Source organism: Capricornis sumatraensis, chromosome 21, assembly GCF_032405125.1.
Source record: "Capricornis sumatraensis isolate serow.1 chromosome 21, serow.2, whole genome shotgun sequence".
In the NCBI taxonomy this organism is placed as follows: domain Eukaryota; kingdom Metazoa; phylum Chordata; class Mammalia; order Artiodactyla; family Bovidae; genus Capricornis; species Capricornis sumatraensis.
Genome location: NC_091089.1, coordinates 56,856,027 through 56,928,115, shown reverse-complemented (window position 1 = coordinate 56,928,115; position 72,089 = coordinate 56,856,027). Strand labels below are relative to the sequence as shown.

General features: G+C 41.5%; 1 protein-coding gene across 1 annotated transcript; it reads left to right on the top strand.

Annotated features, from left to right (window-relative positions):
• Window positions 1-12,171: 12,171 nt before the first annotated feature.
• CCDC68 (coiled-coil domain containing 68) lies at window positions 12,172-69,602 on the top strand. Its single transcript, XM_068993948.1, has 12 exons — window positions 12,172-12,202; window positions 29,520-29,615; window positions 33,185-33,313; window positions 35,113-35,199; window positions 37,032-37,172; window positions 38,424-38,549; window positions 40,410-40,538; window positions 47,201-47,283; window positions 57,844-57,949; window positions 59,249-59,332; window positions 66,593-66,669; window positions 69,519-69,602. Exons 3-12 carry the CDS (start codon window positions 33,194-33,196, stop codon window positions 69,574-69,576), a joined length of 1,011 nt encoding a protein of 336 aa, XP_068850049.1. The 5' UTR covers window positions 12,172-12,202; window positions 29,520-29,615; window positions 33,185-33,193; the 3' UTR covers window positions 69,577-69,602.
• Window positions 69,603-72,089: the final 2,487 nt, after the last annotated feature.

Genomic DNA, 72,089 nt, shown 5'->3' with positions numbered 1-72,089 from the left:
TTCCCTGGTAGCTCAGATGGTAAAGAATCAGCCTGTAGTACAGGAGACCTGGGTTCGATCCCTGGGTCAGGAAGATCCCCTGGAGAAGGGAATGGCAATCCATATAAGGTGAATGACAGAGAATGAGATGGTTGGATGGCATCACAGACTTGACGGACATGAGTTTGAACAAGCTCCGGAAGTTGGTAATGGACAGGGAAGCCTGGCGTGCTGCAGTCCATTGGGTTGAAAAGAGTCAGACACGACTGAGCGACTGAACTGATAAGGTGAACACTAAATCAGAAAATAGGATAGTGTCAGCACTCTGAAGATACCTTTGTACTCAACCCAGGCACTAGGCACCCAAAGGTTACCATTGCATTGACTTCCGATTCCACAAGTATCTTTTTCCAGTTTTGGAGCTTTATGTAAGTGGAATGATTTAGTGTGTACACTTTTGTGATGGGCTTCTTTCCTTAAATTATGTTTGTGAGATTTATCCATGCTGTTGCATGCAGGCAGAAGGCATTTATTCTCATTTCTGTATAGTGTTTAACTGTACAGACTTAACTGTGATGAAAATAATTTATCAATTTTAATTTATTAAATCGAATAATTTAGTAAATTATTAAAGCTAATAATTTAGTGTAATGAGATGTATTAATTTTATTCCTGAGAGTGTGCAGTTTTTGTGTTTTGTGTAAAAAAGTTTGCCTTTGCCAAAGTTATAAAGATATTCTCCTAGGTTAAATTCTAGAGCTTTGTTTACTTTTTAAAAATTTAGGTCTAAAATCCACCTGGGAGACTTTCCTGGTGATGTGGTGGGTAAGAATCTACCTGCCAAAGCAGGGAGTACGGCTCAACCCTTGACTCAGGAGGATTTCATGTGCTGTGAAGCATCTAAGCTCATGCACCACAGCTACTGAGCCCTTTCGCCCGCAGGCTGTGCTCCACAATGAAAGGCGGCACCACAGTGAGGAGCCCAAGTATCCTAACAAAGAGCAACCCCTGCTCACCGCAGCTAGAGAACGCCTGTGCACATCAACCCAGACCCAGTGCAGCCAACAAGCAATAAATACATAAAATTTAAGAGACACCAGTAAAATAAAACCCATGCAGGATTAATTTTATGTGACATGTGAGGTAGAGTACAAGATTCATCATTGATTATTGTTATTAAAGACATCTTTTCCAATTTTTTCATTTCATAAATTCAGTTCAGTTGCTCAGTTGTGTCCGACTCTGTGACCAAGCACACCAGGCTTCCTTGTCTTCACCAACTGCTGGAGCTTGCTCAACCTCATGTCCATTGAGTCAGTAATGCCATCCAACCATCTCATCTTCTATTGTCCCCTTCTCCTCCTGCCTTCAATCTTTCCCAGCATCAGGGTCTTTTAAAATGAGTCTGTTCTTTGCATCAGGTGGCCAAAGTATTGGAGTTTCAGCCTCAGCATCAGTCCTTCCAATGAATATTCAGGACTGATTTCCTTTAGGATGGACTGGTTGGATCTCCTTGCAGTCCAAGGGACTCTCAAGAGTCTCCTCCAACACCACAGTTCAAAGGCATCAATCCTTTGGTGCTCAGCTTTCTTTATAGTCCAACTCTCACATCCATACATGAGTGCTGGAAAAACCATAGCTTTGACTAGAGGGACATTTGTTGGCCAAGTAATGTCTCTGCTTTTTAATAAGCTGTCTAGTTTGGTCATAGCTTTTCTTCCAAGGAGCAAGTGTCTTTTAATTTCATGGCTGCAGTCACCATCTGCAATGATTTTGGATCTCCCCCAAATAAAGGCTGTCACTGTTTCCATTGTTTCCCCATCTATTTGCCGTGAAATGATGGGGCCGGGTGCCATGATCTTCGTTTTTTGAATGTTGACTTTTATTGCATATATGCAATGTGTCTCTGGACTTTCTATTCTATCCAGTTTGGGTTACTGTCCATCTTTGGGCCACTTGCAAAACTAATTACCATAGCTTTTTACCCAGTCTTGATATCTGATTGTATAAATCCTCCAACTCAGCTTATCTTTGTTCAAGTTTGTGTTGACTATCTTTGGACCTTTAAGTTCCTATATAAATTGATAAATAACTTGTCAACTTAAATTTTAAAATATCATTTTTATTGTTATTTCATTAAAACTAGAAAGATCAATAGGAGTACAGGTGACATCTTCCTAATATATCTTCCAATTTACTAATTAGTCTCCCAGACTCTTATCACAGTACAGCCTCCTTTTCTTACAAACCTTCTTCAGTTTGGCTGAGTCTGTTTCGCTGCTTTCTGTGTAGAGGTCTTTCATTTTTGTTTTATTTATGTTCAGTGGTGCTATCTTTCTAACATTCATCATTTTCTATGATAATTGTTGGTTTTATATAGAAATGGAATTAACTGATTTTCTTCATGTATTAGCCATATATCTAGCAACATTGATGAATTCACTTCTTAGTTGTAAGAGTTTATAGATTTTTGTGCACATTTCACATACACAATCACATTATCTGTAAATAAGGACATAGTTTTTCTTTTTCAATCTTCATATAATTTAGTTCCTTTTTTTGCCCTTTTCACTGGCTAATATCTCCAATATAACATTGCACAAAAACTGTCATGAAAACATCCTTACCTCATTTCTGATCTCAGATCAGATGCTCTCAATTTCTCACCATTAAATATGACACTTTCTATAAATTTTGTGGATATTCATTGATCAAATTAAGGAAGTTACTTTCTTAGTTTTGTAAGCATTTTGCTTGTTTTTAAGTCATGAACAGGGGCTGAACTTTAACAAATTATTTTTCTCCATTAAAAAAAATTATCAGATATTTTTCTTCTTAATGTGGTGAATTTTATTGATGGATTTTAACAGATGGGCCAGTCTTATAACTCTGGAATAAGCCTGACTTGGTTAGGATATATGACTTTTTTTGTAACTTCCTGGATTCGATTTGATAACATTTGTTTGAGCACATAATGTATGTGATCACAAAGGACAGTGGCTTGTCATTTTCCTTTCTTGTAGTGGTCTTGTTACACTGTCCGGTGGTCCTGCTGTGAGCACCAGGTCACTAGTGATGCCGAGGTCAGTTGATGATATCATGCTATCTCTTGGCTATCAGGCCTGCATTTCTCTTTTTGGTCCCCACTTCTGGCTGAAGGTAAGTAATGTTATGCACTGATCTAGGCTATGCAGCTTTTTACCATCGCTATGAATTTACTGATCAGGAGCTTGTCCAGAATACGTTGTCTGTCGCTGGGGGAGGGCTTGTGTTTCCTGCTCTCCTTGTTGCGAGTTATCCCAACCTCTGATATCACAATAACTGTGCAGTGTCTATGTGTGTGTGCATGAGTTGCTCAGTTGTGTCCAACTCTTTGCGACCCCACAGACCATGGCTCTCCAGGCTCTTCTGTCCATGAAATTCTCCAGGCAAGAATACTGGGTTGTCATTCCCTTCTCCATGGCTGTGCAGTAGCATTTAATAATCAGGGAAAGATAACAGCCGCCAACTGCAGCCCCAGTGGTTACCAAAGTCAAATTGACCATCTGTTCTTACAATAGACTCTAGATGATCATCCCAGCGTATGAAAACATCTCCTGAAGTTCAGCTGGTCTTTTCTAGAGATGCAGGTGGTTTTCTTGTCCTTATAATACAGAGGGAAGTGACACTGATTACTCTAAGTACTGTTAAGGCAGAGTGAATTGTGATAATCATGGCAAAAAAGGTTATAAAAATCTGGCTTGTTAAGTCCAAAAGATATACCAAACTGTATTCTTTGAAATGGTATATTTTTTAAAAGAAAATGAAAGGACACTAGTTTGGCTAAATAAGCAGCAGTAGTTTTAAACAGTGATGTCTAGAGCTGATCTACCACTGGTCCGCACTGGTTCGTCCATACCAGCTCATCACCGCCGACAGCTTTTCTGACTGGTTGGTGCCATGGCTCAACCAATAGACACTTAACTGGAATATCAGCCTGGTTATGTCATGGTTTCTGTACCTTTTATACAAAAGGAGTCTTAGAAAAAGATCTACCTGTTTAGATAGACATGTATATACAAGCAGGCAGTCATACATTGTTCATAAATATTTGCTAAGTGTTTTATTCATGAACTCAAAACATCCAGAGTTTCATTTCCTATGGTGACTTTTTCTTTTCTCTCTTAGCAGAAATGAGCAAGAAAAATACATTACCTGGACCTTTTGTTTGTTTCACACAATGTGTTTCCACTTCTCTGATTTACCTCCCAGTAGTGTCCCTTGGTCCAGCTGGACCGGTCTACTGGGTAGGTCCCAAATCTGCCTGAATATTTACTTGCTTTGTCTCATCTCAGAAGACTCCTCTGCTGTCCCAGTGTAACAGAGTACTTACACTCAACATCCACTTCCTGCAAATAGAACTACCTTATGACCCAGCAATCCCACTGCTGGGCATACACACCGAGGAAACCAGAATTGAAAGAGACACATGTACACCAATGTTCATCGCAGCACTGTTTATAATAGCCAGGACATGGAAACAACCTAGATGTCCATCAGCAGATGAATGGATAAGAAAGCTGTGGTACATATACACAATGGAGTATTACTCAGCTGTTAAAAAGAATACATTTGAATCAGTTCTAATGAGATGGATGAAACTGGAGCCGATTATACAGAGTGAAGTAAGCCAGAAAGAAAAACACCAATACAGTATACTAACGCATATATATGGAATTTAGAAAGATGGCAATGACGACCCTGTATGCAAGACAGCAAAAAAGACACAGATGTGTATAACGGACTTTTGGACTCAGAGGGAGAGGGAGAGGGTGGGATGATTTGGGAGAATGGCATTGTAACATGTATACTATCACGTAAGAATCGAATTGCCAGTCTATGTCTGATGCAGGATACAGCATGCTTGGGGCTGGTGCACGGTGATGACCCAGAGAGACGTTATGGGGAGGGAGGTGGGAGGGGGGTTCATGTTTGGGAACGCATGTACACCCGTGGTTGATTCATGTCAATGTATGGCAAAACCAATACAGTATTGTAAATTAAAATAAAGGAAAAAAAATTATTACCAAAAAAAAAAAAAAAACCACTTCCAGTCCTGCCTCCTTTTGAGGGTTTTCCTTGGCCACTAACTAAAATCATTTTTTCTCTCTTAGTCTTCTAGTACTTACTAGCTCTCCTGCTACCCAGTGATAATTTGTTTGGGGCGATATTAATTTATTATGTAATTCCATGTGTGATTTATCCATGTCAAGTGTAAACTCAATGAAATTTAAAATTATAAAAACTGACCCCTGAGCATAGCAGGACTTCCCATGTGGCACAAGTGGTAAAGAACCCGCCTGCCAACGCAGGAGACGTGGGTTAGATCCCTGGGCAGGGAAGATCCTCTAGAAGAGGAAATGGCAACCAACTCCAGTATTCTTGCCTGGAAAATCCCACGGACAGAAGAGCCTGGCAGACTACAGTCCATGGGGTTGCAGAGTCAGACACGACTGAGTGAGCACAAACACTAGCAAAAACAAACAGCCCAGCAGCTTGCAAGGAGTAGAAGGATTGTTGTCCCAAGCTGGTGAGAGGCATGTAGACACTCACTTTCCCTAGCTCAGAGTTTAGTAAGCAAGACTCAGGAGGCCCAGAGATTTCAAGCTTGTTAAGATCAAATGCCTTCATTTCCACATTTGCATTCCCTTCCCCATTGAACAAGTCCTAGAAAGCCCAGGAAGACTTAGGTATGGGGTAAGGGGAAGAGCTTAGAAAATCTGCCAACTTCGGGTCCTCCTCAGAGCGGCATGGTGGGGGTAGGGGTGGCAAAGGGAGCGAAGGGCAGGCACAGGCATCACTAAAGAGGAGACGGGAGCATGCCTCCTTCATGACTGTGCCAAGCCTTGTTGATTTTATACCTTTAGAAGCTGAAACATTTAATGCTGAAATCGAATTAATCTTTGAATTATAAGGTTATTTAGGAGCATGGCTGTGATTAGTAGAATCATGACCTCAAAAAATGCCCATATCCAATCTCTGGGACTGATAAATACGTTATTTTACTTTGTAGATGTTTTAAAGTTAAGGATCTTAAGATGGGGAGATTATCCTGAACTATCTAATTAAGCTAAATGGAATCTCAAGGGTCCTTATAAGTGGAAGAGGGAAATTCAGACTGAGAGCCAGCGATGGGGCTGGTCTTGAAGATGAAGAAAGGGCCCAGAAGCCGAGAAATGCAGGCAGCTTTTTGAAAACAGTGGAAAAGGCAAAGGAACAGATGGTCCCCAAGAACTTCCGGAAAGAACACAGCCCTGTTGATATACTGATTTCAGCCCAGTGAGGACTTCGTCAGGCTTCTAATTTACAGAACTGTAAAATAATATATGTGTATTTTTTTAAAGCAATCAAGTTTGTGGTAATTTGTCACAGTAGCCAAAGAAACTGACACAGTAGCAAAAGCAATATATCAAGCATTTTATGGGATGACCTAACTGGGAAGGCCAAGATAAGCTGGAGAGTTCAGGGAAGGTTGGTTTCCCTGTGTGCAGCAAATAAAGGGAGAAGGAAGTTTCAAGACTAAGAGAAGGGGAAAGGGCTTTGTAGTCTCTGCGGTCAAAATGTGTGTTGAGGGAACAAGAGCAGAAGGGAAGAGGGTGAAAAATGAGAGGGAATTTGGAACTCTACAAGCTGCCGCACCTTGCTAGCAAGCAACATGGGAAGAGACGCAGCAGGAAGGATGGGGTGAGAGTGTGGAGAAGACTCCTCTGTGCTAGAGAGGGATTTAGGCTGTCATCAGGGGGCCATGTGGAGGGAATGAACTCTTTTACCTCTTTTAATGAATTGTAGTATGTGAGCGTATTGGGGGGTTGGAATGACATAGTAAAAATTTGCATGAAAAATATATCTTACATATCATATATACACACATATGGGGCTGCTCAGGGGGTGCTAGTGTTAAAGAATCCGCCTGTCAGTGCAGGAGGCATAAGAGGTGAGGTTTCAACCCCTGGGTTGGGAAGTGGCAACCAACTCCAGCATTCTTGCCTGGAAAATTCCATGGACGGAGGAGTCTGGGGGCTATAGTCCATGGGGCTGCGAAGAATCAGACACAGCTGAGTACACATACATGAAAGTGAAAGTGAAGTCGTTCAGTTGTGTCTGACTCTTTGCGACCCCATGGACTGTAGCCCACCAGGCTCCTCCATCCGTGGAATTTCCTAGGCAAGAGTACTGGAGTGGGTTGTCATTTCCTTCTCCAAGGGATCTCCCCATGTATATATACAGACACACATAGATATGTACATATGGATGTGTGTATATATATATATACACATACACATACACATACACATACACGGAGAAGGAAATGGCAACCCACTCCAGTATTCCTGCCTGGGAGGTCCCATGGAGAGAGCAGACTGACAGGCTACATACAGTCCATGGGGTCGCAAGAGTCAGACAGGACTTGCCGACTAAACCACCACATACACATACATATAATATATATGTGTATATGTTATTCTTCCTGTTAGCAAACAACTTCCAAACAGAAATAAACAACAGTGATTTCCAAAATAAACCCTGGTGGCTGAGTGTCGCACGGCACAGTCTCTGAATGCGGGTGCTTGAATCACAGTCAGACCCTCTTACCTTCTGGGCCACAATGTGCTCTGTGCTGGGTGAGGAGGCTGCACTTTCTTCTGCCCCCATGCCCCTCCTCCTCCTCGCCCCACGCCCCTCCTCCTCGTGGTCCCCATTCAGGGAGGGCGCTGATGCAGGTTTGGAGATGCTTTGGTTCCTACACTATCTCCATCAGACCAACCCAAGCCATTCCAAAATAATACACGACACTAATACCTTTGTAAAAATATGGGCAATCTTATCAAGCTGATAGGTGTGGAGCTGCTCTGCTTGGAGGGGGTGTGGAGGCCAGACTGCCTTCTGCTCAGCTTTCTGCCTCGGCCTGGGGCACCCTCACGCAGCCCCTTCGGATTCTTCCATCATAGTCGGTAAACTACCACCATCGCCCTCCTTCACTCCAGTTAGTGTGAAACTACTGTGAGTCTGGAACTGCTTTAGGCAATGGAGGTAGAAAATCTAAAACGACCAAATTCTCTTCCTTTCTAACTAAGGTGCAGGTAAGGATTAGTGCCATGGAGAAAAACAAGTCTGAAAACAATTTAGAAGTTTGGAGTTGGAGGAATAAACTTCAAACAGGTTAGAGAAGATAGAGTTTATCTTCAGATGCTTTGCTCTTATCAGCTCAGCAGAGAAGGTTATCAGCTGAGCCTGCTGGAGGGGAGTTGTTGCTAGAAATCTGGGAAGGGAAGCGGAAACTTGAAACAGTCATGTGGGAGGAGAGAAACAGGTATGGGATGTTCATGCGATCACTGGGAAGCGTCACGGCCCGCTTGAGGTTAATGATGATAAATGCAAAGTGAAGCCAGTTGACACCTCTCCCCTCTCTCCCTCCCCAAAAGAGAAATAGATACTCTTAGGAAAAGTGTGAAGAAAACAAGCTTTAGAATATTTGGCTATTTATCGATTGGTTTGAAAATGTATTTATTTATGTCTGCACTGAGACATAAATAAATGTCTCATAAATAAATAAATATCAAATGACATGGACAGTGTTGCATGCGGGCGTTCTCCAGGGGCCGCGAAGCTGCGGTGGGCTGACGTCTCTTGCCATGGCTTCTCTCGTTGGAGAGTCTGGGCTTTAGAGAGCCGGCTCAGTAGTTGGGGCGCAGGGGCTAAGTTGTAGCATGTGCGATCCCAACCACTAGACAATGGGGGAAGTCCCTATTTGGCTGCTTAAAATTGTTTGTATTTACTCGGTCATAAAAATAGCAGCCAAATGCTAAAGCGATAAATGAAATCTATACACATTTGATCTGTCTTTCCCCAATTTCCAACCTCTAAGACACACCAATGGCATTTTATATTTATGGGTGATTTATAGATTCTCCTGAACTACATTATGTAGGTTGCCAATATTTTCTAACTCCACACTCTTGTTAAGGAGTAGTTGCCCATTCCCCTCCACGCAAGATAAATTAAAATTACCTAGTGACTAGTATACTTGAAGAACTGTGAGATACAGTCCGTGTTTCATACCAGTTGGAATTGTTACTTTCAGTTGACGTCTCCAGCAGAGTGCACAGAAAGCGCGCCTTCTCCGATCTTGTCCGTTTCTTCTGGGATATAGTGGAAAGAGTTGGACACGACTGCGAGACTGGACAGCAAGAGCAACACAGTGGGGCTGAGATGTAAAATGTTTTCCCTTAGCCATTATTACGTTTAGTCACTTTGAGAAAATCAGTTTGCTCTGTCCTGCTGGACACTGAGCCATCCGTCCTGTATCTACCAGGAAAATCTTGGACTAATGGAGTAGATTTCCTTCCCCAAGAAGAGTTAAGGAAAGGAGCAGAGGTGAGAGGGTCTCAGGACGCCAGGCAGCATCAGATTCTGAGCCAGACGCAAGCGCAGAAGAAGGAAGTGTCGTGTTTATGGGATCAACTTGCAAATGCAAACATGAGTCAGCCAAAGCCATATAACAAAGGATCTCAACAGCTGGATTTCTTCGGTGTTTAAGGCAGTAATAAACATCCATGACTATCTTTGGAACATGTTTTATCTCTGCTTATACATATACATATACCTGTTTCATAGAACTGTATGGATTGGTTAACCAAAACTTACCTAAGCACGCTCAACTTCCACTTCTCTAATTGGGTCCCAACCCATAAATTAATCTGTTGGGAATTTTTTTTATTTTAATTTCCTATTACTGGAGTAGGAATCAGCAGTTGTAGGGTTTCAAGGAAGACCCTGAAAAGCCCTCAGATTTGCGGGGATTTGGGCTGCAGTTTTCTGTTACATGAAAAGGAGGAGAACAAATAATTAGTGAGTTTTTTTTTGTCTTCCCAATGGCACCCCACTCCAGTACTCTTGCCTGGAAAATTCCATGGACAGAGGAGCCTGGTAGGCTGCAGTCCATGGGGTCGCAAAGAGTCGACACGACTGAGCGACTTCCCTTTCACTTTTCACTTTCATGCATTGGAGAAGGAAATGGCAACCCACTCCAGTGTTCTTGCCTGGAGAATCCCAGGGACGGGGGAATCTGGTGGGCTTCCGTCTATGGGGTTGCACAGAGTCACGACTGACACGACTTAGCAGTAGCAGCAACAGCAGCTCTAAAAGTTCATGAACTTTCAAAGGGATACAGGAGCCAGTCTGAGAGCGTTTCAGCCAAAGCTGTAACTATTTGTGAAACAAAACATAATGTATTTATGGCTCAAAGAGCTATAACTCAATTCATCAGGGGCTTCCCTGATGGCTCAGCAGGTAAAGAATCCGCCTGTAATGCAGGAAACACAGGAGACGTGGGTCAGAAGGTCCCCTGGAGAAGGGAATGGCCACCCACTCCAGTATTCTTGTCTGGAGAATTCTATAGACAGAGAAGCCCGGCAGGCTACAATCCCCCGGGCTGCAAAGAATCGGACACAACTGAGCACAAACGCACATAAAATAAACACGTATGAATCCATACTGATGTAAATGAATGACTGAATCGATAAATATTTAAGAGGGAAGGGACACATCTTCCTTCCAGAATAATTCCAAATAATAAAGCAGATACTCTCCCCTCCAGGATGGAGTTTCATTCCCCCACCGCCACCCTCCCCTTGAGTGTGGGTTGAACTTAGTGACTTTCACCCAAAAAAAGAGTATGAAAGAGAAATAGTAACTGCCTGGGAGAAACGGGGCAGACAGCTCTCTAACCAAGCGATGAAGGTCAACATCATCGGTAATAAGTCCTGTTGCTATCATGTAGCCCCAGACAGGGCACTTTGCCTGTGTGGTCGCCTCTCTCAAATCCATGTACTGGGTTTAGTCACTCAGTCCTGTCAGACCCCTTGTGACCCCATGGACTGTAGTCTGCCAGGCTCCTCTGTCCATAGGATTCTCCAGGCAAGAATACTGGAATGGGTTGCCATGGCCGCCTCCTGGGGATCTTCCTGACCCAGAGATCTCCCCCATTGCAAGCAGACCACAGCCTAATCATGAGAAAAGCATCAAATGAGACCAAATGATAGATATCCACAAAACAGCTTAGCAAAATCTTTGGAGACTGTCAAAGTTAAGAAAAAACAGAGAAGACCAAGAAACTGTCACAGATAAGAGGAGATTAAAGAGATACAACACTGAAATGGAGTGTGGAATCCTGAAGGCAATCCCGGAACAGAAAGATCAGAAAGAAAACTAGATCAGCAGAAAAAAGATCAGCAGAAAACTAGTGAAATCTACACTAGGTCGAGTTTAGTTAATAGCGATGGATCAATGTTCATATCTTAGTTTTGGCAGCTGTACCATGGTGATGTAAGACGTGACTGCTAGCGGACACCGCAAGGGAGGTTTAGGGAATCTTGTACTCTCTGCAACTTTTTCGTAAATCTAACGTGTGTCAGTTGCTCAGTCCTGTCTGACTCTTTGTGACCTTATGGACTGTAGCCCGCCAGGTTCCTCTGTCCATGGGACTAATCAGGCAAGAATACTGGAGTGGTTGCCATTTCCTCCTCCAAATTTGGTAAATCTAAATTTACTCCAAAATCGTCTTCAGTTCAGTCACTCGGTCGTGTCCGACTCTGCGACCCCATGGACTGCACCACGCCAGGCTTCCCCGTCCATCACCAGCTCCCAGAGCTTGCTCAAACTCATGTCCACTGAGTCGGTGACGCAATCCACCGATCTCATCCTCTGTTGTCCCCCGTCTTCTCCGGCCTTCAATCTTTCCCAGCATAAGGGTCTTTTCCAAGGAGTCAGTTCTTCGCATCAGGTGGCCAAAGTATAAAAAACAAAAAGTATATGAGCTTAGAGATTAAACAGGACCTTTTTTTAAAAAAACAGCAGGAACTATCCACCCCTCGCCCCCGGCAGAATAACCCAATTACTGAGCGGTGCGCAGGGTTGGGGACTTGAGTGTCGGGGTGCACACAAGGCACCCCGGGGCGCCTGGAGCCGGGCGCGCGATTCCGGGCGCTGGGAAGCCCAGGCCCCGCCCCGGAGCCGCTCCGGCGCCCGACTCTGCCCCGGGCGCGCCCTGCCATGCGGGGCGGAGCTCCTTGGGGCGGAGGTGGAGCCACCGAGCCCTGCGGAGCCGACCCGCCCTACCCGCCCGAGGTGCCGAGCCAGGGGAGGAGCGGCGCCCGGACCCCGCGCTCGCTGAGCGCCCTCCAAGGTAGGCGAGCCCCAGCGATCTTCGCCCGGGTCACCCCACTGTCTCCCGGGCGAGCGGGGGTCCAGGCGCCCTTGGAGCGGGCCCCCTCCACCCTCCCCTCGTCCCGCCTGTAGCACCAAGGGCATTTCCCTGCACACAGGTCCTGGGTGAGGACGGCATTCTCCCTGTAAACCGTTCTTCTGGACTCGGATTCCCTGGGCTAGAAGTTTGTGCGCCTCCAGGGTGGCATCACCCACTCGGTGGGCACGAACTTGGGCACACTCCCGGAGGAGATAGTGAAGGACCGGGAAGCCTGGCGTGCTGCAGTCCGTGGGGTCGCAGAGAGTCTGACACGACTTGGTAACTGAACGACGAGGAACAGAGTTGCCTTTCCTGAGAAAGGATACTCCCTCCTTCGCCCTGCGCACGCCCGATTGTTTATTTAGGTTGCTCTTAGGCAGTCCCTTGGGTGGCGGGGGGGGGGGTCCCCCTCTTCAGAGGCGGTGGAGAAAGCCTTCTGGAAAACTTGGTTGTCACCTATGGACCCCCGCGGGACGACTTTGACAGTTCCCTGTGCCCCGAATTCTTAAGAGCGCAGACGGTCATCCTTGCTGGCTTCTGTTGGCTTCTAGTGAAGGTAGAGGGACTTGTTGGATGACAGTTTACGGCTGTCATGGGATTCTAGAGCTGAAAGTTACTTATCCCCCCGGCAGGTGTGCAAAGGGGCAGTGTCATCTTAGGGAAGGAATAGCGCGGGACCGTGAGAGGGGAGATTTAGATTGCATGAATGGCATGGCTGCGAACTTTTAACCTTCTTGGAGAGCAAATACATTTACATATATAAAAGAAGCAGTTAGTTCCAAAGGTACCTGAAACAGTCTGCCATTTTCACTCTAGTTTTATTTTTAAGAAATAAAAATCTTTTTTTTCTTATTGCTATACATCGGCTAGATAAAGTGTTCAAAGGGAATTATTTCTCACTTGCAACTGGGGAGAGATACTGTGTGTCCTTTTATGTACCTGATGGTATTAAATATTCAGCTCTGCAGAAATCTGGCTTTTCAGAAATGTGATCTGAGCTGCAGTCTCAGGTACTCCTGCAGACACAACAGGTGCGATTGTTTCCTGCTGCTGGGCCGTCCTCCTCCCTCCCACCCTACGCTGACCCTTTGAGTGTGAAGGTCCGTGACACAGAGGAATTTGTGCCTAAGGCAGGGACTTCCCAACTCACTACGGAAAGAATGAAAATGGCTTACACTTTCTGCGACCTCCCAAGCTTCACAAGGTCTTCACCTTTTAATTTGCTAAATAAATTTAGTAACCAAACCTGCACTAACTAAAGAGAGGCGTTTGAAAACTATTTCAGTGGTATTTTTCACATTTATGATTTCAGAAGATATTAGCAAGCATGTTAATATATTTGTTAGCGTAGTGATTTATAATGTGTTGGAAAGTGGGCTCGAGTTGTAATCCAGATTCTGGACGAAGTTGGAAAAATCTAAGCTAGATTTGGTCAAAACTGAAAAATGAGGCATATATTTATTTGTTTGGAATGATGACTGAAAAAGGAAACAACTAAGACTTCTGAGGGCTTCCCAGATGGCTTTGATGGTAAAGAATCTGCTTGTAATGCAGGAGATCAGAGTTTGATCCCTGGGTTGGGAAGATCTCTCTGTTCTCCTGGAGAAGGGAATGGCTACCCACTCCAGTATTCTTGCCTGGAAAGTTCCTTGGAGGAATGTCAAAGTCTTTTACAGTAGTGGGCTTGAATCTTTGAGATTTTTACATTAAAATTAGATGGCCATTTATTGATGGAAAAGCATTTCAAAATGGCAACATGTTACTATCAATTTAGTAGCATGTTTAAGTGAATTTACATTGTACTAAGCATCTAAACATGGAAACAGTCACGAGCTTGGAAAACAAAAATATGTGCTTGTGTGTGTGCTCAGTTTTAGAAAATATTTGGTGCATCTGGGGATTTTCAGGCCTGTTCATATATTAACTGAACCACTGAACCAACATTTATTGTATAGGGCACCATGGTCTGTCTTGGAGACACAGGGGGATAAAAGTTCGTGTAAATGAGACACATTCCTGTCCTCTGGAATTTATACAGCTTTGGAATCCTCCAGAACACCCTGAGGCCATAACCAGAAACCATATCAGTCATCATCTATCATTTTTTGACACTGACCGAAACTAGATTAGTTTCAAATCACAGACTCTTGGGAAGGTCCCCTGGAGGAGGGAGTGGCAACCCACTCCAGTATTCTTGCCTGAAAAATTCCATGGGCATAAGAGCCTAGTGGGCTACAGTTCATGGGGCCGCAAAGATTTGGACACGACTGAGTGTCTAAACACACACACACACATCTCCTTTGTGTGTTTTCTTCGCAAATAATATGCATTTAAATGGGAGAATTTTGATGCATGTTTCATCCAACAGTGATAACTGAACTACTCTTAAAAATATGAGCCCTTCTTAATAACATACTTTAGTGGCATACCTAACAGAAAGCAAGAGTCATCTGTAGCCGTAAGCCAAAAAGTAGAAGGGAGTGCATCTGAATTTGCATGCTTTTCATGTTATTATTTTGTCGTTTCTATCACTGTGCTGAAGGGTGAAACTGATGCAACTGATGTTGACTTACCAAATCAGGCGCTAGTTTGAACTCTGAAAATCTAAAACAGAAGAAATACCACTCTTTTTTTCCCCTGCGGCATTTAGAGGAGCTAGACCAAATGATAAATTATTCCAGGTTTCTATTAAATAGTGATGTTTTCTGTGAACAAAGAACTCTCTAACACTACAAAAGCATTTTGGTATATACCTTTCTTAGGTGTTCATTTAGGGGAGATGTTTTCTTCTATACCCGCATTCACCCTGTTTTGTGTCAATTCTTATGGCAAATGCATTTTTAGTGGTTTACGTTTGACAACTTAGGCTTAAAGATCCGCTTAGGGAGATTTCTCCAGTTGAGTGGAAACTCTTCTATAAAATGTTGGCCAATTCTGTGCAGCTAAAGAGAAGACACTGTCTCTGAATGCCTGTAAGTTACTGCTGAAATTGCAAGTTCCTATGGGGAAAAAAAGCATTCAGATAACTTGAAAGTCTATTTTATTGACAATGTGGAGTGCAAAGAATTTCATGTTTGAAACTAAAGCAGTCTAAGTTGAATAGTACAGTTTTCCAAAGCTGGGTATGTTCCTTTGGAGCTCAGTTTGTCTGCTACTATCGAAACAACTTGCCAGAACTCTTGGCTCAGACCACTGCTGTTTTACTGATCTGTGGTTGGATGAATTGATAAGTCTCTGTTGGTAAGTCTTTTTTTAACTTGGTATTGATTTAAAAATTTCCAGAACAGTTTCATTTTCTAGTCTTAAACCGGTCATTTCATTTCAAATGTCTCTGAGAGTGAAATGCCAATTATAGGAATCTATCTTCATCTTTTTCACTTTCTGGAAATCGAAGTGGACATGTTCTCCCTCTCGTGTCTGTTCACCAACAGGAAAAAGGCTTGCTCAGCATTGAGCTATAAGCTTGTCCTAATTATTTTGGGGAATTCACTCACTCATCACTCATGTTTATGGGCTTTGATATAAGGAGCTTGGTTTCATCCAGAACCAGGAGGTGCTTCTCGCCCTTGTATCTTTCTGTTATCCCCTGGGTTTGGGTAGGATGCTGAAATCAGTCTGACCTCTTCCTGGTACGGGGCTGCAGGGGGAGGGAGAGGGGGGCAGGGGGCACAGGGTCCCCACTGCCTCGGGGGTGGGCAACCTTCACAGACTTTGCCGTCACTGCCCCAGTCGTCCATGTGCTTATGTTCTACTGTGAAGAAGGGAAACATGCATTCAGAAGATGATCAGAAAGAGGACGGTCAGTCGTAGAGACACTGGTGGACCTGGAGTCTGTCATACCGAGTGAAGCATAATAAGTCAGAGAGGGAAAAACACACAGTATAATTGTATATTAATACATACATGTGAAATCTAGAAAAATGGTACACATGAACCTATTTATAGGGTGGGAACAGAGATGCAGACGTAGAGAACTGACCTGTGGACAGTGGGATGAAGGGAAGGCGAGGCTGAGATGAACTGGGAGAATGGGATTGACGTCTATACACTGGCAGGTTTGAAACAGATAGCTGTAACATTGGAAAGCAACGGTACTCCAATTAAGAAAAAATTGCAAAAAAAAAAAAGAATGGGTAGGTGAAATAAATTCTATTTCAGAATTAGATTTAAATCTTCTTGTTGCAAGTTTTCTTGCATATTTCTTATATATTTTTATATATTTCTTCCTACTTTTCCACCTCAGTAAGTAATAATTATGATTAATTTTCATAAGATGTTTAAGATTTTCCTTGCTTTTGTCGCCTTATTGAATGTCAGGCTCCATGGACTATTCTTGTAAGAGCAATAGCTTTACCTGCCTGTCAGCAACTCACACAATTCTGACCCTATTGCTTTTTTTTTTTTTTTTTGTCATTTACAACAAAATGGAGGGCTCAACAGTTTGAATTAGGAAATAAATGTAGTTAATTGTAGCTTGCAGTTAATTGTATTTTGAAATCTCCCCTGTACTTAGCTTTTACTAGGGTACTGTTTACTTCCTATTTAGAAAATAAAAGTATATCCATCCATCTTTTTTAGTATAGAGTTCTGAGTCATGGAACCACCGTCACCATCAAGATAGAGAACAGTTTCATCATCACTCCCTCAGTTCAGTTCAGTTCAGTTCAGTTCAGTCGCTCAGTCGTGTCCGACTCTTTGCGACCCCATGAATCGCAGCACGCCAGGCCTGTCCATCACCAACTCCCGGAGTTCGCTCAGACTCACGAGTCCATTGAGTCAGTGATGCCATCCAGCCATAGTCCCCTAAAATAGTCCCAAGTGTCTCTTTTGTAGTCAATCCCAGTTCAGTTTTCTGACCCTATAGTTTCAAATTTTCTAGAATATCATATAAATGGAACTATGGAATATGTAGCCTTTGGGATCTGGCTGTTTTCAGTCAGCGTAATGCACCTGAGATTCATCTATATTGTATCAGCGTTGTTCAGTCGCTCACTTGTATCCAACTCTTTGCGACCCCCATGGACTGCAGCACACCAGGCTTCCCTGTCCTTCACCATCTCCCACAGCTTGCTCAAACTCATGTCTGTTGAGTCGGTGTTGCCATCCAACCATCTCATCCTCTGTTGCCCTTTCTCCCCCGTCTTCAATCTTTCCCAGCATCAGGGTCTTTTCCAATGAGTCAGCTCTTCACATCATATCAGTTCATCATTCTTTTGTATTGATGAATAGGATTCACCTGTTGATGAATATTTGAATTTTTTCCAGACTTTGGCCACTATAAATGTGTTTTATGGACATACAGAATCCCCTAGGAGAGGGACTGCTGGGTTGTACAGTCCATGCCTAACTTTATAGGAAGCTGCCTAAGTGTTGATGTCTCGTGTGGCTGTGAGTTTGGTTTTCTCACCAGCAGCACCCAGGAGTTGCTGCTTCTCCCCATCCTCCCCACAAGTGGGATTGTCTGTTTCCCCTCCTTCGCTGGATAATTTTTAAAATGATGTAGATGATGTTGAAGCTCAGATATCCCAAGACCAGCTTGGGAAGCTATAGCTGTTTTGTAAATCCCTGAGCCTTTTATTCTTGAAATATTTCAGGAAGCCACAGAAGAAATTTTCCAAAAAGGCACCTTTCTTATCAATGTTGCCAATGACTGAGATAAATATCAGTGACAACTAGTTCTTTTCATATTCTTTCACTGATGAGTCGTAAGTGGCTTTAAAATAGCCGAGAAGGTCAGAGCAGCAGGTGTAACTGACTGATGGGGCTGGGGGCGTGGGAATAGAAAGGGGACAACTGGGTTTAGGCCTTGATACTTTCAAATGATGCTCTTTAAGCAAATGTTCATTATAAACTGTGAGCCTAAACACAAGTATTTAATATTCTCTGAATGTGGATTATAGTCAGATACCACATTAAGCACTTTTTCTGCATTATCCTATTTAATCATCATTTAACTCAATGGCTCCAGCAATAAGGAACCCGCCTGCAATGCAGGAGACAACAGGAGGAGATGCAGGGGTCGGGAATATCCCCTGGAGAAGGGAATGGCAACCCACTACAGTGTTCTTGCCTGGGAAATCCCATGGACAGAGGAGCCTGGTGGGCTACAGTCCAACGGGTTGCAAAGAGTCGGACATGACTGAGCGACTTAGCAGCAACTCTGTGAGGAAGTTAACAGCTTCATTTGGGTTTTTCAGTTGAGGAAGCTAAAGCCTAAGGGAGATTAAAACTTTTCCAAGCAGGGGTTTGGGATTAACAGATACACACTACTTACTATACATAAAACAGATTATCAACAGAGACCTACTGTACAATACAAGGAGCTCTACTCAGTACTGTCATAAACTATATGGGAAAACACTCAAAAGGAATAGATCCATTTATGTGTGTCAGTGAATAATTGTGCTGTACACCTGAAGTGAGCACAACCATTGCCAATCAACTATACTCCAATATAAAATCAAAATTAAATTTAACAAAATGAACAGACATCGAGATAGATTAGAAGAGAATCCAGAAATGTTCTCCAAACACACAATCAATTGAAGATTTCCAAACCACTTGATTTTTGACAAAGATAAAAGTGTAATTCCATGTGTAAAAAAGAATAATTTAAATAAATGGTGATAAAGAATTGAAAAAAATAACTTTCTGGGTTCAGGTGATGAGATTAACTTATGATTTTGAAAAACATATCGCTTCTCTGTGACCTGGCTGCCTTATACATACATGTAGATAGATACAAGTACAGAGGTCACAATTATTGCACGCTGTGTTTTGATGATTAATTTTGACAACACATGGGAAATAATTCCTTGGCAAATGGCACAGTGCTCTGTCTATAGTATGTATTTTCTATCGTGTTTGGACTAGTATTTCAATCCTTTTATCCCCCTGAATGAATTCGCCTGTGTTACATATCTAAGAGCTTTCTATAGCACTGGCTATGATATGAACACATGTGTTTACAAATGAGTAGCATTTAGAAATGAATAGAAATTAATTCTACTTTGAGAATCTTAGATGATTGCTTGCAAACAGCATTGGACTCAGTGCTGACACGCATGTCTTTTGATGCTCTGCGCGTCATTTTCAGGTAAACTGCACGGTCACCTGAAGTTTAGCCAGCTGACACTGGATGTCACCATTGTGCCGTGTAATGTCGCTGCAGAACAGGTGTGCTATTCAGCATTCGGGACACGGCCAGTCTCTTCAAGGGTCTGGAGACCCGTTAGCTTTACTTTACCCCTCATATAACCTCATTATCTTTGTAGCGTCTTATTGTAACTTAACTCTCTCAGCTTCTAATATCTAAGCTCTCTATCATAGTGACTCAGAATGATGAGACAATTGTCTATATCGTTAGCTCAGAACTGAGAAGCTGAAAACTCAGACAGTGTGCCAGAGCAGGGCTCTCGCTTCCTAAGCACTGAGTCTGGCTCACCTAGGTAGGAAAGGAGTTTGTGCATGGGCGTGCTCAGTTACTCAGTCGTGTCCTACTCTTTGTGACCCCATGGACTGCAGCCCCCCAGGCTCCTCTGTCCATGGGATTCTCCAGGCAAGAATACTGGAGTGGGTAGCGATTCCCTTCTCCAGGGGATCTTCCCCACCCAGGGATCGAACCCGTGTCTCCTATATTGGCAGGTGGATTCTTTACCACTGAGCCACTTGGGAAGCTGCAGGAAAGGAGTTTACTGGAAATAAACTCGGCACCCAGAATTGATGGGAAAGCTAGATATGGAAATGGGAGAGTCCAGTGCTGGTACCCTGGCCAAGATCAGTAACGGGCGGGGACTCAGTCCTCTGGGCATTGCCCTTGGGTGCTAGATACTGAGTGTACCTGCTGCTGGATCTAAAGCACTGCTCTGTGCTAGAGTCCCTCTCCTCCAGATCAAGAAGGGGATTTTCACTGCCTTCAGCACAACAAGCCGGAGGGCCAATCCTCTGATGACCTTTCTGGGCGGAAGCACTCAGCTGATGGAATCTAGGAGTTGTACACGCGCTCCGGCACCGGGGAGTGATGAGGAAGGAAGAGGTCTTCGCTGCAGAGGCTCCTGCAGACGGTGACCCCACACACCTGGGAGGGAGAGTCAAGCTGGGCACCCGCTGTGCTGCTGCGGGTATCAGCACTCACGGAAGTGAGTCGAGAATGCCACGGTGTGGTCAGCTGCTCTTACCCAAGTGCCCCTTCCACCGGGGGGCCTACACTCAGTTGCATATGCCCTGTGGCAGCTGACAGCACCCCAGACGTCACTTGTCCCTGCCGTCATGCTCAGGGAGCCTCACCAGCCAGGGCTAGACCTGCTTTTGTTTGCTTTTCACATTTGATTTTATGTTGGAGTATAGCCAACTAACAATGGTGTGCACAGCAGAGCGACTCAGCCACACGCACACCTGTATCCATTCTCCCCCAAACTCCTCTCCCGTCCATGCACCCCAGTGTTCCCTGCAGCACTGTTTACAATAGTCTAGGGCTTCCCAGAGGGCTCAGCAGGTAAAGAATCAGCTTTCAGTGTGGGAGACACGGGTTCGATCCCGGGGTTAGGAAGTTCCCCTAGAGGGCAGCATGGCAACCCACGCCAGTATTCTTGGCTGGGGAATCCCGTAGACAGGAGAGCCTGGCGAGCTACATTTCATGGGGATGCAAAGAGCTGGACATGACTGGGCACGATAAGACCTGTTTAAAGTGGCCTAAGAAGAAGACTCCTTCAGTTCAGTTCAGTTCAATCGCTCAGTCGTGTCTGACTTTGCCACCCCATGAATCGCAGCATGCCAGGCCTCCCTGTCCATCACCAACTCCCGGAGTTCACTCAAACTCATGTCCATCGAATTGGTGATGCCATCCAGCCATCCCATCCTCTGTTGTCCCCTTCTCCTCCTGCCCCCAATGCCTCCCAGCATCAGTCTTTTCCAATGAGTCAACTCTTCACATGACGTGGCCAAAGTACTGGAGTTTCAGCTTCAGCATCAGTCCTTACAATGAACACCCAGGACTGATCTCCTTTAGGATGGACTGGTTGGATCTCCTTGCAGTCCAAGGGACTCTCAAGAGTCTTCTCCAACACCACAGTTCAAAAGCATCAATTCTTCTGCGCTCAGCTTTCTTCACAGTCCAACTCTCACATCCATACATGACCACTGGAAAAACCATAGCCTTGACTAGACGGACCTTTGTTGGCAAAGTAATATCTCTGCTTTTCAACATGCTATCTAGGTTGGTCATAAGTTTCCTTCCATGGAGTAAGCGTCTTTTAATTTCACGGCTGCAATCACCGTCTGCAGTGATTTTGGAGCCCCCAAAAATAAAGTCTGACACTGTTTCCACTGTTTCCCCATCCATTTCCCATGAAGTGATGGGACCAGATGCCATGATCTTTGTTTTCTGAATGTTGAGCTTTAAGCCAACTTTTTCACTCTCCTCTTTCACTTTCATCAAGAGGCTTTTGAGTTCCTCTTCACTTTCTGCCATAAGGGTGGTGTCATCTGCATATCTGAGGTGACTGATATTTCTCCCGGCAATCTTGATCCCAGCTTGTTCTTCCAGCCCAGCGTTTCTCATGATGTACTCTGCGTATAAGTTAAATAAGCAGGGTGACAATATACAGCCTTTTTCTATTTGGAACCAGTCTGTTGTTCCATGTCCAGTTCTAACTGTTGCTTCCTGACCTGCATATAGGTTTCTCAAGAGGCAAATTGAAAGGCTTATATTTCAGTCTATTAAAAAAAATTTTTTTCCTACCCATTTAAAGAAAAAGAAAAGAAAAAAAAAATGGTAGGCGACCCTTTGTACCTTGTTCTTAGAAAAGGACTTCATGCAAGTTCCAGCCTGCTATCTTGCTCGCCGTTAGCCTGGAATCCTCTTCTTCCAGATGGCCACATGGCTGCACCTCCTTTATTCAAGTCTTTTGCTTAAATGCCACCTCTTCAGGTTGGCTGTCTCTCTCTACCCATCCAAAGCAACACTGCTTTTCATCCTTTTACCCTGTTCTTCTCTTCTTCATGAAACCACCTCTGATTATGTTCTCTGTGTAGCCGTTTTGTTTCATGTCTGTCTCCCCTTCTGTACTGAGAGTTCCATGAAAGCGGGGTCTTGAACTTGGTTCTGCAGTTACAAATTTCTAAAACAGCTGTATTCAATAAATATTTAATACACGAATGAATGAACCAAGGGGTAAATAAAGGAAGGACACTCTTTTGTTAAAATCTCTAGTCTGTAGATAGTTCCTGTACTCATTTTCTAAGGTTGCTAAAATACAGTACCACAGAGTGGCTTAAACATAGTACTTTCTCGTCTTTCAGTTCCAGAGGCTGGAAGTTCAAGATCAAAGATCAAGGTGTTGGCAGGGTTGTTTCCTTCTGAAAATCGTAAAGAAGAATCTGTGCCCTGCTTCACCTCCAGCTTCTGGTGGTTTTCTGGCAATTTTTGGTATTCCTTGTCATGTCGAAACATCACCTTGGTCTCTGCCTTCAGCTGAACATGGACTTTTCCTTGTGTGCATTTGGGTCCCAATTTCCCCCATTTATGAAGACGTCAGATTGGATTAGGGGTCCACTGGCTCAGCTGGTAAAGAATCCGCCTGCAATGTGGGAGACCTGGGTTCAATCCCTGGGTTCAGAAGGTCCCCTGGAGAAGGGAAAGGCTACCCACTCCAGTATTCTTGCCTGGAAAATTCCATGGACTATATAGTCCACTGGGTCGCAAAGAGTTGGACACGACTGAGCAACTTTCACTTTCATTCTACTATGACCTTATCTTTCTTTTGTTGTTCTTTTATTTATTTGTCTAATTTATTTTTTACTGTGTTGTGTTTGTTTCTGCCATACAAGAGCTCGAATCAGCCATAATTACACATATATCCCCTCCCTCATGAGCCTCTCTCCTCTTCCACCATCCCACCCCTTTAGGTCATCACAGAGCACCTAAGTATGTTTGCAAAGTGGTGAGTGCTCATTTGTGTCCGACTCTTTTTCGACCCCATGGACTGTAGCCCACCAGGCTCTTCTGTCCATGGAATTTTCCAGGCAAGAATATTGGAGCGGGTTGCCATTTCCTCCTCCAGAGGATCTAACCAACCCAGGGATCGAACCCACACATGTTGGATTTCCTGTGTTGGCAGGTGGATTCTTTATCGCTAGCCCCACCAGGAAGATTCAGGTTTGCAGGGATTCTATTTCCAAGTAAGGTCACATTCTGAAGTACTGGGTATCATGGCTTCAACATATAAATGGAAGGGAGGACAGAATTCAGCCCACATAGTGCCTTATATGTGCTTATTGTATAATAGCTGAGCCATTTGTATGTCATTAATCAGAGAAGTAGGTTTAGTTACATAATCCTGGGCACCCAGTGATGTGTTGGTTTGTCACATAGATTATAATTCAAAAAATGTGTGTGAATTGCTTTGTAAATAGTAAACTATTCATTGTATGTTAGCATAATCAGCTGGGGATACTGACAAATCATTGATGCGTTATCAAGAAAGAATCAATACTATGGATTTGCTGGTCTTTGCAAATTGCCCAAAGCAGATTTTGCTCTACAGCCCAGCTCGATCTGCAAACTGTTTAAAGTATTACTGGCTTCTTTTCTACCACTCAGAATACTTGTCAGCAGTAATTGTGGAAAATGGCTTTATTTTATTTACTTATTTGACAAACATGTACAAGTCATTTTTTTATGTGCTAGGCGCTATCAGTCCTGAATATTCACTGGAAGGACTGATGCTGAAGCTGAAGCTCCAATACTTTGGCCACCTGTTGCAAAGAGCCTGATGATGGGAGAGATTGAGGGCAGGAGAAGGGGGTGACAGAGGATGAGATGGTTGGATGGCATCACCAACTCAATGGACATGAATTTGAGCAAACACTGGGAGATGGTGAAGGACAGGGAAGCCTGGGGTGCTACAGTCCATGAGGTCCCAAAGACTCGGACATGACTGAGCGACTGAACAGCAAGCACCATTATCCCTGCTTGACAAATGTTAACTCACAAACAACCCCATGTTATTCATTATTTATACTGTCATTAATCATTAATTATAATATTATCTGAATTTTACTGATAGAGAAACTGAGGCACAGAGAGGTTAAGGAATTGCTCAGGGTCACACAGCTACTGAGTGGAAGAGTCAGGCCATGAAACTAGGCAGTCTGCCTCTGGGTCTTTTCGTTGTAGAAACTTCTTTGTCCACAGAAAGTCACATGGAAGAATTCAGTGTGAGACAGAACAAAGCAGAACTTCTTTGGTTCAAGTCCAGACAGCAAAGCCCTGTCTGCCCAGCACCGCCCCTTCCCTTGGGAGCCCTGTTTGAAAAGCCCAGATCTAGGAAATAATACCTCTTGGCGTGATGCCACTCATAAGCTGTCTTCAGTCCACTCTAGCATAAAACAAATAAAATTCTTTTCTCACTTTAATTAACTGATTGTGTTTTATTTTGAAAATTTTATCTGCCTAATCTACTTCTGGCAGAAATAAAATGCTAAGATGGATTTTTTCCCCTGGACGGTAATGCCATATGGCAATTTGCACTTTGCTGGCTCAAGTTCCTCTTGGGTTTCTTTATACAAACGAAGGACTGTGGCCGTGGACATTTCCTGAACCAAGAGAAAGATGGGATTTGATTTCATACAAATAGAGACGCATATAAACTTTGCAACCAGATAGGCATAATCGCCCCCCTCTCTTATGGACTGCTCGTTTTCTGTGGTCCTTCATAATATAAAATCATCGAAGTAACAGTGTTAGCAGTTACTGTCCCTTGAGCGCCTTCTACAACCGGAGGTTTTAAAAATCGCTCATTTTTACAACTCTAGGGGTTATCACCCCTATTTTACAGATATGTAAGTTGAGGTTAAGATTTTATGGAACTTGTTTAGGATGACCCAACCAGTGAGGGGATGTAGTATGATGTTTTGAGAAGTATCAGTAGAGCAGAACTTTTTTTTTTTTTTTTTTTGGAGTATAGTTAATTTACAATGTTGTGTTACTTTCAAGTACACGGCAAAGTGATTCAGGTATACATATATACGTGTGTGTGTGTGTGTGTGTGTGTGTTCTCAGTCACATCAAACTCTGTGACCCCATGGACTGTAGCCTGCCAAGATCCTCTGTCCAGAGAATTTTCCAGGCAAGAATACTGGGATGAGTTGCCATTTCCTTCTCCGGGGGTAGCCCAGTGGTAAAAAAATTCTCCTGCCTATTTTTCTCTCTCCCTCTCTCTCTATATATATATGTATACATATTCTTCATATATATATATATCAGATCAGATCAGATCAGATCAGATCAGATCAGTCGCTCAGTCGTGTCCGACTCTTTTCGACCCATGAATCACAGCACGCCAGGCCTCCCTGTCCATCACCATTCCCGGAGTTCACTCAAACTCATATCCATCGAGTCCGTGATGCCATCCAGCCATTGCATCCTCAGTCATCCCCTTCTCCTCCTGCCCCCAATCCCTCCTAGCATCAGAGTCTTTTCCAGTGAGTCAACTCTTCACATGAGGTGGCCAAAGTACTGGAGTTTCAGCTTTAGCATCATTTCTTCCAAAGAAGACCCGGGACTGATCTCCTTTAGAATGGACTGGTTGGATCTCCTTGCAGTCCAAGGGACTCTCAGGAGCCTTCTCCAGCACCACAGTTCAAAAGCATCAATTCTTCTGCGCTCAGCTTTCTTCACAGTCCAACTCTCACATCCATACATGACCACTGGAAAAACCATAGCCTTGACTAGATGGACCTTTGTTGGCAAAGTAATATCTCTGCTTTTCGACATGCTATCTAGGTTGGTCATAACTTTCCTTCCAAGGAGTAAGCATCTTTTAATTTCATGGCTGCAGTCACCATCTGCAGTGATTTTGGAGCCCCAAAAAATAGTCTGACACTGTTTCCATTGTTTCCCCATCTATTTTCCATGAAGTGATGGGACCAGATGCCATGATCTTCGTTTTCTGAATGTTGAGCTTTAAGTCAACTTTTTCACTCTCCTCTTTCACTTTCATCAAGAGGCTTTTGAGTTCATCTTCACTTTCTGCCATAAGGGTGGTGTCATCTGCATATCTGAGGTGATTGATATTTCTCCTGGCAATCTTGATTACAGCTTGTGCTTCTTCCATCCCAGCGTTTCTCATGATGTACTCTGCATATAAGTTAAATAAGCAGGGTGACAATATACAGCCTTAATGTACTCCTTTTCCTATTTGGAACCAGTCTGTTGTTCCATGTCCAGTTCTAACTGTTGCTTCCTGACCTGCATACAGATTTCTCAAGAGGCAGGTCAGGTGGTCTGGTATTCCCATCTCTTTCAGAATTTTCCACAGTTTCTTGTGATCCACACAGTCAAAGGCTTTGGCATAGTCAAGAAAGCAGAAATAGATGTTTTTCTGGAACTCTCCTGCTTTTTTGCTGATCCAGAGGATGTTGGCAATTTGATCTCTGGTTCCTCTGCCTTTTCTAAAACCAGCTTGAACATCAAGAAGTTCACAGTTCACCTATTGCTGAAGCCTGGCTTTGAGAATTTTGAGCATTCCTTTACTAGCATGTGAGATGAGTGCAATTGTGTGGTAGTTTGAGCATTCTTTGGCATTTCTTTTCTTTGGGATTGGAATGAAAACTGACCGTTTGCAGTCCTGTGGCCACTGCTGAGCTTTCCAAATTTGCTGGCATATTGAGTGCAGCACTTTCACAGCATCATCTTTCAGGATTTGAAATAGCTCTACTGGGATTCCATCACCTCCACTAGGTTTGTTCATAGTGATGCTTTCTAAGGCCCACTTGACTTCACATTCCAGGATGTCTGGCTCTAGGTGACTGATCATACCATTGTGATTATCTTGATCACGAAGATCTTTTTTGTACAGTTCTTCTGTGTATTCTTGCCACCTCTTCTTAATATCTTCTGCTTCTGTTAGGTCCAGACCATTTCTGTCCTTTATCGAGCCCATCTTTGCATGAAATGTTCCCTTGGTATCTCTAATTTTCTTGAAGAGATCTCTACTCTTTCCCATTCTGTTCTTTTCCTCTATTTCTTTGCATTGATCACTGAGGAAGGCTTTCTTATCTCTTCTTGCTATTCTTTGGAACTCTGCATTCAGATGCTTATATCTTTCCTTTTCTCCTTTGCTTTTCGCTTTCTTCATTTCACAGGTATTTGTAAGGCCTCCCCAGACAGCCATTTTGCTTTTTTGCATTTCTTTTCCATGGGGATGGTCTTGATCCCTGTCTCCTGTACAATGTCATGAAGCTCATTCCATAGTTCATCAGGCACTCTGTTTATCAGATCTAGTCCCTTAAATCTATTTCTCACTTCCACTGTGCAATCATAAGGGATTTGATTTAGGTCACACCTGAATGGTCTAGTGGTTTCCCTACTTTCTTCAATTTAAGTCTGAATTTGGCAATAAGGAGTTCATGATCTGAGCCACAGTCCGCTCCTGGTCTTGTTTTTGCTGACTGTGTAGAGCTTCTCCATCTTTGACTGCAAAGAATATAATCAATCTGATTTTGGTGTTGACCATCTGGTGATGTCCATGTGTAGAGTCTTCTCTTGTGTTGTTGGAAGAGGGTGTTTGCTATGAGCAGTGCGTTCTCTTGGCAAAACTCTATTAGCTTTTGCCCTGCTTCATTCCGTATTCCAGGGCCAAATTTGCTGGTTACTCCAGGTGTTTCTTGGCTTCCTTCCTACTTTTGCATTCCAGTCCCCTGTAATGAAAAGGACATCTTTTTTGGGTGTTAGTTCTAAAAGGCCTTGTAGGTCTTCATAGAACCATTCAGCTATATACATATACCTATTCTTTTGTGGATTCTTTTCTAGATTATCATGAGATGTTGAATATGGCTCCCGTCTTTGTTGTTTGTCTGTTTTTTACATGGTAGAGTATATTCATGAGAAGCCAGGTTGCTCAGTCGTGTTGCAATTCTTTGTGATCCCATGGACTGTATAGCCTAGCTGGCTCCTCCATCCATGGAATTTTCCAGACATGCGGTCTGGAGTGGGTTGCCATTTCCTTCTCCAGGGGATCTTCTCGACCCGGGATCGAACCCAGGTCTTCCGCATTGCAGGCAGACGCTTTACCCCCTGCGCCACCAGGAATGCCCCAGTAGTGTGTATATGCTAATCTCAAACTCCGAATTTATCTACCCCCCTCCCCATCCCCACAACTGTCTCTTTTGGTAACCACAGGTTTGTTTTCTACATTTTAGGATATATAATGAGAGGCCTGATGTGATTTTCAAATTATGAAAGACAGAATGCGGTGAGGTTCATTCTAAAGAGTGATTAATTCCTATGATGAGTGTCCCTTATCACTTGGGAATGTTCACAGTGTATAACCCACTGAAAAGAAAAGAGAAGGGAAATCTCCAAAATGGGAGGGTAGACCAAGGGAGAGTGAACTGAAGAAAAACAGCAACGAAAAACTCAGACCGAGGCTTTGTCTGCCTCTGTTTGCCTCCTTCTTTTGCTCCCATCTGCTGCCATTCTTTACCCCACAGGAGGGCAAACATTTCCCCGTAGAGGACCAAACAGATAGTCCGTATCTTAGACATTGTTCGCCATGTATTTTCTGCCTCACATCTACTCGGCAGAGCTGTTACAGTGCGAAAGCAGCCTAACGACACGTAAGTGCTTGGCCATGGTTATTTTCGACTGTAGCTTCATCTGTGGACACTAAATTTGAACTTCATATAATTTTCATGTGTCATGAAATGTTATTTTTCTTTCGAATATTTTTGGAACCATTAAAAGAGGTAAGGACCATTCATAGACTGTCTTAACAGGTGGGAAGGCAGCCTGGGATCGTGGCCGTGAATGGATGACCACCACCCCAGCCTGACCACTCCTCTCTCATTTCCAGACACATTGTTTATTGTCTCTCTGGGCATTTCTTTTACTTCCACCGTTTAAATGTTGTTTTAGGCTAAGAACTTAATCCTGGAAGAGACTTCAGAGGACCAAATAACAGACGTAGCTCTGCTCAGATTCTGGGGAAAAAAAAAAAGCAGAATTTGCAGAGCTGCTACAGCCAAATCAAGTTCCTGAAACAAGTAGAAGCCACAGTGGCTGTCTAAGAGGATTTAACATACAATGGAAAATTCTTGGCATACTCTGTTAATTTCATTGAAGATTAAAGGATAAATGCAGGACTTTGAATCATCCACAGAAGCTATTTAGTTCTAAATTGATGCTAGCAAATATGAAAATTCTTTGTGGGTTTTAACAGCATGGGTCATTGCTAAATTTTAATTTTTTTCTCACCAGGGAATCTGGCCTTAATGTGATAGAAAGACTCTTGATCTTGGTGTCCAAAAGACAAAGGTTTGAATTTCAGCTCTGTTAGTTTTACTGTGATCTTGGGTAAGTTAACATCACCTAAAAGAATCTTAACTTCTTTATTAGTAATATGAAATTAATAATACTACCTCACTGGGCTTTTATCTCATTTTCTTAGCTCTTAACTATTTCAAACAGGAGCACAATGGTAGAGAACTATAGAGAACCCCACTGTACAATTCACTGCATTTTATCAAACTTCTTTCATCTTTATCTCACCCCATTTTTCCCTCTCTTTAAACACTAGAGTAAAATATTCTCTTTAAAATTCCAAGTATAATATTATTTAACCTTCAAATATTTCAATATGTATGACCAACAGATAAGATCTTTTAAAGGAATATCATAATTCCATCATCACACCTAAAATGGCAATAATTGCAAATAATGCTTTGCAAAATTGCATTAATTCTTTAACAGCATCTGTTATCCAGTCAGTGTTAAAATTCCCCTAGTTTTTAAAAAAATGTCTATATAACTGGTTTATTTTAATCAGGAGTCAAAGAAGACCCGGGGCTTCACTGGTGGCTCTGTGGTAAAGAATCCACCTGCCAATGCAGGAGACTCCAGTTTCGTGGCTTGGATCCCTGGGTTGGGAAGATCCCTTGGAGTAGAAATGACACCTCACGCCTGTATTCCTGCCTGGGAAATTCCCTGGACAGGGGAGCCTGGCAGGCTGCAGTCCACGGGGTCACAAAGTGTTGGACACAATTGAGTAACTGAGCACACACTCGCACAAAGATTCATGTTTTGTATCTAGTCATATGTTTCTTAAAATTCAAAATTTATGGACATTTCTCTTCTCATCTTTCTTCATGTAATTGTTTTGTGGAAGGAATAATAATTTGTCTTGTAGAATTTTATGTGGTCTGGATTTGGCTGTTTGCAACCTTCACCCTTGTAGAGTCATTGAACAGTTTCTTCTTTTTCAGATATTTCCCACTGGTAGATAGAGGGACTTCACACATCACACGTGGTGTTTCTACTTGTGATTGTACCACATCTAGAGAACATAATGCCTGGTTGCCTCTTTTGCACTTTTCTGTTATGATTGATTAGTGGAGTCCCTGGGATTGATGCGTTTTTCATCAACCTCTTGCCTAGTGTTTTTAGCACTGGTTGATAACTGTTGCTTAGATCTATCACTTCATAAGGGGTTGCAAAAAGTAGGTTTTCTAATTCTACCAGTCCTTTTGGATTTATTGGCAGGAATTCTTTAGTACAATTTCCATAATCAACTATATGGTTACTATATGGTTAAGAAATATAGGGTAAATTTGTATCATAAAGGCAAAATAAATGTCTGTTTGCATTCCCCCTTTCTCTCTTTTCTGGGCTAATTTTTAGTGTAATGGTGGCCTGTCTCTGGTGAGTTTGAGGATTGTTGGTGATAGTGGTGGTTTTTCTCTTGTTAACAAAATTTCAAGAATTAAAAATTTTTGATATGTTTTAATCAGTCACAGTCATTCCTCTTCAGGTGGGCTCTTTGTGTCTTATGCAAGTAGTATTTGACACTTTTCCACTTTCTGATACAACAAGATATCTCAATCTCACCTTCTGCACTTCATGCCTCAGATCTAAATCAGTCAAGAAGCCCTGGTTGCATTTTCGTATTCATAGAAAATCGTGTACTAATACCACAATCTAAGCACTGGGAGTGTTAATTGCTTCTATTTCTAAATTTTCAGTGGATAGACTTGGAATATACATTTTTAAATGAGGATAAATATTTTATACTCATGGTTTCAGTTTGGATTATAAGATTTTTACAGAACATTTTTGGTTCTAATTTAGAATTTTTTCTTTTATGATAAAAATTTTGGCTCTTAAGACATTGAGGCAGTGACTTCTTCATTCTACGTTTTCTGTCATGTGGGTGTCTCGCATGCATGCATGCATGCACACACATATAATGGTTTCAAAATAGCAATGTTTCCACTGACAGTATTATTAGTGAGTACAGCTTAAGATTGCTTTGTGATTCTTTTTGTTCTTAGGACATAGCACACCTGGGAAAGTCAGTCCCAGGATTCTCAGGTGACTCAGTGGTAAAGAATCCACCTGCCAACGCAAGAGACGCCAGAGACTCGGGTTCGATCCCTGGGTCAGGAAGATCCCCTGGAGTAGGAAATGGCAACCCACTCCAGTATTCTTCCCTGGGAAATCCCACGGACAGAGGAGCCTGGAAGGCTATAGTCCATGGGGTTGCAAAGAGCTGGACATGACTGAGTGAGCACACGTGTGTCACTTCAAATAGTTCATGTGGATATGCCACCAATTTGGTAGGCAGATGTATTTGCTTCTTGTTTTTTATTTTGGAAGACATTTTTCCTTTTAATTTAGTTATATTTTATAATTAGGTAAAATAATTACACTGTTCAGTGTCAAAACTATAAATCACAGATTTTCTCCTTCCATCCTTCTCACCTTTCTTAGAGAAATTATGATGCTATGTATCCTTTTCTGCCCCATGCTTTTTCATTGAAGAAATATATCCTAGGGAAGATGTAGATAGTTCATTTAATCAGTCCTCTTTTTGTGGGCATCTGCACATTTCTCGATATTTTCTTATTACAAATAGTTCTTTGGTAAATGGCCTTTACAGGCTTTTGAGAGTTAAATAAAATGCAGAATATTAAAGGTCTCTGTGACATGTAAAATGATATACTTACATGTTTGTAAGTTATACATGTCCTGTGTTCTCAGCCATGTCCGACTCTGGGACCCCGTGGACTGTAGCCCGCCAGGTTCCTCTGTCCATAGGATTTCCCAGGCAAGGATACTGGAGTGGGTTGTCATTTCTTTCTTCAGGACAGCTGCCCTGGCCCAGGGATTGAATCCAGGTCTCTTGAGTCTCCTGTACCGGAAGGTGGATTCTTTACCACTTGTGTCATCTGGGAAGCCCTTATTGTAAGTTATATATATGTGTGTGCATTTTTATATACATATAATTTTATCTCATTTTAGCTCCATAGACATTTATTAAGCACTTACAATGTGCTGCTGCTGCTGCTAAGTTGCTTCAGTCGTCTCCAACTCTGTGCCACCCCATAGACAGCAGCCCACTAGGCTTGTCTGTCCCTGGGATTCTCCAGGCAAGAACACTGGAGTGGGTTGCCATTTCCTTCTCCAATGCATGAAAGTGAAAAGTGAAAGTGAAGTCGCTCAGTCGTGCCTGACTCTTAGCGACCCCATGGACTGCAGCCTACCAAGCTCCTCCGTCCATGGGATTTTCCAGGCGAGAGTACTGGAGTGGGGTGCCATAGCCTTCCCTTACAATGTGCTAGAATATGAATATGAATAAGGCATAGTCTCTACTTTGAGGTGTTATAGTCTAATTAATATGGAATAAGAAGAAAAATTCCATATTTTTCTATCTCAGTTTAATTTTTAAATTTCTAATCAATGATTGTTTCAACTGGTGGTGTTAATTCCTGGATCTTAGATACATGCAGATTTCAATAATTTATAATATTTTCTAGTATTACTATATTTGATTACAGTGCCAGTACAGAACTCTGTTCAGTTTACAACCACAGAATTACAACATCAAAGGAATTAGTTTTGTCCAACTGATTTATGTTTTCCTAAAGCTGGATGTCATGATGACAACAGTAACGGGGACCGCAACAGTGCCCCAGAGGGGAAAGACGGAAGATGATTCTGCCTTGTACGAGTCCCCATCAGCTCACATTATTGAAGAGACCGAATACGTGAAAAAGGTATGTGGGTGCTGGAAATCATGTTAGCACGCTATGAGTTTTTACAGTAAAGTCTGCTGCAAATTAGCGAGCTTTGTTTCTCCCTCCCTAGAATATGTGAGGAAGCGCAAACCTAGTTTGGCAAAGGACAGCCTTGATAGCTGACATGCAAACATGGGTGCATTTCTCCTGAGTGTGTAACCGTTTCTCTTGAGGGTATGAGCCTCTGTTCTTCACTTGGAATAAAACTGAGTAAAGGACCAGGAGGATTTGGGACACCTGTCAGCGCTTGATTTGTCCCCTGCTGTTTGCCCCTCCATCCTCCTGGGGTTTTTGTCGCTGTGGCTGTTGGTTGGTCTGGGCTGCTCTGGGTCTCCATTGCTGTGCGTGGACTTCCTCTAGATGCGGGCCCGGCAAGCCGGCGCTTCTCTTCACTGTGGTGTGCGGTCTTCTCCTTGGGTTGGCGTCTTTGGTTGCGGAGCACAGGCCCTGGAGCGCTGGGTCTGCAGTAGTTGTGGGCTCAGTATTGTGGCCCGTGGGCTCTAGGGCTCAGGCTCAGTAGTTGTGGAGCATGGACTTAGCTGCTCTGCAGAATGTGGAATCTTCCTGGATCAGGGATCAAACCCGTGTCCCCCACACTGGCAGGTGGATTCTTATCCAGTGCACCACCAGGGGCGTCCTATCCTGCTGTTTCATACATTTCTTAGTTCTTTCATAAGCGTGGAGACTGTGTTGCCAGCCAGATGTTTATCTTTCCTGCTGAGTTCCTGTCTTTCCTTACCCAGCAAGGAACACCTTCTTAAGCACTTCAGAGTAACTATCGCCAATGACTACATGTTGCACATGATTAAAAACGTGAAATCTTACTGAGAATCCAGTGATAATGGCTGACAAAAGTATATATTCTCACAAAATGTGTTTTAGAACAGATGGAAGAATTTGGACATAGCTAGTTTATAACTCCAGTACCCTTGCCTGGCAAATCCCATGGATGGAGGAGCCTGGTGGGCTGCAGTCCATGGGGTCACTAGGAGTCGGACAAGACTGAGCAACTTCCCTTTCACTTTTCACTTTCATGTATTGGAGAAGGAAATGGCAACCCACTCCAGTGTTCTTGCCTGGAGAATCTCAGGGACCGGGGAGCCTGGTGGGCTGCCGTCTCTGGGGTCGCACAGTGTTTGATGTGACTGAAGTGATTTACCAGCAGCAGCAACAGTTTATAAATTATTCAGGTCAAGTAATTCATCTTTGAGTGTCTTGCAGTTCCATAGATCACCAAGACATGAAGCTTATATTTCATGTATAAATTTGTATGATCTCCCCTGAGTAATTATTCTCTAGTAATTGCTAAATCGTAGTTATTCTCTAGTAATTACTAGATAGTAATTATTTTGTAGTAATTATTGGATAGTAATTATTTTGTAGAATTACTGAATAGTAATTATTTTGTAGTGATTACCAATAGTAATTGTTTTATAGTCATTACCAAATAGCAAATTAGTAGGAAATTACTATATAAAAAAATAGGACTAAATAGTATTAAACACTAATTACTAAATAGCAATTACTTTGTGGTATAACATTCATTTCGGTTATATTTTAGGTTTGCCTAAGGAATAGTTTTAAAGACAAAAATGCTCATTTTCTGCAATCTAAACAATATTAGCATAAATGTAAGTTAAGTTGATGGCAGTTGTTTAAATATGATATCAGTATATATGTACTACTTTCAGATAAATTTGGTACCCTGTAACTGGTATAGAAAAAGAAAGTTTTGGGGATTAAATGCCTTTGAAAAAAATATTCTTCTTTTCTTTTAGATTCGAACTACTCTGGAAAAGATCCGCAATCAAATATTTAGAGATGAAGGAAGACATAGCAGTACAAATCACAAACTAGATGCAAAGGTAATGAATTTATCTAAATGTGCCACTTTTATTCCTTCAGTAAGTGAACATTAAGCCATATAGACTTCATTTAAATAACTTTGATATTATTAAATTATTCTTTGCATGTCAAGTATTAAATCTTTCGTTGGTATCTAAAGATATTAATGAGCATATGTATGGAATATTTAACCACAGATGTCATTAGTAGGATTAGACTGGAGTGGCCAGATCTTACTTGAATATTTTAAACCTGACTTACTCATCTAAAGTATATGGGAAGATTTTGGCCCAGTAAGTGGAAGCAACATGTTACAGCGATAGGCAAAGGTACAGACTTAGATTCGCCGGGGTCACACCAGTTGACACCCAGTTGGAGCCATTAGGCTAAGTGATCAGACAGTCCTTCCCCCATGACCAGCCTTTTATTCATAATTTTAAGCACTCTGCACTTGCCCTAGTCTGGGTTATGCCAGGTTAAACCTCATCTGAACCACATGTACCTCATCAATGACAGTGTCATCTGCTTTGTAGAATGGCCACAGAGAATACTAGAAAGTACCATACGATGATGCATAACCATAGTCTTTATCATTCTTATCTCCCACACTAACACAACCAGCTCCAATTATTTTCTTAAGTGCTCTAAAACTGGAAAAATGATTAATGTTGTGAATGACAGTAAAGATCAAACATTCAGTTCTGACTCTGCTGAGTTGCTTTGTAGACCTCCATGTGAAGGTTTAATGGATGGTTGGATAGCTGATTCTGGAGTTAAGGGCAGAGGTCTGTGCTAGAAGGCTCAGACTATGGGGTAGAGATTTGGAGAGTGAGGATGGTATTTAAAGTTCTGAATGTGGAGGAAATGACCAAACACATGAGTGTGGATAGAAGTGAGAGAAAACCTAAGCACGGAGTCCTGAGATTTCCAATATTTAGATACTGGGAAGAAGAAGAGGAATCATCACAGGAGGGAAAGAAGTGAAGCTAGTGAATAAAGAGGAAAGGTGGGAGAGAATAGGGCCATTGAAGATGAGCAAAAAAGGGTTTCAGAAAGCGAGCAGGAACTGTTGCATCATATAACTGTTCATGGGTTGAGTGAATCGAGGGCTGGTTATCAACCCCTAGGGCTTCCTAGGTGGCTCAGTGATAAAGAATCTGCCAGCCAATGCAGGAGACCCAAGAGATGCCGCTTCAATCCCTGGGTCAGGAAGATCCCCTGGAGGAAGAAATGGAACCCACTCCAGTATCAACCATTGGCTAGAACAGTGGGAAGGTTGTTGGAGCTATTCTTAATAGGAATAGCTTCTTGGGGATGTAGATGAGCTGTGTTTCCAGTGGGTCTGCCTCAGGCATCTCAAACCGCAGGAGGTCAGCAAACAACATAGATACAAAAAAAACAAGCCAACTGGCTTTGTGGATATCATCAATCTCCTCAAAGGTCTTAATAGTATATGTGAAACTGTAGAGACTGTAAAAGGCATGAAAGATGTACTTCTCTCCTTTCAATATAAGAATCTATTCAAATTTGTGCAAATATAGAGGCCAGCTGCTTCATCTAGAATTTCTCATTGATATTTTAGAGTCAAAAGATTTATTTGTGTTGACCTGAATCTTCCTTGATAAATGTAATGTGCTGTGCTATGCTCAGCGGTGTCTGACCCTTTGTGACCCCATGGGCAGTAGCCCCCCAGACTACTCTGCCCATGGGATTTTCCAGGCAAGAATACTGGGGGTGGGTTGCTATTTACTACTCCATTGACAGAAGTAATACTGAGCGATAATTATTGTTATCAAAGTTAGTAAAGTAAAAGAAAAGTCAGGTGTGTGATTTTCTCATTTGTTCATTTCAGCGCTGTGGAAACATTCAAAATGGCTCTGACTCTGCGGTGGATTCCTCTTGTGGCAGTTTGGATCTGCTCATGGAAAGGATAAAAGAAAAAGACCTACAGCTCTTAGAAATGAACAAAGACAATGAAGTGTTGAAAATCAAGGTGTGACCAGTAGGAGGAAGTTCTCCTTTTGTACTTTGAGCCTTTGAGCCTATAAGATAGATTCATGCTTTTGTGAGAGCAGACAGACATCCACATATATCCATAAATCCACACAATGTGCTCACAAACTTAGTGAAGCAGTTTTACACTTGATAAATTTAATCTCACTGTTTTATTTTGAAGGTAATTTTTATTATTAAAATGATTTTACAAAAGTTCAATGGGTATAGTTTCAAGATGTACAAGATGAGTGAATTCTAGAGATTTACTGTATAATATTGTGCCTATAGTTAATACTGTATTGTACACTTAAAAATCTGTTAATGGGGCAAGTCTCATGTTAAGTGTTTTTACTGCAATAAAATTTAAAAATCTTTACAGATACAATAATTAAATATTAATAATTGCATATAAATTAGAGCACTCATAGTGAAATGTCTCATTGTTTTGTTTAGCTAATTACTTGTTGGTGCCTTATAGTTTCCTTTTTTGGCTTATTTTATATACAATTTTATGGGGCTTCCCAGGTGGTGCTGCTGGTAAAGAACCCACCTGCCAATGCAGGAGACATAAGAAACACAGGTTCGATCCCCCAGTCGGGATTTGATCCCCAGGTCGGGATTCGATCCCCTGAAGGAGGCCATGGCAATCCACTCTAGTATTCTTGCCTGGAGAATCCCATGGACAGAAGAGCCTGACAGGCTACAGTTCATAGGGTCGCAAAGAGTTGGACACGATTGAAGCGACTTAGCACATTTACAGTCTTATAGTGATTTAGTAGGTAAATCTTTGTAATCATCCTTGATTATTTCTTAGGTAATAATCCTTGAAAGATTCATGACACTTTATCTTTATTGCCCCTAGTACTTCAGTCTTGTCCAGCTTCTATTTCAGGAAATACATTTTTAGTACTGTCGTCACCACTGATGATAAAACGCTTGCAAATTCGTGTATAAGCCAATGGGGCACCAGGGAACACTTTACAAGGTGTGGTCTTAATGCAGTGTGTTGTTCTTGGCTCTTGCTTGGCTGCCCAGTGCTAATCACTTTCATGACAGCCCCACTAAATAGGGCTTTCTCATTTTATGTTTTCTTCTTACCAGGTAACAGCATCTTTCCTCCTAGCCGTTGCCTATGATGGTGCATATGGTTTGGTTACAGACTGTGCTTTTGGTTGCCCATCAAACTGCCCTGTCTTTAACCTTTCTTATTGTACATGTCAGAGCGTGCACAGTGACCTTTTGTTTCTAGCTCGAAGCCTCCAGAGAAGCAGGAGCAGCGGCTCTAAGAAATGTGGCCCAGAGATTATTGGAAAACTATCAAACACGGTCTGAAGAAGTTAGAAAGAAGCATGAGGACAGGCGGCACCTCCTCCAGGTACTGAGCTGGTGAACTAACCTCCAAGTTGTCCAAGTCTCCCTCTTAGGGAGGAGTCAGATGTGAAACAGGCAATGGCCACGTGACCAGGCAGGCCCCGGGAAGGGCAGTCTGCCTGTCTTCTGCCCTGATCTCCCCCGAGCCCTGGTACTTGGTACCTGGATGTTACCAAGCTGCTCTGTTGCCACTGTTGCCCAGAGCCCTGCAGAGCACTGGCGGGAGAGAGGACATGCCACTCAGCCTAGAAATCAGGGATGGCCCCATGACACTAGCCAGTGGCTTCTCTTCTGGCTCTGCCTTTGACTAACTAGGTGACCCAGTTTGAGTCATTCTGTCTCTCTGGACTTGACTCTAAAATGAAAAAGTTGGGGGACTTCCCTGGGGGTCCAGTGGCTAAGACTCTGCACTTCCAATACAAGGGCCCCAGGTTCGATATCTGGTCAGGGAACTAGATCCCACGTGCTCACATGCAGCTGAGAGTCCACGTGCCACAACTAAAGATCTTGCATGTCACAACTAAGAACTGGCACAGCCAAATTAATTAATTAGTTTAAAAAATAAATATTAAAAAAATTCTTTTTTAAATGATAAAGTTGGGCTTGATAAATAGGTTCAAAATTGTTTTGGTCCTGTAACGATTCTATAGAGGAAACAAACAAAAATCATGTATATGTACATATATATTTCATATTAAATTATATTTTATATTTCTATATTTAAAATCATTAAAATCATATAATATTATATGAATGTCTGTATATCACACACATACACTTTTTTTTCATTTATTTTTAAACCTGAACTATGTATCCTAAGACCAATAAAACTGTATCTGGAAAATGTATCCAGGACTAGGGAAGAGGGGAAATGTGTGTATGTGTGTTTATCAAAACTCAAAACAGGAAGGCTCATTCAGGCTTGGGTGGGGCATCTGCTCCCTGCCAGCTCCGGCCCTAGGAGGGTCCCCGGGGAGCACGGTAGGAAACCCACTGCCTAGGTGACACGCCCTCAAGCTTGCTCTGGGGGTGATGGTCACAGACTCGTAGGCATGAGGATGCAGGTGAAGTACCCAAGTGAGTGAGTGAGCAGGTGGATGGAAGTGCCCGTGTCCCTGCCAAAGGGACTCTGCCCAGCCTGGGGTTCCAGGGCAGGAGTGCCCACCTAGTGTGTTCAAGGGAAATCAGATACATTTTTTTTTTAAAGCCAAAAAATCTCAAGTCCTATTAAATACAGAAGCAGATGTGCCTGCTCATGTCAAGTACAAGTCAGTAGAAGCTCTCCCACGTGTGGCCTGGGGCCTGCCTGCTAAAGACTTCTCTCCTGTTAGTGTAACTCCTAGGTTCAGTGGCTCAGAGATAACCCCCTGACAGCATGGAGATAAGTATTCTGCTTTTATGACATTTTCTGATTAAAAATAAAACATCTTTTACTTGAAGACATAAGATCTTGGTTTTGTTCTATGTAAGTTTTGTTGAGAAAAATTCAAAAGTTTTGCTTTTTTAGAATTACTGTCTTTTCTTTCTGTCCCTCTTTCAGAGAAGATGCTTTTTAGTAACAGATATCAACTTCTAGAAATAATATTTATGTATTATTTATTCTCCATTGATTTAGTGTTGCTGTAGTCCATCAGGTTTATTAGATATCAACTTCTAGAAATAATATTTATGTATTATTTATTCTCCATTGATTTAGTGTTGCTGTAGTCCATCAGGTTTATTTTAAAGGAAGACTGAATTCACAGAAGTAATTCTAAATATGTGTAAATTATTAATTTATATAGATATATAAATTATAGCAAGAGATAATATCTGTATAAGTTTAGTTAAAACAATGGGCTGACAACTGCTTTTCTAACCAAAGGTTGACAAACTTGAAAAAGAACAGAAATTGAAACAGCATGTTGAAAATCTGGATCAACTTGCTGAAAAGCTTGAAGAAAAACATAAGCAAATCACAGAGTTGGAGAATCTTGTACAAAGAATGGAAAAGGTAGGTCCTTGGAGAATTAAAGGCACTTTTTCCTGATATGGTTAGGATGAGAATGAATGAAAATAATATGGAAATAAGTAGCATTAAGTGAAAGTGCTCTTTGTAGCTGAAGATGTTAGAATGCGCTCAATAATGTTCGTTTCTTGCCTCACACATTTATATGATGTGTGTTGTGGTTACTGATTTACCTTTTTACAAACACTGCAGTCATATTATGTCGCTTTTTTTCCCTAGTAAAGGTATGGCTGAGAAAGGGGAACTAGGTGAGGCCATGAATAGAAATAATGGAAAGGATCACAAAGCCCACCTGCTGCTATAATAGTGCAGTGGGTCCCTGCAATCGTAGCGCTGTGCACTAGTCAATGGAGTGTTTATTTTTGGCCAACTGTGTTCCCTTTAGGTTTATAAAAAACCTATGCCTGCCATAGGACAGACATAGTTCACAAATAAGAAAAGACATTCACAAATTGTAACTTTCAAAAGAGACAATTTAGGGAAGAATATTAATAGAACAAAAATTATTGAAAAGTTTCATGCAGCACTCCTTTAAGTAGCCGGCCCTCCAAATACAGACAAAAATGAACACATTTCATTTGGCATGCCTTAGAATTCCGAATTCAGACAAACCAAGGAATATTTGTTAATAATAAATGGACAGTTGGCATCTTTGAAACTGAGTCGGAGTAGGTAATACAGACTCTTTTAACTTCTCATAAATATTGCCCAGTGTTGTCGTTGTTTTCCAGTCGCGACTCAGACCCCACGGACTGCAGCGTGCCATGCTCCTCCGTCCTTCATCCAAAGTGCTCAAATCTATGTCCACTGAGTCTCTGTCCTTCACGCTCTCTTGGAATTTGCAGATTCACGTCCCTCATCGGTGGTACTGTCTCACCATCTCATCCTCTGCTGCCCTCTTCTCAATGCATTTTTATATTTATTATATGAATTTGCCGATTTGCCTCCACTCTTCTCAGCCTTATTTTCTTTTATGAATCTGCTTGAACTGAGGCTATTTTAGAAATGTCAGGGCTTCCCTGGGGGCTTGGTAAAGAATCCACCTGCAATATGGAAGACCTGGGTTTGATCCCTGGGTCGGGAAGATCCCCTGGAGAAGGGAATGGCTACCCACTCCAGTGTTCTGGCCTGGAGAATTCCATGGACAGAGAAGCCTGGCAGGTTACAGTCCACAGGGCTGCAAAGAGTTGGATGCGACTGAGCAACTTTCCCTTTCCTAGAAATGTCACTTCCAAAGCATCACATGTCAACATTCAGGATATTTGCCTGAGAAAAGTTTGATCAATTTTTTTACATGTTTCCTAAGAATTTAATTTATAACTGTGAGTTTGGCTGAATTTGTGATCTCAATGAAGGTCCTATGAAGAAATCATGAACGTTAAAGAAGCCTAAACTTAACTGAACTTAGTAATAATAATCTACAGCTACAATTGTGTTGTATGGTGGGTGATGTTCAGTGTTTTACTTTGGCCAAAATCACAGGGCTAGAATGTCCTCAAGTAGCTGGTTTGCCCACGTGTAGCAGTTTGTAAGTTAGATGTGTTGGACAAACTGTAACATTTGGATGAATACTTTGCTGTGAGAGTATTTATCCTGCAAATAGATAAAGGAGATGTGATATATATATATATATATATATATATATATATATATATATATACAATGGAGTATTACTCAGACTTTAAAAAGAATGAAATAAACCATTTGCAGCAACATGGATGGACCTAGAGATTGTCATACTGAGTGAAGTAAGTCAGACAGAGAAGGAGAAATATCGTATGGCATCCCTTATATGCAGAACCTAAAAAGAAATGATATAAGTGAACTTATTCACAAAACAGAAACAGACTCATAGACTTAAAGAATGAACTTACAGTTGCAGGAGGGAGAGAGGATGGGGAAGAGATAATTAGGGGGTTTGGAATCGACATATACACATTGCTATATATTTAAAATGGAAAACTAACAAGGACTTAGGGTAAAGCATAAGGAGCTCCGCTCAATGTTATGTGGCAGCCTGGATGGGAAGGGATTTTTGGGGAGAAGGGATACATGTATATACATGGCTGATTCCCTTTACTATCCACCCAAAACTATCACAGCATTGTTGATTGGCTGTAGTGCAATATAAAGTAAAAAGTTTTTTTTAAAAAAGAATATTTATCCTGTGATAAAGTCCCATGGACAGAGGAGCCTGACAGTCTACAATCCATGGGGTCACAGAGAGTTGGACATGACTTAACTACTAAACAACAGCAACAAAATTGTTTGGCAAACTCAGATAGCACAAGGGACATTTGCATCGAGGAAAGGAAGACAATTCCTTGCCCGACTCTTTGCGACCCCATGGACTATAGCCTACCAGGCTCCTCTGTCCATGGGATTTTCCAGGCAATAGTACTGGAGTGGATTGCCATTTCCTTCTCTAGGGGATCTTCCAGACCCAGGGATCGAACCTGGGTCCCCTGCATTGTAGACAGATGCTTTACCATCTGAGCCACCGGGGATGTCCTTCAATTCAAATAGAGTTGCTTAATTAAACTACTTGATTAACCAGCTTGACATTTAAATTTAGGTTTGCAATCACCTCAAACCCAGTAACACTGGGTCACGTTTAGTGGCCAGTTGTCAGTCCGTGAAAATTAACAACAAATAATGGAATGTAATTTCTATCTTCTAGAAACCCGAGGAAATCTTCCCTGGATGTGAGTTCATCTCAGAATTCTGGGGTATATTCACTGGACTATATATTCAACAAATATTTGAGCTCCTACCATGTACCAGGCAGAGCTAGAGGCCAGATATCTATTTGGAGTGGACCAGATATAGTCTCTTTGTGGAGATTGCAATATAATATATCTGGGTCGTGTGAGACTCCAGGAACTTCCCAGCCCTCCTTTCGTGCATTCTCACAGGGGTCTTCAGGGAAGCTGACATCCCACTGAAGGCAGGGGAACGGACCCCAGAATGAGGTTAAGCAGCTTAGATCCTAGCAGATTTTTAGAAGTGATGGCCTGCCATTCTTCTTGATATTGACCTTTAATGGAGAGTTCTCGCGAGGAGCTTTGTGACAGTGAGTGGACTGGACACCCAAGGTTCAGCAAGGCCATGCAGGACCCTTCCAGAACATTCTAGTTCAGTGACTTCCTGAAGCGGAGTCTTTGGGGATCTCTGGGAAGTGGAGGTAGATGGGGATGCAGTGGAAAGAAAATGTGAAGGAATTTTTTTTAACATAGTTAAGGATACATTATATTTGTAAAATAATCAAACAAATATAAGAAGCAAAGCTTGGTAGCATCTTGTTTTAAGGAGGTACTGAGCATACAGGCCATGATGAAGGGTTTCTCAGGAGTGGAGTGTGTGTCAGAATGAGGAGGGGTTACTGTTAATACCTTAGTATTAATAAGAAAAAGACACGAGTTCAAAAAGAAATGACAATTAAAAATGAACATCCCCAACAAAGGTTGATAAATACTGCCCTGGTGGTGAGCACCCCCCTGGAGAAGGATTCATTTTCTACTCACTTGCACAAGCCACTGCTCCAGTAAATAGCCATTAGTGGTATGAGGTCTGGTAATGAACACATTACTTAAAACCTTCACCATCTGTCCCACTTTAATCAGGAATGCAGTGAGAATGAATCCCATAAACACAGTGATAAGCCAGCAAAAGCGCCCAATAAGAGCATTTTAATATGGCATATGTTCCTTTGGCTACCAGTGCACTACGGTTGCGTCGTATCTGTTTTCCAGTGTCGTTGATTTAGCGCTAGTAGAATTTTAGAGCTCAGAGGCACTTTTGAGACCACCTAATTCCTCATCATCATTTTATAAACGAGGACCGTGTGAACAAGGAACTGTTCCACAGTCCTCCAGTTAGCAGTTTATAGTCCTTTCTGTTACGCCCCCAGCTTCTCTGCTGTGGGATAAAAAGGATGCCCGTGATTCCTGAACCATTTAGATGTTAACATATGGCAATGATTTACATTGGTGTCCACTTCACCTTGATCAGTAAATGAAGTGGTGAAGTGAGAGTCGCTCAGCCATGTCTGACTGTTTGTGATCCCATGGACTGTATAGTCCATGGAATTCTCCAGGCCAGAATAGAGTGGGTAGCCTTTCCATTCTCCAGGGGATCTTCCCAACCCAGGGGTGGAACCCAGGCCTCCCACATTGTAGGCGGATTCTTTACCAGCTGAGCCACAAGGGAAGCCCAAGAATACTGGAGTGGGTAGTCTATCCTTTCTCCAGGGGATCTTCCTGACCCAGGAATTGAACTGGGGTCTCTTGCATTGCAGGTGGATTCTTTACCAACTGAACTATCAGGGAAGCCATCTTCCGAAAATAGGGTGAGGGAACAAGATGTTCTTCAGAAGTGTGGTTTGGGCAAGAGTGTATTGTCCACTGGGTGGCACTGTGAATGCTTTTTCCTTTCCAGAAGATACTGTCCCTGAAAAGTGAAAAGTGCTAACTGGCGTAGTGTGATCTTCCCTGTTGTCAGAGAGGAAACATTAACAGTCCAAGCTTCAAGGACCTACTGTATAGCACATGGAATTCTACTCAATATTCCGTAATAACCCACCCAGGAAAAGAATATGAAGAAGAATGGATATATGTATAACTGAACCACTTTACACAAAAGTGACACAACATTGTAAATCAACTATACTCAAATATAAAATAAAAATTAAATTTAAAAAAGTTCAAGCTAAATACTGGAGCCTTGGCTAAGGCAGACTATTTGCTTGTCCCGCTGTGTGGTCTGCTTAAATCCTTGTTATAAAGATCCATGAACGGAGAGTAAGTCCATTAGGAAGAATGTTTGTTAAAACACCATTTTTTTTTCCTGAAAATTCAAAATATATTATAAGTGATATGTTTCGTTGGTGATCCAAGTATCATAATAAACTTTCAGAGTATCTTGTTCCCTCAGATCAACTAGGACTACAGCAGAAAAATATATGTGATGTATATGTATATAAAACCAGAGTGCCACAGAAACGTTTTGAAAACTTTAGTATACATTTTAAAATTAACAGCACACATATGACATACATGGCATCTTAAAATTATTATATGTTGAGGTTCTAACACGTTCTAGAAAAGCACGTCAACCTTTCACATACATCCCCAATCATCCCAACATTTCAATGTAGGTAGTATTATCCCCATTTTAGGGATGTTCGAAAAGTCAAAAAAATGACTCTGATATATTTAATGAATACATGTCAGATGTTTTATTCAACTCCTTAACTAATGAAGGAGCCAACAAGATGGTGAAGCTGATTTAAATAAAATATTTTTTGAAATTGGCTGTTGACCTGCATTTTGAAAAAAGGAACATAGGATAGATTACTGGGTTAGATACAAAGGTAGATAATATTCTTTAAGTCAAGAAACCATAATCTTTGGGATTACTTTTCTACCAGGCAGAAACCCACAAATTAACAAGCAACTGCACAAAATCAGGGCTCTAATCAAATAATAAATAATAAAGTCTAACACAAAGAAATTCTTCAAGAGAATTTAAAAAATTCCTTGGGTCAGGTTATTAAACAATGACCCAATATGACATTAAAATCATGTATTTTGAATCATAAGTTTTGGTTAGTTTTTTTAAACAGTGATAAGAGCTAGAGAGGTTAAAGCCTTGGCAAAAACTACACAGTCACCAAGTTTCAAAACCAGGTCAGTCCATGTCCCAAGACATTCTGATATTTTGCTACAATGGCACTGTCTTGTATTTTACCATATAAATTCTGCAGAAGGTATGATTTTAACCAGCATTGCAAATAGTGTCAAAACATCTATTTCCATCAAATATAAAAAACAGTACAATCATGACAGCTTAGTTTTTCATGGATGTGTCTGTTTTCCTCTTGGATGGAAAGAGTTTCGTTTAATAATGACATTAAGACATTTCTTTAGGTATTCTTTCAAAATGTCAAAATTTCTGTTCCATCCTAATTAGGAAGTGACTTTATCACTTGTGGCTTTGAGCCTTCACTAAAAATATGCTTACTACTTTTCTACCTTCTGACAGTTGCCGTGTGAGAGGTAGGTATCAAGACCAGGGCAACAGTATCCTTGGATACCAATAATTGAGACTAATGCAGGTGGAATGATGGGAGAACCAGTGCCTAGAGAGAGATGAGCAGTTAGCATTTGGGATGGGATGGAGAGCCACAGAAGTTTGACCAAGAAGTGGGCTAGGGAAGGAGCCAAGGTCTCTAGACAAGTGAAGGCGGCGAAGGCACCTAGTCTTAACCTATTATTCAGCTACTTATAAAGGGACGGCAGAGGATGAGATGGTTGGATGGCATCACTGACTCAATGGGCATGAGTTTGTGCAAGCTCCGGGAGTTGGTGAAGGACAGGGAGGCCTGGCGTGCTGCAGTCCATGGGGTCGCACAGAGTTGGACACAACTGAGTGACTGAACTGTACTGAGCTGAAACCATGCAGAAGAATGCCTGTCTGGGCCACTGGGATGGACTGTAACAGCTCCCTATGAAATTAACTCGAGCTTAAAACGTATTTCTGGTATTACAAGAAGCATCTTTAGTGAACAGTTTGCAAGAATGCCTTGCGAAACACACCCACACACCGAGGACAAGAAATAAGCAAAATTTGTCCTTATTTTCTCCTAGGAAAAGAGAACACTGCTACAAAAAAAACTGTCTTTGGAAAACAAGCTTCTGCATCTCAAATCCAACGCTACAAATGCTAAAAGGTTTGCAAATCTACCTCCGAAGTAAAAGCAGTTTCTGGTGTATTTGCCCTCCTCTGGTCCACTGAGCAGAGGATAGAAGGCTTCTATCCCACAAGAGAAAGGAAGCCTGAAAGTGTGTGAGGAAGGGAGACTTCTTCGTATTAACTGCCATGTGTCTCTTCCTTTCTAGCTACCGAGGGATCAGGAAGGAAGCAAAGGTCACTGCGGGTACAGGGAGATGGCTGTGTGTGTGGGAAGGGGGCAGTAAACCCTTTTGAAGAGTAAATGAGCCTGTCCCCTCCCCTGGTGCTGAACAGGGTGCTGATGAGGTCTCCGTTCACCCGATGCTTCTGATTTGGTTAATGGATCTCTGCTTCAGCTGGCATTAAATTAGCTAGCCCACAAGTGGAATTATAAGACAGTTTTGTCACGCTCCCAACTTTGTAGAGAATGAAGGAAATACTGTGAAAAGCATCCTTAGTTCTTGGGACTTACTTACAAATACTCATTTGGTGTGTTGGTCCTTGGTGTGCTAGGGGTGGGGGTGGATTTATGAGTTTATGGATATCAAATGGCTTGACTGCTCAGCTGCAATTTGAAAAATTCTCTGAAATATGATAGAATAAGTGGTATTCTATGAAATTTCCTGAACTTTTTCTTTTCCTTTCCTTTCTTTTCTTTTAATTCTAAGCCTTCCACAATCATCATATATTCTGATATAACATTCAAAGTTCAATCTGTTTCAAGATCTTAGTTCATCCATCCAGAACTATTGCTCTGGGCACTATTATGAACCTCAAAATGTGCGCATTCTTATTCTCATTTAATAACTTACACTCAAACATCAGTTTCTCTTGGTCCTTTGATTTTTTCCTATTTCCTTTTGTTTCCCTGCTATCTCTTTCTCTTCATTGGCCCACAGAAGCTAAAGTCTAGAACTGGACTGACCCTGACAATTTCGGACTGGGCCTGTACCTACATGTTTGAAACACACAGGGATACCGCTAATATTAATTTCCCTGAATGCTTGTGAACAGGCATACAGCCCCAGAAGGTGGATTTCTAACTTTTGTAGCACTGCACATCTCTAACTTATAGGTAGGTCTTCCCCAGAGGGCGCAGTGATAAAAACTCTGCCTGCCAGTGCAGAAGGTGCAAGAGATACGGGTTCAGTCCCTGGGTTGGGAAGATCCCCTAGAATAGGAGATGGCAACTCACTCCAGTATCTTGCCTGGGAAATCCCTTGGACAGAGGAGCCTGGTGGGCTACAGTCCATGGGGTTGCAGCGAGTCAGACATGACTGAGCGCAGCACAGCAACCTACACACATCTCTGTAGATAAGGAAGAAAATACTATGGAAAATATCCATAAACCTTTGAAATTACTTGTATTTTACTCATAATTTAACTCTAAGTAAATTTTTGGCTTACCTCTTTTTTTTTCTAAAGAGAGCTTTTCCATGCTGTAAAACTACAGTTGGTGCAATGTGCCTTCCATGAAAAGTATAGATAATTTGTTTGATTTTTTCCTTTAAAAATAGTTTTGTTTTTTTTTTTCTGGATAATAGGTTTTGTCAGTGTTTGAGCCAAAAATGTAACCATTTTAGAAACCAAACTGATCTGTTCTTTCAGTTCTGTTATATATGAGCTGTCATGATGAAGAACTCGCAAAAAGCTCGTGACGTTTTAAAAATATCTTGAGGGAAATGGATGTTTTGTGTTTCCAGAAAGGTATTTGAATGTCCTGGCTTGTGCAGTTTTCATAAATGGTAGGTATCACAAATATTTGTTTTACTTGTTACTTCGAGCTGTGTGTGGAGGCATTCACTTTGCTAAGTGACAAGAAAATGAAATCAGTATGAGTCAGATTCTTTTGGTTAAAGCAACAGAGACTTGGTTAAGCTAGCATAAAGGATTTCTGTTCAAGATTAAGACTGGATAGATATGGCTGTAAAGAAGATGTACTCATGGGAAGATAGGAGGACCACTCGTTAGCACCTAACGTGATTTGAAAAATCAGGTTATTTTGTTGACCCTGCTTAGCAAGGTGCCATTTATGCAGTTTCACTCTTTTGTTGTTCTTTGTTCTTCCGGGATAATTCGTTACCTTTTCCCACCATCTCTTCCTTTCAAATTCCAGAGAAAAGATTCTGATTGGCCTAATACTACTTCCTGTTTCGGTCAGATCGAACACACTGACCAGCACCTACATGGACATCCAACCAGTGGTCTGTGGCAGGTGCCCCCTCCCAATCTTGTGGGTGATCTCTGCTTATTCAAGGCCTGCTTCCCTATGGGGCAGGGAAGCCGCTGTGGGAGATTTGGTGATTTAATCAAATCACCAAATTTGATTTGGTGGCTTGGGTGATTTAATTATCACTGGGTGGGTGGGTAATTAATTAACTATCTTAAACATAGATAGTGAGTTAGATAGGTGCCATGACTTTCTTGAATTGCAGTGAGCTTCATTCTATCATTTTGATAAAGAGATAAAAGACATAATATATTGTAACTTGGCATTTCTAATGTTAGAAAGCATCTCAGAGGATGATAACTTTTAAGTTTTTATAATTCAGGAGAAAAAGCTTTTTCTTTTTAGAAAAAGAGAGAAGTCATGTCTGACTCTCTGCAACTCCATGGATTGCTGCACACCAGACTTCCCTGTCCTTCACTACCTCCCAGAGTTTGCTCAAATTCATGTGCATTGATTGAGCTAGTGATGCCATCCAACTATCTCATCTTCTGTTGCCCCCTTCTCCTCCTGCCTTCAATCTTTCCAGCATCAGGGTCTTTTCCAATGAGTCAGTTCTTCACATCAGGTGGCCAAAGTACTGAAGCTTCAGCTTCAGTATCAGTCCTTCCAATGAATATTCAGGACTGATTTCCTTTAGGATTGACTGATTTGATCTCCTTGGTCCAAGGGACTCTCAAGAGTCTTCTCCAGCAGTGCAATTCAAAAGCATCAATTCTTTGGCGCTCAGCCTTATGTGGATATGTATATATCATTATATTAAGCTAATCCTCACAATTACTTTTAACAAGAGGTAAAAGATTTGGCAGAAGCATCTTAAAAACAAGGTTGACCCCATATTTCTACTACTGTCAGTACTCACTGACATGTGGGTGTGCCTTTCAGTTTTTAGAGTAGCCTCAGTCACTTATTTAATCTTTCCATTTTCCTTCCAGAAATAAACAGAGCTTCCAATCGGTTGCTTGATGTGTCAAGATTACTCCGCCTTCCAGCACTTGTAGGGCTGGGAGTTAGGCTCTGGTATTGCCATAGCAAACCCTGTGGCTCCTTCTTCCATAGAGAAGAACTGACTTTCTCAGGAATCTCCAGAGACCATCTCTCAGACTGGTTTCCTGGGTCCTCTGTGTGGCTGTAAGCAGAAGGCAGTTTTCCAGCTTCTCTCTCTGCCCTGTGACATCTCAGACAAGCACACAGGCCATTTTAGAGTTATCCTTCAGGGAAATACGTTTGGAGTTTGTAAAGATAAAGAGTGTGTTGGCTTCTCCTTATCTACAGAAGCTGCTCAGGGACAGCACATTTGTTAGAGGAGGAAACAGGGTATCTTGAAGATGTGGTTACATATTTTTTAAACGAATTTATTTACTTGGCTGCATTGGGTCTTGGTGGCAGCACCCAGAATCTTCATTGCATCATGCCAGACCTTTCACTGGGGCGCACAGGCTTGGTTAGACGCATGTGGGATCTTAGTTTCCAGACCAGAGATTGAACATGCATCCCATGCCTTGCAAGGCAGAGTCTTAAACGCTGGATCACCAGGGAAGTCCCGTGGTTGAGTGTTAAAGCATACTTTTATTTCTAACAGTAGTTTTGAGGGTTCTTTTAAGCCTCCCCACCCCACTTAGTGCCATCACGGAAAATGACAACAGGGAAGATTTTGACCAGCAATAGAAATTCCTGAGTTTGGTTGAAATGTGAGCAGAGCTATACCCACATCTTAGCTCATTCTTTCGCCGTGATCTGACCTGGGAAAGGTAAGGACCTGGCCTCTCCTGTTCTTCCAGTTGTGATTCTCTCTTCTATTGAGGATTCTCATTTCGTGATGTCCTCCATAAAGGTCCGAAGAAACATCAGATCCTAAACAGCAGGAAACCTGAGTCCCTGTAGGTTCTAGTGTGATTCTTTCACAGTTTCAGAGAAGCTCCAGGATGCCACCCATCTCACCATCTTCTCTCTCCAGTGGGAACTCCATGTTGGATTATTCATGTTCCCAATGTTTGCATATGTGACAGGTGCCCAGAAGCAGCAGCATCTTGATATATGCAACGTAATTTCAGTTGCCATTTTCCCTGCATTCTGCTTGTATCTCAGCACCCAGCTCTTTATATGTCCTCTGGAATTTTCATTCCTCTAAATATCATAATGGATTAATGCCTGGTAATAAATGTTCTTTCAGTTCAGTTGCTCAGTCATGTCCAACTCTTTGTGACCCCCATGGACTGAAGCATGTCAGGTTTCCTCATCCATCACCATTTCCTGGAGTTTGCCCAAACTCATGTCCATTGAATCAGTAATGCCATCCAACCATCTCATCCTCTGACCCTTCTCCAGCCTTTAATCTTTCCCCGCATCAGGGTCTTTTCCAGTGAATTGGTTCTTTGCATGAGGTGGACAAAGTATTGGAGTTTCAGCTTCAGCATCTGTCCTTCCAGTGAATATTCAGGACTGATTTCCTTCAGACTAGACTGGTTGGATCTCCTTGAAGTCCAAGGGACTCTTTAGAATCTTTTCCAACATCACAGTTCAAAAACATCAATTCTTCGGCACTCAGCTTTCTTTATAGTCCAACTCTCACATCCATACATGACCACTGGAGAAACCATCCCTTTGACTAGACGGACCTTTACGTGCTGTACGAGGATTTAAAAGTGTTATATTCTGAGCCTGTGTAAATGTGGCCACTATCATGCTCTTCATACTCTTTGTAATTATATATTTATGTCCCCTGAATTCTAAGAAATGTAAGGCTGTGTACAAAAACTACATAACATAACAATCCTTTAACTGAAAGTAAATTAGATAAGGAAATCAGGGAGAGAGAAGAGCAGGAGATAATGGGGTTAGTCCCCAAAATGTGTACCATCAAGCGCTATAAACCTCCTCACAAAGTTTAAACTTTCTAGCAGCCAACCCAGTGAGGAAACTGTGATTAGTTTTGTGATTCACCATGTCCATGTGACTAAAACCAACCAGTTCTTTGGGAGAAGTCTCTTTTTAAACAAATATGTCTATAAGAGAACAGAGAACAACTTCTAGGATTAGCTCATAGAAAGCACCATGAACAATGTGTTCAACTGAATCCTTACAGTAAACACAGATGCTGTACCTCACAAAATGCTTTTAAAACATATAGCATGATGTCAGAGAATAATTCGATCAAAGCCATACTCACAGTGAGAAGTCTATGAGAAGGTTCAATAATGCTACCTCGGATGGTGGAAGTTAACTCCTGAATAGATTTAAAGTATTCTGACAATTGGATGGAGAGACCGTCCTCCATAAACTCAATTTCCTTTGACCAAATCTTTGGCAGACATAGGCTGACAGGGAGACTGAGGGTTTGCTTCTCGCCTGGTGCTTATTGTACGGTCATCCCGTGTTACTAAAGACAAAACTGTGTGTTTTCACATTTATGCAAGTTAAAGAGAGGGTTAACTTCCTTTCTTGCACAGTAAGGAATCTATCATGAAGAAGATCAGAAATGGCGCTTTGCTCACCCTCTCTCCATGGTAAATTGAGGGAGCATCCTCAGGTCCCTTTTTCATCAGGATAGAGCCAAGATTTTCCTCTCTTTTAATTGGGGCTTTTTAGTCTGCTGCCATTGCCATTCCCAGGCTGTGGACTTTCTCAGCGCCAAGTCTGGGATCTTCAAAGAGAAAGCCTTGGGAACTCATCCTCATGTGTTCCCTGGATCCCAGGGTCCCGCACCGGTCTTCCCTTTTCTCTCCGTCTTTCTTACATACACACGTGCTCAGTTGTGTCCAGCTGTATGCAACTCCAGGGACTGTAGCCCGCCAGGCTGCTCTGTCCATGGGATTGTCCCAGCAAGAAGGCTGGAGTGGGTTGTCATTTCCTCCTCCAGGGGATCTTCCTGACCCAGGAATTGAACGTGTGTCTCCTGTGGCTCCTGCATTGCAGGCAGATTCTTTTTCTTTTTTCAGTATTAACAGCTTTATTTTGTTTAATTCCAGGTGAAGACCAAGGAGTGTGATACTCTGATTAAGCTGTACAAGTTTATGTAGATACATAGAAAGTTTCCACTAGGTTTTTTGTTTTTTTGTTTCATTTTTTTTTTCAGAAACTGTGTTTATTAAAGCACCATTGGAGAAGGAGGAGGCAGGATCTGGAAAGGGATAGGAGCCTGAGGAGTAAGAGGCCAGCCTGCAGGATGCCCATTCCTTTATTTTTTTTTCCTCTTTTTTTAAAATTTCAGTTAAAAAAATTTTTTTTTTTACTTTACAATATTGTATTGGTTTTGCCATACATCAACAGGAATCTTCCACGGGTGTACACGTGTTCCCAATCCTGAACCCCCCTCCTACCTCCCTCCCCATACCATCCCTCTGGGTCATCCCAGTGCACCAGCCCCAAGCATTCTGTATCCTGCTGGCAGATTCTTTACCACTGAGCCACCTGGGAAGCCCTATCTTTCTTCTTGCTTTTGTGTATATATAATGTTCAGGTTTGGGATTGTACTTACTGGGAAGAATGGGGAAAAACCACATCTTTTGAATCTTCCTGGAAGTTTTTCAAAAATTTCAATAGTGAGTTTGTATTTATATTGAGTCATTGGGAGGCAGCATAAATCCTGGATACAGACATTTGCCCTCCTTTCCTAGGCCTGGTCTATGTTAGATTTCTTCTTGATATTTTGCTTTAGTACATCTTAATATTAAGACGGAGTGCTTCAACTGAAAGATAAATAACAGTGATTAAAGGGAGCTCAAATGGTGGCTTATTTAGTATATTCTCACATTTAAAGACCTTAAATGGATGACTGGGTTTTATATTTATTGAAGAAGCTTAAGGGAGATTTTTTTTTGCAACGTCCTTTAATCACTGTTCTAGTGTATGATGCAGATAATTCTGAAAGCCCTACGGTTTCAAGAGTGCTTCCAGAAACACTTTTCTTCCATCTTAAGACCCATTTTTGATTTTTATTTCTCTATGATGAGCTTAATAGTAATATTCTTGTGAAATACACAGGGAAAGTTCCCGAGTTTTATATTTTTGGGAGCATATCTACCTACCCCCATCTTTCTAAACACTTTTCGCATTTGGTCCTCAAGTTCTGGGTCATCATAAGACAAAATCAGACCATTTTGAATACTTACCTTTACTAATATACAGTATTTTCATATTTTATGAATTTTTAAAGCCAGCCTGGCTGTGCAAAGCATCCAAGTTCTTTCTCGTTGTCCCCCAGGAAAGTCCTGAATCTGACTGCTCTTTCCTTCTTTTCTTTTCTCTTTTTCCCTCTTCTCTCTGGAGCAGTTTTGAACCTTAGCACCAGCTATTGGCCAGATTTCTGTTTGCCTTCTGTGCCTCTTTGATCCATAAATCCACACCTCATCCTTTTTGTGAAGTGCTTTCTAATTTTTCTGCTGAGTTCCTGTGCCCTTGATTTATAGATGCTCTTTATATATTCTGGATACAGTGCCTTTATTAGTCATTTATGTTACTGAGATTCTGAGGCTATCTGATTAACTTTCATTTGATGATCAGTGGTTTTAAGTTTTTGTCTAGTCAAACTTATTAGTCTTTTCCTTTGCAGTTAATACTGTTCTGAGTCCTGTTGGGTTGGCCAAAAAGTTCATATGGAAAAACCCAAATGAACTTTTTTGCCAATCCAGGATTTTAACAATCTTTCTCTATTCCAAATTCATTAAAACACTCTTCTATATTATCTTCTTAAATTTTGGGGTCCCCAGTTTTATCTTACATAGAATTTTTTTTTTGATGAGGTGTTCAGTTCAGTTCAGTCACTCAGTCGTGTCCGACTCTTTGCAACCCCATGAACTGCAGCACACCAGGCCTCCCTGTCTATCACCAACTCTCAGAGTTTACCCAAACTCATGTCCATTGAGTTGGTGATGCCATCCAACCATCTCGTCCTCTGTCGTCCCCCTCTCCTTCTGCCTTCAATCTTTCCCAACATCAGGGTCTTTTCCAATGAGTCAGCTCTTTGCATCAGGTGGCCAAAATATTGGAGTTTCAGCTTCAGCATCAGTCCTTCCAGTGAACAGCCAGGAATGATTTCCTTTAGGATGGACTTGTTGGATCTCCTTGCAGTCCAAGGGACTCTCAAGAGTCTTCTCCAACACCAAAGTTCAAAAGCATCAGTTCTTCAGCCCTCAGCTTTCTTTATAGTCCAACTCTCACATCCATACATGACCGCTGGAAAAACCATAGCCTTGACTAGATAGACCTTTGTTGACAAAGTAATGTCTCTGCTTTTGAATATGCTGTCTAGATTGGTCATAACTTACTTTCCAAGGAGTAAGCGTCTTTTAATTTCATGGCTGCAATCACCATCTGCAGTGATTTTGGATCCCCCCAAAATAAAGTCAGGCACTGTTTCCACTGTTTCCCCATCTATTTGCCATGAAGTGATGGGACCGGATGCCATGATCTTCGTTTTCTGAATGTTGAGCTTTAAGCCAACTTTTTCACTCTCCTCTTTCACTTTCATCAAGAGGCTCTTTAGTTCTTCTTCACTTTCTGATGAGGTGAGGTTAGGATTAATCTTTTTCTTTTTTTCCTGTGAGTATCCAGTTATCACAATATCATTTGTTGAAAATACCATCTTTTGTTTTTATAATATTCTGTAACATCATCTTTGATATAATTTGTCTGTTGGTCTATCTCTGCTGTATATACGTAAATGTAAAATAAAAGTGGTGTGGTTATAGCATAATTAGTTTTATCAGTCTTCTGTAGATGAACATTTAGATTGCTTCCATTTTTAAAGTTGTGGACAATAATAAACTATATCTTATGTATATTTTATGACATATATATGGTATGTAATTGTACAGAACTTTATAGTAGAAATTATTTCATCCCTTAGGATAAATAATGATGGCTATCTTTATACATCATTTGTACTTGTGCAAACATTACTATAGTTTTTTCTATAGCAATTTTTTCTACAGTAAAACAAACTCTTTTTAAAACTCTCTTAAACAAGACTGAACAAGGGGAAAATTAAGATTGTCTTAAATATTGCAAGTTGCATGAAAGCTACTTGGTTTTAAGCAACTTTATTATATATTAAACATTATTGGGTGAACCATAGTTTTTAGTACTATCCTACTCAGAGCACTCAAAGGCTGGCTCAGGGACCATCAGAATCACTGGAACACCTAGAGCTTGTTGGAACTGCAGACTCTCAGACCCTACTCCAGCTTGTTGGATCAAAGTGTGCATTTAGTAAGATTCTTGACAATTTAATAAGATCTTCTAATACGTATTAAGTTTGAGAAGCAATGTTTTAGCACAGGATGTAAAACAATGGAAACTCTTTTTAAAAATAAGAACAAGTTCTGTAGTGTCACATGAATTTCCATGACCTTTGTGATATTTGTAGACTATAAAAAGTCAGAATTGTGATTGCCTTGGATCTTGGCTACTAATTGTAAAGCCATAATAAGCTAAAATAAAATAGTACTGTGTAAAAACTCATTTTCCAAAAGTACATTCACTTTACCTCTTAAAGTGTACCATGCAATCTTGTAGTGCTGTAAAGGTAAGGATTATTATATCTGTTGTACTGAGGCTTAGAAAGATAGTGTGATTCCAAAGTCACAATGCTCCCAAGTTTGGTGGTCTTGCCACAAGGCGTTTTGCCTCAAACTCTCATAATAGTGAAAAGAAGAGAAATAGTCAAAGCTGTATAATCAATACCAGCTACCTAAATGGAGCTTTGGGAAAGGATGAATACTCTAAATTCAAACTTCACTCATCTTTCTTCACCAAGGTTGATATGCACTCAAAATATTAGCCAGAATTTAATTTTTTTTCTTGCCTTATTTACAGGTAGTTAAACTAACAAAAACAAGTAACTCCTCCTCCTCCCCTAAAAGGCAAACACAGGCAATTCACTACATATATTAAACCCTGCATCCCTGAAAACTGGTTTCTGATATATATGAAAATTCCTGGCCCTGTGTTCTAATCCTGCTATCCCAGTAATTATCTGTCTGTTATTGCTGCTAGGCCTACGGGTGCTCTCACAGGTGAGACAGAGTAGCTACATAAGTGCTTCATCTGGCTCAGTCCAACTTGACTCAGCTACCTGCTGGAAGGAGGGAAGTCACAGGTGGCCCCAGAGGAGCTTTTGACATGAACTGATCTTCACATTCAAGTTCATGTCTGAGCCAATCAGAGGCTGCTTCGTGGCTATTTGTCTTCATGTGTCTTGTTTGGCATAAGGCATCCTACACGCACGTTGCCCAGTAGGAGAGTAGTGTAGGAGGAGGGCTAGGTGGCACAGCTGTGAAATTAGCGGTATAATGCATTAGCAAATCTTTCTTTTTTCCTTTGCATTTCCAGTTGCCAGGATCTTCAAAAGGAGATTTCCCTCCTCCAGGAGCAGATCTCACATCTGCAGTTTGTGATTCACTCCCAGCATCAGAACCTGCGCAGTGTCATCCAGGAGGTCAGGTTAATCAAGTGTGTTTCTCTGGCAGATGGTATGTTTACAGTGAGAAGACCAAATACACGCGCCTTGTCTGGACTCTGCAACTGAGATCCTTCTCCCCACTGACATTTCCTTTTTATTCCCATGAGACATGGCTCTCTTTTCAGTGTCCTCTTTTGTCCCTTTGCCCACACCTGTGATGTTCTCAGTGAACATATTTGGGAAATTATATTTACTCTTTGGAGGTTTCAGTGATTTTTTTTTTTTTTACAGTGTTCTGAGCCAGGTAATGTACACTGTTCTTTAGAAGATTTTTTAGATTAAGAGATTCAGCCTTCTTAGGGAAGAAATGATCTGTTTTCATTATTTCATGAAAAATGGTTAATTTACATAGGGGGTGTGTTAGCACAGGGATGTGTTCTGGCCCTTCTTCACTGGAAACATCTCAGCAGGTGAAAGAGGTCATTGTGATGGCAGCCAGATGGATGGTGAATTGCACAGTCAATTTATGTCAATATTTATATTGATCTGATTTGGGAATTTGCTTTAGACTTAAAACCAGACCTTCATTTTTGTTTGCTATAGAATATTCATTTCTAAATGGAGTCCTTCCAAATAACGCAAATGCCTTTCTAACACAATTGCAGCATTTGTACCTGGTTGGCTAGATCTCACCAAAAGGCCAGAGAGTTGAGTCGTGGCAATTTGAGAGCCAGGGAGGATGGAGGGGGCATCCTATTTTACAGATGAGAAGGTTGAGGTCCACAGTAGTTAAACGGCAGAAGTGGCCTTGGAATCCACATGCTTCCTCTCTCATGGCATCATCCTGGAATTCATCACCCCACCTCCCCATCACCCCCACGTTGCCTCTTAGCAGATGTTCCTCCAAAGCAAAGTGGGCTTACCTTAACATGCTTCTGGTTGACCAGATCTCTGCTGCAGGGAGTCGCCCTGTGCCAGGCTGTGGCTTTCTGCCATGTCCACTGGCCTCTGCTTCTGCAGGAGGAAAGCATTATAGGACTGAGTCACAGACAAGGACCCGGGTTGCTTCCTACAGGATGCATCCTGCTGAGCTTGGCTTAAACGGGTTTTCTAAAGATTAAAATGTTTAATCGCACCAGCTGTGTGCTTTCTTGTCCCCAGGTGCCAATTTGTCCTGCTATTTTCTGTAGCCTGCTGAGTCTGCTAATGCTCGGGATTTAATTTTGTTTATTTGATAAACATTAATTGACCACAGAAACCGGCACAATTTCTAACTTAAGGAACTATTCTTCATTGTCTGGCAAGATTTTTTCATTTCTATTTCTCAATTCTTAGATAGAGGCCTTAAAAAATAACTTAAAAGAACAAGATAAGAGAATTGAAGATCTGCAAGAAAAAGTTAACATACTGGAAGCCCAGGTAAGGAGGGCTTCTATTGTATATTTCAGTGTGAAAGTGAGCGTGTGTATGTTCAGTGTATCTGTGAGTCTGTATATGACTGTGTCCTCTGTGTGTATGTGACATGCCTGTGTGTGAGTTCCTTGTGTGATGGTGTACCGGTGTGACACTATGTCCAAGTATGTCTGTATGTGAATGTGTGTGTCTGTGTGATTGTGTGTGACTGTGTGATTGTCTGTGTGAATGCAGGTGTCTGTGTCTGTCTATGAGTGTCTTTTTGTGAATGTGTGTACACCTTCTATGCATAAGAATTAGAGCTTTGCTGGGGAGGTACTCTTAATAATTATTTATTATCAATACTACAGGCTTTCCTGGTGGCTCAGATGGTAAGGAATCTGCCTGCAATGCAGGAGACCCAGGTTCAATCCCTAGGTTGGGAAGATCCTCTGGAGAAGGAAATAGCAACCCACTCCAGTATTCTTGCCTGGAGAATCCCATGGACAGACGAGCCTGGCTGGCTACAGTCCCTGGGGTTGCAGAGTTGGACACGACTGAGTGATTGAACACACATCAATATTAAGTCATTGTTAAAGGTTCATTCAAATTTTCAGAAATCCTTTCTCTCTTGGGAGATCAGTGGTACTATCTCTCCATGTAGACTTGAATTAGAAGCTTGGTCAAGGCACCTTTTGTGTAAGATCAGCTCCTTTCCCCACATCCTGAGATGTCTTCTCTCCTCCTCTTTCTTCGTCCACATCCATCAGGGCATGCAAGCTTTGCCTCAGGGCTCACTGACTTCAACCTAAGAAATTTACTTATGTTTCAGTGTTTTAAAACTTATCATGAATCTATAATTGACTGTGATACACCGTGATTTTCTGCCCACTCATCCTGTCTTGGGCTGGCTTCCCTGGTGGCTCAGACGGTAAAGCGTCTGCCTGCAATGCGGGAGACCCGGGTCTGATCCCTGAGTCGGGAAGATCCCCTGGAGAAGGAAATGGCAACCCACTCCAGTATTCTAGCCCGGGAAATCCCATGGATGGAGGAGCCTGGTAGGCTACAGTCCATGGGAGCGCAAAGAGTCAGACACGACTGAGCAGCTTCACTGCGTCCCCTCTTGATGGGGAGGCCCTTTTCAGGCGTTCAGCTGCAGCCCTAGGCTGGTGGTGTTCCCCTGCTGCCCCTCCACTTGCAGGAAGCACAGCAAAGCCTCGTGGTCGTTGGAGTGCTTGAGGACGCCTGTGCCTCCCGCCCAGCTTTGCTCTGTCTCTGCTGAGTGACTCTTCACGGGCCGCCTGGGCCTACTCAGCTTTTCTACTTGGTCCCTCGGTATTGTGGACCCTCTGTGTGTCATGCTGTGCTATCCCGTGAAAGACAGAGATGCTCTCCCTTCCGTGGAAATCTCTTCGTCTTTTGGAGCTGTGCTGCTCCCCCGGACAGGCCAGAGAGGAGCGCGGCGATCCGACTCCCAACACACGCCTCACCATTCCTCACACCTTCACATCCTTTCTGCTTTCCTCAAACAGAAGGAAAAAAGTCATCGTAACATAGAGAGGCCGTAAATATTTTGCACCTTAAGTCTTGTAGCCATCTCCCTGTCTTGCCATTTCTGCCTTCCTAGAGGACCACTGTTGTCTTTATTCTAGAGGGTAGGCTCATGGAATCTTGGGTTTTCCTTAGATTCTCACCTAATCTAGGTTATCAGGGACTGTTTGCTTGAGGCTCATAGCTCTGTGGAGCTGAAAAATGTAGTGATTCTAGAATAGTTGGCTCAGATCGATGTCCACCCGTAACCGCTTGTCGGTTTACATCCGGTGATGTGATTCAGGTCACATTAGAGCCTCTTCCTCCGAAGAAATGTCTCTGAAGGCATTTCCTCACAGCTTTTCTTACATAGTAGCCTTTGGCAAATGTTATTTATAAAATATTTTCTCTTAACCTATTTTAATAACTATTTTTCTCTTTTTACATAACTAACATATGTTCATTCATCCTGTACAAAGTAGGAAAGACAGATAAGCAAATATAACAAGTAAATCACTCAAATATACTGCCCATGGGCAGTTATTCAGCACGGTTACGTATATCTCTATTTCTGTAGGAATTTTGTGCCTGTTACATACTTGTGTGCATATATTAAAGATACAGACTATATATGGCACCATTTTATTGTAAACTTTTGTTTCATCAACTTTTTCCATGTTGTTAATTCTGTAATTAAGTCTGTAAATTCTTATTGAGTGGGTACTGTGGTGTTGGCACTAAGTTTAGGAAAACAGTATTAAACAAAATAGACATGAGCCTTGCTCTCTGGAATGTACTCTCTAGTGAAGGGGACAGATAGAAATACATTAACATGTAACTAACAGTATCATGGAAAGATTCTGCAGGAAAAGGATAAGATGCTCTGGGCAATGACACCGGGTGGAGGAGTGTATGTGGGCCATTTAGATTGGTGGGTAGGAGGGCTCTCTCTAGAAAAACGAATTTCAGCGTGAACTTTGTGGCAATTGGGTGGTAGGGCATGTCAGGTAGCCAGACAGGAGGCCATTGTGGGTGCTTCTAATCTAAGGGGTTAGATCATGAAAGGCCTTTAGGCCATTCTAAGGTATAACAAGAAGGTCTTTGCTTACCAGTCAAATTAAATTAACATTATCCTTTTAATGTTTCCACTGTACCAAAGTTTCCACTGTACTGTTATGAAATAATCTAATTCATCCCTACTGTTGGATTGCTTTCCAGGAGAGCTTTTGTAAACAGCAATGAACTCAACGTACTTGTACGAGTATTTTACTGATTATTTGTATAATTGCTTCCTTCCTGAAGATAAAGTTTTAGAAACAGAATTGGTAACTCAAAGACCAGATCCATCTTGAAGATTGTTGATACGTGCTCCAATTTTCTGTGTCTGCTGGATCAGACATCTCCTTCAGCGGCCACAGCTGCACCTTCAGCACACTTGCAGTCTTTCAGTTCTGACATTAGCCCTGCTAATAGCCCTCTTTTTTGTCCTCTTTATTTTTAAGGGATTTCAATATTTAAAAATCCTTTGCTGTTGTTTTAATGAAATCTAAGACAGTTGAGATGAAAAACACAAGTGCTCAGTTTCTCATTTTGAGCTGGGATTCTCCTTCCGATCCAAGTTTATCTGTACTTCAAAGCGGTCAGGTGTGAGGTAGGGATCTAATGTTTTAGTCGTTTCCCTATTGAGCAGTCTGGCCTTCCTTCATTAAGTTGAAACGCCTGTGTATCCTAGGCTAAATTTCTATGCTGGGAATCTGTTCCAGTGGTATGTCTGCCTGTTTGGCTCCTTCTGCTTTAATTATCATAATCTGTCACTCAGCGACGACTCAGTTGTGTCTGACTCTTTGCGACCCCGTGGACTGTAGCCTGCCAGGCTCCTCCATCCATGGGATTTTCCAGGCAAGAATACTGGAGTGGGTGGCCATTTCCTTCTCCAGGGTATCTTCCCAACTCAGGGATCAAAGCTGGGTCTCCTGAATTGCAGGTAGACTTTTACCATTTCAGCTACCCGGGAATCCCATCATAATCTGTAGTACCTTTCAGCTGGAGAGGTTGTTGTCTTTCTTTGATCTTTCATTATGGTGTTAGGCTCTGGTCATCCGTAATGAAGTGCCAGCCCTCTTCACAGAGTCAGGGCATCAGTGGTGCTTCTAAGTCAATCTTATGTTCTTTAGTTTTGTCTCTATTTGCATCATCCCCAAAGCTAATTTTATTGTCCTAAGTAACCTGCCAATCCATACACTACTAAGGCCAATTGGCCTTTTGGTGTAATAGTCAAACCAGAAAAACGTATTGTTCCCATTGTATTGCTTCCATATCCTCAAATTTAGCAAATAATTGCTGACTAGCCATTCAGTGTAATAGGAGGAAGCAACAGATTGCATTCCCTTCATGAAACTTCTTGGTTGCGTGCAGTCCGTCTATACAAGGCTGCCATTCCTATAGACTCTTCTCCAAGAAAACTCCACAGTGATGAGACAGCATCTCTCAGTACTGCCTAAGATTCTCTGTATGAAGCTGAGTCAAACTACTATTTTTTAACACTTTTTTACATAAAAAGTCTTCAAATTATAGTGGTATTGATGAATGTCTTTGTGATTTTGAAATGTATTATCTTCAGCAGGTAAATAGTTTCCTGCCCTGCAGGGAATGTTATAATGCCCATTTCAGCTTTAATAAAACTCATCCAAGCCACATTAATTTATTTATTCAGCAAGTAGTTTTGTGTGTTTATGATGTACCAGGAAATGTTCCAAGAGGTAGATATATGGTATAAACAGGACAGACTGTCCTGATCTCATCTAGCTTTATTTTAATTGAAGATGTGTACAATAAATACATGAACAAATAAAGCACAGCTTAATTAGGGAGGGGTAACTGCTCCAAGAAGAGCAAAACAATGCGACAGTTACAAAGTGATGGGAGTCAGGAAGGGTGTCTCTGAGCCTGTGGTCTTGAACTAGGTACCTGAATAGAGTGAGTGCTTGAGCTGGAGTGAGCCTGTTTCTAGTCTAGCCCTGGTCAGTACTTTGTTATGAAGGTCTTAAACTGGAGTGACATGTGAAGGGGTGTCCTGTCTTGCATTACAAACTTAAGATCATGACCTATTTTGTAATAACAGTGTGAGCTGATTCTGTTTATGAAAAATTGATCACCAGAGCTGAACAATCCTTTTAAAGATGTCAACTTTCTAAACCATAGAGACAGCATCTTTTTCTTATCCATAATCAACACACGTGTCTCTTTGAAGGCATGCTGCATATTTCATTTTGTTTAATCCTCAAAGCTACTTTGGGTGAAAGTTATTAATTACTACATTCCCTAAGGGAATAAACTGAGATTCAGAGAAATTAAGACACTTGTTCAAAATGACTCAGCTGCATTCAAGTCTTCCTGGCTTGAAGCACATGCTTTTCTTCCCCCACTATCTACTTATCTGGGTGATCAAATAAGTGTGTGTGTGTGTGTGTGCAAATAGGCATGTGTGTCAATATACACATAGGTATATGAATTTAGAAATTATATTTATTTCTATACATTAGCATATATGCTTAGAAATGAATAGTAATAATGTTAAGTTTTCAGGGCCATTTATATGTATTTGAGCCATTGTCACAGCTATTACATTAATATTTTTTATATTTTCTAGAGTTTTGAATCATGAAAACAAATATTTTTTTCTAACCTAGCAAGGATTTTTTTTCTCCCTCCACAAGGGGAATAAAAATTCACTCATCTAAATCTGCTCTCTTTTTTCATTTCAGTCTTTGAGGATTTTAAACCTCTTTTACGTCTCAACAGGAAATTTCTGCTTAACTCTGCCAAAATTATTTACTTTTCTTTCTACTTGGCATGTCTTCATCATCTTAATTTACAGCTCTGAAGTTTATCTTACATTTCATGCATTTCTAACATCTTCACTAATGACCTGCTCATACGGAGATGCATCTTAAGAAATTACTCCATTTTCTAGACTTTGAAGAGTATCCTACTTTATGTAATCACCACCATCCCTAAAATTTAATTTACTTCCCAGACTGTTTTGCTAGCAGTTTAAGTATGCAAAAATTCAGTTCTTCTGGAAAATTGTTTCAGTGAACTATCCTTGGGTAGACTCAATAATGGTGGACTTACTCTGGCCATTAATTTATAATTTTGTAAACTAAGGATATGATTAAAGCATATGAAAGTCCATGAATAAAAATTAAAGACCTAATTCTATTTGATGAAATAAATCACCACAGAAGTTGAAATATGTGAAAATAAAGACAGTCTAAATTGATAACACTTACACTTGTGTATTTTTTTGGAACCTAACAACTTGAGAAAGTAGGAGTTTGTTTGGGAAAACACCCAATAATTTCTACATACTTGTCCAGCCACAGCAATATTTTTATTCCAGTGCTTGTTGTCATCATGATATTGAGTTTCAAGTTGTACTTCATGACTTATAAAGTATTGTACAGAAAGGAGTTTTTCTCAGTCTTGTACTTGGCCCTGATAAATGCAGGCACTTGTTTGGAATGTATATTCAATTTATCTCCATTGTACAAGGAACACCTTTATCATCAGTTTGTCAAATTCGAAATACCTTTCCTGGGTGAGATTTAGGCACTTCACTCTTGAAATATCACAGTGAAATGATTCATGTAGGAAGAATTTTGCTCCATCTTTTCATTGTTATTCCATGTAGATGCTGAGGGATGAGAATGTGCCAAGTTCATATCTTGTCTTGGCTTTCCTCAGTTCAGTGGGTCTTCATCTTAACTGCACATGAGTATCACCTGTGGAGTTTTGAGACCTCCAGAACACTGACTGCAACCAAATGAAACAGAAACTTTGGGTGTAGGACCCAGGCATCAGTAGGTTGTAAATCTCCCAGGTAATCCCAATGTACAACCAACACTGAAAACCACTCCTTCAGTCCAGTAGGCTCTCCTATGTGAGCAGATATCTTAAAACCTATCACTTGGCCACTCTGGGTTTCGGATTCAATGGCTTGGTTGGGAATTGAGGATGTGCAGTCCTAATAGGTTCCCACGGGATGTTAAAACTGTTGATCTCAGGCTTATGCTTTCAAAACTGTGCCTCCATCCTTTTTCTATCCCTTTTTTCCACCTCGCCCATTTCACCTTGTCTTATAGGTCCAGGTAAACCCAAGGACGTCCAAGGGCGCATCCAGATTTGAAATATGATCATATGCTACGTTTCTTCCACCTTATATAAGATAGACAGGCTGTGTATCATTTAGCACTAGTATAGACAGGAAGAAACAGAGGCTTCGATGAGAAAACTGAGACTAAGGAGTCCATGAACTGAAAGAACAGATGGTGCCTGTCTGTGTTCATGGAGTTTCTAATCAAGAGATTGCACCAGAAAGACAAATATGTAATCAATATTGTGAATATCTTTCAAAAGGTTCTTTAATAAAGTTCTTTCATGAAGTTCTTTGCATCTGTCCATATAAAAGAAACTGTAAAATGAAACAGTTCAGCTGTTGAATTTCAGAAGCTAAGCCAAAATACTAAATTTGAATCCCTTGGTAAATTAGGCATTTTTCAAGGTGTGTGCTTTTGGAAGTGATATTTAGGGACTCTCAACTAGCTTATGTTCTGTGTTCTAACAGAATGACTGGAACAGCAGATTGACTGCTAAGGAGGGATGTAGGTGGTGGGTCAACCAGGATTACTGAGCGTGGGACCAGTAAAGGTGCTGCCTGTGTGATCTCTGCACATTTTTTTTTTTTTCAATTTTTAGAACAAAGAACTAAAAACCAAGGTGGCGCTCTGGCCTGAAACTCCTAGGATGAAGGTATCTAAGGCTGTCTCTACAAGGTAAGGCCTTTCTTCTCCCACCACCTTCTGACTTTGTGACCCCTGTTGAACATGTTTGACATTCATCCCACTTGAGTAAGAATCCAGTCCGTGAATACTTATATAATCCTGTGTTTCCTGTCTGTCTCCCAGTTCTTTGAGAATGGAAACTGTATTGATCTTGCTTACCACTGACTGAATCCCTGAAATCTGATGCATGAATACTTATGTTAAGAGTAAATGAATGAATAAGTTTAGGTATCTTTTCCTTCCTCTTTGGTATAAAGCAAGCCCAGTCTTGGCTTCAACACTTACTCCAAACAGTACAGATTACCTCCTCTACCATTCTTGTCCCTCCATCGCTTGTATTTTCTGTGCCATTGATAGGCATTTTAATCATAAAAAGTGTATATTTAAATTTCCATGTCTGTATCTCAAATCAAAGAGATCGTAAATGTCAAGAGGGCAAGAATAGTTCTTTATTTTCCACTTTATTTCCTGTATTGTTAAGGACAAGTGTCTTTAATAACTACCTAGTAATGAGTGAATGAAACAGTGATAATGACCCCTAAAGCAATGGAAATGATAGCTGAAACCATCAAATCACTTTCTAAGGTTGACACAATCTGAAGTGACAGGTTGGTGGAAAAAAAAGACTTCTGAGTTCAAATCTCATTTCCATAATACTCCATGAAATTATCACTTAAAAGAAAACATAGTCTGTAATTACATGAATCATTTTGAAAGTGATTAAAAACTTCCTGTTCTGGCAGCTTTTAAATTTCCCCGTCTGGTCTCTCTAGGGCAGAAACCCATTTTCTGAAACTCTCTTCTGCACAGTGCCTGACATGAAGAAATCAGGTCCCCTATGATTAGCATCAGTCTAGGAATTCAGGCAGATCCATCGCCCTTTTCAAAACACCCTGCAACCATGCTTCACTTTGCTAATGATGTATGTAATTACGGACTAGAGATGGAGCCGTTAGGGATCAAGCTTTCTAAAATCTCTGGGCCCCTAGATGCTAAGTTATTAACTTTTTTGGCCAGTAGCCCTGCAACATCTAATAAAGAAAAATTAAGCCTAAGAAGTGTAATATTAGGTGAAATGCCTACATTTTAGAAGCAACGAAAAAAAAAATAGAGTCACTTCATGAGGGGAAGAGATGAAGAGTTTAGACTAGAAAGGCAAACGTGGTGACTTCCCTGCTGGTTTTGTGGTTAAGACTTCACCTTCCAACAGAGGGGATGCAGGTTCTATCCCTGCTTGAGGAGCTAAGATACTGTATACATCATGGCCAAAAAACCAAAACAAAAAAGGAGAGAAGCAATATTGGAACAAATTCAATAAAGACTTTTTAAATGGTCCACATAAAAAAAATCTTAAAGAAAACAGCAAGCCAGACTTTGCAAGGGAAGGGAGGATGGTCAACTTTAGCTCCCTTATTGGGCACCTTCTCTTGGAGTCGTGAAGCATCGTGCCAGTCTCAGCTGTTCTGACCCTGCAGAGAATGGAATCAAGAGTGGAACAGAGGAGGGAGCAACAAGTGGTCTCTGTATTGACTGTATTGAGTGTTGAGACTCGGGCTGGTACAAGGAGGATGAATTTGAGACAATGACTTCTTATGGCCAATTCTTTAGCTTCAGTTAATTAATAAAGGTAGTTTTAAAGACTTTTTTCCTCCTATAACTTGGGAAAGGCGAAATGGGAAAATCTCCTAATTGAAGCAGGGAAACTGGACTGAATATGTCCTTTGGTTTATGATTTTTTATAAAGTTCCAATAGTAATGATATATCTATAATAGTAGCTCTCATATTTGCAAAATGAAATCTGACCAATTGGTTATTTGAGAATGTAAGTGGTAGTATGGTTTGGTAAATCTAGAGTCACCAAAATAAAATGGAATTATAACTTTAGGGAGGAACTGGAATATAAAAGTGGCCATTCTTGCAAGGAAAAAAAGAATCACATACATTTAAAATGTATCTTGGCAAATCTTTTTTAAATCACTTATGAAATAGAGTTCTGTGTTATTTTTCAATAAGTACAAAAAACAAGGAATTTTTTTCAAGCGTTAAAACATATAGATATTTCTCGAACTGAACACCAGAGGAATGGTCTTCTGGATATTAAAGATCAGGTTGATTGAAAATAGCAAAAGAGCAACAATAAAATATGCATGAATATATATATATGCATATGTGTGCACACAGATATCAATGTGTGTGCATATAAATATGTACATACATTTGTATATATATATTAAACTAGATTCACACACTGAGAAGTTTAAGCTATGATAAACCCACAGAACTAAAACATTCTGAGGGAACAGTTGATTTATGCGTGCCATCTCGAGTCACTCTGGTGCACGTCTTCACTGAGTAGAAGGGCAAATACACTCTCCCTCTTCCTCGCCCTGTCCTCTTACAGCTGGGTGAATTTACATAAGGTAATGCCTCCGTAGGGCTTCCCTAGCGGATCAGTGGTAAAAAATCCACCTGCAATGCAAGAGATGTGGGTTGGTCCCTGGGTTGGGAGATTCCCTGGAGGAGGGCATGGCAACCCACTCCAATACTCTTGCCTGGGAAATCCCATGGACAGAGGAGCCTGGCGGGCTGCAGTCTGTGGAGTCACAAAGAGTCAGACACAAGTCAGCAACTAAACAACAACAAGGCTTCCATAACATGCTTTCTGCTGTGTCTCATGGGGAACTAGAATCAATCAATTAACCATCATTTCTCAGGCTGAAGCAATTAACAGAGCCTTGGCAGTACAGCAGCAGTGGTGATGGTAACGGTGGTGATACTCCAACTGTAACAATACAGTTTTATGTGCCCGGTTTTGATAATTGTGTGGTCTTTTCTACAGTGAACTGAAGACTGAAGGCACAACCCCATATTTGATGTTGGTGAGACTACGGAAGTGAACTGGCTGGCTGGAGATCTGAATGAGAAAGATGACTACTTGGGTCTTATTTGTTCCTTGAAACAGTCTAAACACATATTAAAATGGTTCAATGCCAGTATTTAATGGAATTTGTTGTATTTTAGTCAATGTATACATTAATAGCTTTGCAGGAAGATGTTTCATAAAATCAAACAAAGGAAATATATATTCAAGAGACTGGATGCCCTCCCATGATGGAAGATGAATTTTGCTTACACTTAAACTGAATCTTTTTTATTTTTATTTTTTTCAAATATTTGCTTAAGGGACCGGTTACGGTTGCCTACTTTGACCCTTTGATAGTGGTTTCTATGTACAGTCATCATCCCTTGATCGGAGAAGGAAATGGCAACCCACTCCAGTGTTCTTGCCTGGAGAATCCCAGGGATGGGGAAGCCTGGTGGGCTGCCGTTTATGGGGTGGCACAGAGTTGGACACGACTGAAGCAACTTAGCAGCAGCAGCATCCCTTGGTATCCATGGGGGTTGGTTCCAGGAGCCCCAACAGGTACCAAAACCCGTGTGGATGTGGCTGGTCAAGTCCTGGATGTAAGATGCTGAAGCACAGTTTGCCCTCTGTGCCACAGTTTCCACGCCTGTGGACTCAATCAGTCATTGGTGTGGGTCCTGCAGGTATGGAGGGCTGACTGTGTGTAAATGTAAGGAAGAGTGTACAGGCATGCTTCCTTTTATTGTGCTCCACAGACACTCTGTATCTTTTTTTTCCTGACAAATTGAAGGTTCGTGGCAACTCTGCATTGTCAGATGATGGTTAGCATTTTTTGACAATACAGTGTTTTTAAGTTAAGGTATGTATATATTTTTTAGACATAATACTATTGCACACTTAACAGGCTATGGTATAATGTAATATATAACTTCCACATGCACTGGGAAAGCAGAAATTTCATGTGACTCACTTTATTGTGATATTCTTATTGTTTTGGTGCTCTGGAATCACAGCTGCAATGTCTCTGGGTGTGTGTGTGTGTGTGTGTGTGTGTGTGTGTATAAATAAATGATATACTTTAAAGCTGACTTTTGGATAATAAGTAATATCTTACCATGATATAAATTCATCTCCTAACCCATGGTTAGTTGGGAGAGTTATTTTCTATTGGATTAAGGGTAGAAGAAGGAGTAAGTTTTTTAAACTAATTCCCCCACCCATGCAACGCTCCAAAGCTGAGAATCCTGGCTGCTTCACCACAGTTTAGGTTATTGTTCTTCACTTGGGATTGATCTTTGGTTACTAGAGGCAACTCACATATCAGCACAAAGAAATGCACTTTGTGATTCTGCCTTTGTGACTAATTTTCTTTTTGATCTTCATTAATATTACCTAAGTAAAATGTTTAGGGGGATGAATAGAACATAATGCTCTGAGTTCAAACCTCCATAAAAAGATATTTATTAATACTATGGATTCAAAGGAACAGTGGTTGTTGTCTGCAGTGAGGAAGAATCTGAATTCATGAACTTGGAATGATGTGTCTACTGCTTTCGTGAAAGTGTATTTCAATACATGCATTCATCACAGGTGGAATTTGTGGTTATATAAGTAAAACAAAAGTCTAACTTAATGCAAACACACTGACACTCAGGAAAGCAGAAAACACTTCAGCTAAAGGCATAATGGGAGAACTTCATAATCCTCAAAGGTGAATCACCTGTAGGCTTTTTGATCCCTCTCTTTGGTGTATAACTCTGAGCATTTTCTTAGGAAAAATGCTTCATGCCTTTCAAAGTAGAATGTGAAACATCTAATGTCTTTGTAAGTTCAGCAAAGTACTGTAATCCTTGCAGTGCTGCCTAACTCTATGTGTTACTTTCATCAAGAGGCTTTTTAGCTCCTCTTCACTTTCTGCCATAAGGGTGGTGTCATCTGCATATCTGAGGTTATTGATATTTCTCACACTCTATGTGTGAGTTTCATAACTTCTTGTTTTGACTGCTCTCTAGTTTTTAAGGTGTAGTTATCTATAACATTTAGGACACAGTCACCCTCTGTTATTCGCTTCAGTTGTGTCCGACTCTTGGCGACCCCGTGGACTGTAGCCTGTCAGGCTCCTCTGTCCATGGGATTCTCCAGGCAAGAATATTGCAGTGAGTTGCCAAGACCTCTTCCAGGGGATCTTCCCAACTCGGGATCAAACCTGGGTCTCCTGCATTGCAAGCAGATTCTTTACCATCTGAGCCACCACGGAAGCCCAGTCACCTTATGCCAGGAACAATTCTAAGTACTTCACCTATATTAATTGCTTTAATCCTCCCAACAAGCCTCTGAAATAGGTCATATTATTATCCCCATGATTCAGAGGAGGATACTGTGAGTGAGCAAATAATTTTTCTAACGGCTGACAATGGAGTAAGCATTTGAACCTTTTGATTTGGCTTCTGATACATCTGCGTGCTCACTTGCTGTTCTGATACTTGCCACCATAGAAATGTCTCTCTTCTTGCTATTTAAACCAACACACATCTGTTGGCTTTC

Coding starts and splice junctions, on each gene's coding strand:
- CCDC68 (XM_068993948.1), top strand. CDS start 33,194: ATGATGACAACAGTAACGGGGACCGCAACAGTGCCCCAGAGGGGAAAG. Junction 37,173..38,423: donor ATGAAGTGTTGAAAATCAAG/GTGTGACCAGTA, acceptor TTTTGTTTCTAG/CTCGAAGCCTCCAGAGAAGC. Junction 47,284..57,843: donor AACGCTACAAATGCTAAAAG/GTTTGCAAATCT, acceptor TTGCATTTCCAG/TTGCCAGGATCTTCAAAAGG.